General features: G+C 40.0%; 4 protein-coding genes across 5 annotated transcripts; 3 read left to right on the forward strand and 1 right to left on the reverse strand.

Moving 5' to 3' along the window:
* Positions 1 to 1,617: 1,617 nt before the first annotated feature.
* On the forward strand, positions 1,618 to 7,560 carry spty2d1 (SPT2 chromatin protein domain containing 1). Its single transcript, XM_022193934.2, has 6 exons — positions 1,618 to 2,134; positions 2,762 to 2,876; positions 3,690 to 5,276; positions 6,267 to 6,423; positions 6,517 to 6,594; positions 6,714 to 7,560. The coding sequence occupies exons 1-6, from the start codon at positions 2,072 to 2,074 to the stop codon at positions 6,805 to 6,807; spliced, it is 2,094 nt and encodes a 697-aa protein (XP_022049626.2). The 5' UTR covers positions 1,618 to 2,071; the 3' UTR covers positions 6,808 to 7,560.
* Positions 7,561 to 7,698: 138 nt separating this feature from the next.
* On the forward strand, positions 7,699 to 17,244 carry uevld (UEV and lactate/malate dehyrogenase domains). Its single transcript, XM_022193935.2, has 12 exons — positions 7,699 to 7,900; positions 9,294 to 9,378; positions 9,454 to 9,519; positions 9,615 to 9,778; positions 9,871 to 10,012; positions 10,101 to 10,195; positions 10,293 to 10,398; positions 13,103 to 13,273; positions 13,368 to 13,532; positions 13,785 to 13,872; positions 14,266 to 14,389; positions 16,369 to 17,244. Exons 1-12 carry the CDS (start codon positions 7,859 to 7,861, stop codon positions 16,531 to 16,533), a joined length of 1,413 nt encoding a protein of 470 aa, XP_022049627.2. The 5' UTR covers positions 7,699 to 7,858; the 3' UTR covers positions 16,534 to 17,244.
* Positions 17,245 to 17,290: 46 nt separating this feature from the next.
* Positions 17,291 to 41,345, reverse strand: si:dkeyp-19e1.3 (USP6 N-terminal-like protein). The gene is made up of 14 exons (XM_022193933.2): positions 41,066 to 41,345; positions 28,203 to 28,276; positions 26,859 to 26,944; positions 26,242 to 26,281; positions 26,070 to 26,150; positions 25,629 to 25,736; positions 25,412 to 25,521; positions 23,654 to 23,702; positions 22,013 to 22,133; positions 21,700 to 21,794; positions 21,395 to 21,460; positions 21,089 to 21,188; positions 20,513 to 20,665; positions 17,291 to 20,383 (listed from the first exon to the last, which is right to left on the reverse strand). The coding sequence occupies exons 2-14, from the start codon at positions 28,266 to 28,268 to the stop codon at positions 18,960 to 18,962; spliced, it is 2,499 nt and encodes an 832-aa protein (XP_022049625.1). The 5' UTR covers positions 28,269 to 28,276; positions 41,066 to 41,345; the 3' UTR covers positions 17,291 to 18,959.
* Positions 41,346 to 45,295: 3,950 nt separating this feature from the next.
* cpt1ab (carnitine palmitoyltransferase 1Ab (liver)) lies at positions 45,296 to 66,027 on the forward strand. Of its 2 annotated transcripts, none has more exons than XM_022193936.2 (19): positions 45,296 to 45,438; positions 48,829 to 48,993; positions 49,561 to 49,703; positions 50,718 to 50,889; positions 51,611 to 51,712; positions 52,243 to 52,380; positions 52,533 to 52,610; positions 55,034 to 55,141; positions 56,517 to 56,604; positions 58,697 to 58,892; positions 60,013 to 60,201; positions 60,448 to 60,553; positions 61,012 to 61,128; positions 61,421 to 61,585; positions 62,141 to 62,272; positions 62,388 to 62,540; positions 63,561 to 63,674; positions 63,926 to 64,018; positions 64,117 to 66,027. In XM_022193936.2, exons 2-19 carry the CDS (start codon positions 48,853 to 48,855, stop codon positions 64,201 to 64,203), a joined length of 2,322 nt encoding a protein of 773 aa, XP_022049628.2. In that variant the 5' UTR covers positions 45,296 to 45,438; positions 48,829 to 48,852; the 3' UTR covers positions 64,204 to 66,027. The 2 variants fall into 2 exon arrangements, with proteins under 2 accessions (XP_022049628.2, XP_022049630.2); XM_022193938.2 differs by lacking the exon at positions 56,517 to 56,604 and adding an exon at positions 57,060 to 57,144.
* The last annotated feature ends 5,000 nt before the right edge of the window (positions 66,028 to 71,027 follow it).

A 71,027-nucleotide genomic window follows, 5' to 3' on the forward strand; every position in this document is an offset into this window, starting at 1 on the left:
ATACAAGCGCTTGGTGTTTCGATGCATAACAGTAAATACTGAAAAGTAGAACATCTAAAGAATAATAAACGATTTGTAAAAAAGCAAGGGTTTCAAGCAAAATAGACTTTAAGTGTAATATGACAAATAAAAAGCAAGTGTTATAAGTCAATAAAAAGCAATTATAAAGTAATAAACTAATCAAAATATTTACAAATCTAAATGAGACAGCTACTGGATTGCACAACAATGTCTGAATCATTCACTTGGGAATGTGAAAGTGTGAATATCCTCACTCTGCTTGACTCGATATGATCAAGACACAATCCCTGGATAAATGATATACACATCCATACCATGGAAGTGCTCCTTTGATTGGACTGTTAGTGGTATTCTGCTTGACTCTGATCAGGGGTCGTCAAATACGATGGATATGCACGTTAAGTTCAAAACAGTGCCATTAAACAATGATAATTTTTCTTTTTTAAAAAAAAAAAAACAACCTAATAGCAGGCCATCACTTTCATTCTGTGCAATTCCACAAATGAGTTGAAAATAACCGTTTTACTCATATATTGTCTAAATTTTAATGTTAGTTTGAGTATTTATTTTTACTTAATTTACTACACTGCATGTGCAAGCAATATGTATATCTCTTGCCAGTTAACTTTATATATTTAGAAAGAAATATTTTGCGAAAACCCATTATGTAAAACAAGTATGTTATTTCTGTCACTCCAACCCAAAGAGAGACCCTCTGCACAATGACTGCATATATTTTAATAAAGTACATTTAGCTCAAGATATTTGACACTTTAATATCTATATTATAGTCTTCATTTTAGGATTTTGGCGTGTTGGAGAACTCTACACTGTAACTTTCACCAGCTGAAACCATGCAGTTCTCTTGCAAACTACCTCAGACATGAAAGGAATTAAATGCTTATTTTATAAAGGGACAAATTACACGAATCACACTTGTACAATAGCTATGACGACTCACAGTTCTAGAGTATTCTAGATATGTACAATAGTGGCGACATCATGTGGTCTACAGCTGTCAGAGATCTTTTTGAACGGACATTGCGTAAGGAAACTGGGGGAGGAACGGCGGAAAGTGCTAGGAATACATTAGACTTGAGTAATACATGTTATCAACTGAGTGGATTTAACGTGAAGTCCTAAATCCCCTTAATTTGCTTTAGACATTCAATGCAATTCTTGATAATGCTTAAAGTGTATACCAAAACAGATTAAATTAACGTTTCTCCTTTTTATTTTAAACAGTAACCCTCGTCTCTGCCTCGCTCCAACTTCCCCACGCTTCATTATCAATTAAGATCATTGATGTATTAGCTGTATTAGCAGCCTACACCTATAGTCAAGATAGATAACCTCCTCGACAGCCATGAATCCACATGAGGGCAGGTGGAGCGTGGCCACGGTGTCATCACAAACACGAACAAGCAAGTAAATAAAATAAAAATTCAAAAATTTTACCTCATTATCGTCACTCGGCTTGACAAAATCCTCAAAATCCGAACGAGTGAGGTTGTAAGAGTAAAGCAGTTCCCTGTCTTGACGTGTTTGTTGACTGTCTCTTACAAAGACGGAAGTACGCAGAAGTACTTCATCTCACTTGTGTTGTTTACTCTTTGGTCCTTTAATTTTTCGTTCTTTCTCACTGCTTGTCTCTGCCAACACCCGACGATTGTAATGGAGGATATTTTGACGTTTTTCTTTTAGTAGAAGTTAGTTACACACGTTTGGATGGCTCTGGTCGTACTTTCTTGTGTTATCCGTACAAAGGGGAAGTTCGTCTCTGATGCTTCTTGGTTAGCTGACGTTAACGTCAGTGAGGTTAGCTAACTTTGCTAGCGCATGCTATCGCAAGGCGGTGAAGTAAAGTAACATTAACGGTTCAGTACAGAAACTTTCTTCGAGTGAACTGTGTGTGATAAATTGGGTTTTAGAGCTGTTTAGCTAACTGCTGGTGGCTAACTGCTGGGAAGCTAAACGATAACCTCAGCACTCCTGGTTGAGTTTTGCTTGATTCGCCTCAGAAAGACAGCTTGCATCACCTGCTACCGTAATGATGGACTTTGACAATATATTGAACATTGCCTCTCAAAACCAGGGCCTCAGCAGCATCCAGGTAAGTACAACGCTGTCACTTGCACTGATATTACTCTAGCCAATACGTAAAATGAAGGTTTGTGTGCCGTAAGCAGTCAAAAGCAGATCCTCTTGTCAGTGAAGGTCTGATAGTGTAGCTAGCTGCTAACCCAGCATGCTAGGCTGTGGAGACGTTTACAAATGTGCTCAAATCAGTGGTAATCTTTTCATCAATTTGTATAATAATTTTATATTTTATTACCCTATAAGGACTCCTGTCAATACCAGTGCAATATCCAATACATATGCAATCTCATGTGCAATACCTTTATGTGCAATATTGTAATTTAAATAATATTCCAATTTATTACCCTGGTTTAAGCAAATGTAGGCCTTTAAAAAAAATAACAACAGTACTTTACACTAACTTATAATACTTATATTTATTTTACTTGTAGCATTTCTTATTTAGAATTCTCATATTTTGATTTGTTTATTTATTCTTTTACTGTCTGTTGTAGCTAGGTACTGCTCTCTATACACCAAATTAAATTAATTGTGTGTAGTCACTTGGCGATAAAGGCTGTTCTCATTCAGATACTGATGTACTGGAGACTACGTGACTGCTCCATTTTGTAAAATGTAGTATTTGTCTCTCTTTGAACAGAAGAGATACAGTTTACAAGCTGGACCACCCAAAAAGGACCCAAAGTCGAAAGGTGTCAATCCTGCTGCTGTGCAGGCACTTATAAAGAAGCAACACATTGACAACAGAAAGAAAGGTAACACTGGCAAAATCAAGTTATGATGGCTATGTACATACTATTTAGAGCAGGAGTGTCAAACATATGGCCTGTGGGCCAAAACCAGCGCGCCAGAGAGTGCAATCTGGCCCGTAGGATGACTTTGCAAAGTGTAAAAATTACAGAGCTGAAAATGAATTTTTACTGTGAAAGTATTTAAAGATGCTGAACACTGTAGTATAGCATGAGTCAGCAGCTTCCATATGACAGAGTTTGGTTTGCTGGAACCCTATTATTCATGCACTGCTACAACTTTTACACATTTTTTTCTGTATAATTTTAACACACGGCAGAGGGATAACTTCACCTTTTCTTTAACAGTTTCCAGTTTTGTTTATGTGGTGGGTCAGTTCAGGTGGTCAGGATTACTACACAGATGTGGGAATGAAAGTAAATTTAAAACAATTTCTAGATCTTGACCAGTTGTAAAATAGTATATTGCTGAGTTCCAGATACCTGTAACTAAATGTTTTGTGCCTTTATAGACACTGTGTTCTGTAAGTCGTAATACACAAATGATAAACTGAGGCATAATATTGTTAAAATTTCTCTTATTTTGTTAAGAATTTTCAGATTGTTCATGATCTGTAAAAAAAAAAATTGTTCCTTAAATGTGAACATTCTCAGAATGTACTTTTTTGCGCTAAATCAAAGGAAACATTTGGAGTTTTGTATAGGTTATTATGTTGTTATTTTGCTGGTCCAGCCCATTTGAGATCAAATTGGGCTGAATAAAAAACAACAAATTGGGCTTGACAAAAAATATGTACATATTTATTTATTTTCTTTCAGAAATGCAAATGAAGAAACAGAAGGATGAACTGTTAGCGAAGAGGGTTGAGTTGAAGTCGGACCGTAAAGCGCGAGCCATGGCATCCAGAACGAAAGACAATTTCAGAGGCTACAATGGCATCCCTGTGGTAGAGGGCCCTAAGAAGCGAAGATCCAAACACGATATGGAGCAAAATAATTCAGTGAATGAGGAACATTTTAGGAATAGCTCAATAGACCCAGAAGATGATGAGGATAATTATGAATATGAACAGACAGATTCAGAGCCAGAGCAGGAGCCAGAGCCGCTGAGGCCAGGGAGACCCACAGGTGTTGGTGGGAGCAGTAGCAGCAACAAACCCTCTTCTAGAAAACCCAGCGGACCTCCCAAACCTGCTCCACCTCCCATGAACTTCGCCGACCTGCTCAAATTGGCTGAGAAGAAGCAGTTTGAGCCAGTTGACGTTAAACCAAAGGCAGTGAGAAAGGAAGAAAGACTCCGCACCGCTGACGAGATAAAGGAACTGGAGATGGAGCGCAAGGCCAAGAGACATGACAAAGATAGAGACTTAAAGGTAGAGCGCGAAAGAGATGGCAAGTCTCAGTCTAGCTTTAGTTCAATAAGAAAAAGCACTTTAGAGAAGGAACAGAAGAACTGCAGACCACAAAAGAACTCTGAAAAGCCAAGTCTGCCCAGTGGGTCAGTGAGGAAGTCGCATCCAACACACACTAGTGACAGAGGCCTCTCTTCTTCTAAGCCGTCTGTAACCGACAGGGAAAGAGATAGGATGAAGACGTCGCATAGTGACAGAGACAGACCCAAGACAAGCTCGTCTAGTTCATCGGGTGCTATAAACAGTAGAGTTCCTTCAAAAGCCACATCATCTCAGGTTTCAGCCAAACAAGGGCCCCCCAGGCCCTCATCTAGCCACAAATCCAGCACCTCAAGTGACCTTAGTGTTAAAAAAGAAAGCTCATTATTAGTTCAAAGAAAAGCTTCAGGTATTCCTGGGGCCAGGCCTTCTGGTACAGCTGGCACAGGTCAAAAATCTCAACATGGGAGCTCCCAACAGACCAGGCCCAGTCAGGGGAGCTCCTTAAAGCAGGGGCCTGCAGTTGGAGGCCATAAGTCTGGAAAAGGAGAATCACTAAGGCCTGGAATTAATTCTGCCATAAAATCAGGTGGTAATTCAGTCATGAGACCTTCTTCGGGCGTCCCTCCTAAGGCAGGAAGCCAACCTCAGGCCAGGCCTGGAGGCACACTCCAGACGAGACCAGGTTCTGTGCCACAGGCTAGGCCTGGTGGGAGTGGACTACAGGGTAGTGGATCCCGACCGCCAGGGATCGGTCCAGGTCGAGCTGGTGGTGGAGGTCTGGTAGCAGGGCGACCGTCTGGCAGCATTGGATCAGGACCTGGTAGACCCAAGTGCACTGTGGTGTCAGAGACCATCTCATCCAAGAATGTTGGTGGACCTAGACAGGGAGTCCCTCCTCGGCCAGGAATGCCGCAGAGACCGGGAATGCCGCAGAGACCGGGAATGCCGCAGAGACCGGGAATGCCGCAGAGACCGGGAATGCCGCCTAGACCTCTGATGAACAGACCACCAGGTAAGAGCCGGAGAGAAGATAATGGGATGATACGACCAAAGAGCGAGGTTTGTTAAATATGGACTTCGTGTGCAAATTTCAGTTCATGGTGACCTTCACTTCTGCAGCATATTTCAGTGCAGTGTCACAAGGTTGTACCCAAGGTTGAACAGATAAAGTTACTGAGTGATAAGACATTACCTGTGATACCATGAAACTATTACAAAATATAAACAACACTATTAACATTGTAATTCCAGATCGTAGAGGAGCAACAAATGGAATGAAGAACATAACAGAAGGCAGTAGAGACACATGAAATAAAGACAAAAATGCAGTCAAATGTGGTTTAAAGTCAGAGCAGTGAGGTTAGAGCTGCTGCTTGAAATGAGGCATGTTGAAAATTAAATAATTTTCTGTTTAACTTTCCACGTATGATCTTGACTGTAGCAGCGTTTTGCTCAAACATGTTGATGCCAGCTGGTTTTCACGAGAACTGAAATAACTTTGGACAGATGCTGAAATCACGTGATGTCTTCACTGTAGTCTTACTATCTGGAGTTCTGCATGCCCTTCTAAAGAAATGTCGTCTGTTGTCACTTAGCAGCAAAACAGAATCATTTTAAAAGCTTCATATGAAATTCAGTAATTTGAACTTGATCATTGCCTTCTTTACATCTAAAGTATAGAAATAAATGGATACATAGAGATATATATGCATTTACTGTTTGACAGCCTGAAACAACAACCAGTACAGGGCAAAGAGTTTGTTTGTCAAACTGAATGAAGTGTGTCAGCAACACTCATCAGCCTTTGTCATCATTACTGGGTCAGAGAGCGGCGACATTTCTAACTGTGATAAACAAAACATTCGAGTGTGAAACTGACATTTGTCATTGATTCAAAAACATTTGGAAATTCCTCGTCTAATTTTATCAGTGCTTAACCTTTAAGGAAGATTCCAAATATCCCCTCTGTACTTCAAAAACGGTTTTCTGCTTTATTGTCCAGGACCAATGTTGCCCCCTATCACGTCTGCGTACAAGAGGAAATACGAGGATGAAGACGAGTACGACTCAGAAATGGATGATTTCATCGATGACGGAGGCGAAGAGCAAGAAGTAATTTCCAAGCACATTAAGGAAATCTTTGGATATGATCGATCCAAGTAAGAGTTGTTCTAAGGAGTAAGTTATTTCACTCAATTGTAAATCCAGTTATTTGTATTAAATAAAAATGTTTTGTCTTTTAACCTTCTAAGATACAAAGAAGAAAGTGACTATGCACTTAAATTCATGGAGAGCAGCTGGAGAGATATGCAGAAAGAAGAGGCCAGGAGGTATGAAGATTAAAAAAAACCCTGGAAATCCCTAAATCTACGTTTATGCTCTTTGTCCCTGGAGTTGGACTGTTTGCCTTCTTTTATGTATTTTTTTTTTCTGTGCTTTGCTACTTTAGCCTGAAACTAGCTGTGCAGGAGGATCTGGAGGAGGAGAAGAAAGAGGAAGAGGAGCTGAAAAGGAAGAGTGCCAAGAGGAAAAAAACCAACTGAAGCCTTGTTGCCACTGAGACGAATTTAAAAAAAAGAAAGAAAAGAACCTTGTGTACCCTGAGAGACGGAACAGCGGGTCTGCTATCTTAACACCTGAAGCCCTCTGACTGTGTCCACTCTGGCCCAATGTTACTTTCTAGCTGCTTCTTTCCATTTGTGTGGATAAAAACTGAGTGGAATGATGTATGGCAGTGTCTCAAGAGGAAAACAGAAGAAGAATTTTAGCGAAAAGACAAACTGAAATGGCAAAATATGCACAAATCATCCAGGCATCAGGATATGGTAAAAAGGTCTCCCATTTTCCCCTGTTATATTATTTATTTCCCCCCAACTGAGTGCAGGGTTTACAGCAGTCCTGATGTGTAAAAGGAGTTGAGCTGCAAAGACAACTATAAATATGAGAAGAGGTGTTTTTTTCTAGTCTAACAATAACATACTACGTCAAGTGTTGATAACATGCTATTTTTGAGCAAAGTTGTTGCATATTTTTCCAAACAAACTTTGATTGTAAAGTCAGTCAAATATGCAGGAAACATTTGGTATGCTGTATGTTTATCTTTAAAAGCATTTGACAGAAATGTTTGCATCAAGGGTTTTAATTTAACCGTCTTGTTTTGAGTGAGTGTTTCTGAGATTGTGACAATCTTAGTAAATATATGCAGAAGTTAGAGGTCACTTGTAGCAAATGGTCTGATTTTTATTTGTCAATGAAATATTATTTTCTTGCCATAAATTGCGTGTATTATTGTTTGATTCTGTCTTAAAGTCGTTCATTTTGTTGAGAGAATCATTCCAACAGGTGAGTAAAGCAGGCCCGATTAGTAAAATTAGCGTCATATAAGAAGCGAAGTTGTGATTGCGACCTTTTCTTCCCTCACGGCTTACCGTACCTGAGCTGACTAGTGGGCGGGGTCTCCTCACTTGGCTACCCCTGAAAGTTTGCGGAAGTTTTTTTATTTTATTTTTACAGCTAAAGTTGACGCCAACTACAGAAGAGGATTGTAGGAAGAAGAAAAAAACGTGATTTATTTTCGGCGTCATATTTCAATAGATGGACCTCAAGTCAGAGAAAATAGAGCGGATCCTCTCCAAGGTTAGTTATTTAACGAATGAGTGACTTTAAAGTAAAAACTTTACTGATGCCGGGTCATATAGCAGGCTAGTTTGTGTTAGCTCCTGCCAAGTTTCACTAAGTGGCCGAACCAGCTCTGCTACTTAACTGAGAAACCTGTATGACACGGAAATAATAAACAATGTAAGATAAAAAGACGAAGGCAAATGCTAGTTCATGACTTAATGTTTGTTTAAACGAGTGGTAGCGCTGAACCATAAAACTTGCTGTTTTATTGCCCTTGTTGAATAAAGTTCATGCCACGGCTGTTAACCTGATTGTCGAAAAGATATCAAATGTAAGCTAATGTGAAACTCATTTAAGTCATGTTTAACCCAATTTGACCTCAATAGACCAGTAAAATCACAGCATAATAACCTATAAATAAACACAATTCCTAATGTTTCCTTTTGCTTTAGTGCAAAAAAGCACATTCTGAAAATGTTCACATTTAAGGAATTATCTTTTTACAAAACATTATGAACAAACAGAAATTTGTTAAGAAAATAAATCAATTTTCAGGAATGTTATGCCTCAGATTATCATTTACACATTACAACTTACAGATCACAGAGTTTCTACAAGTACATATCACAGGTATCTGGAACTGAATGATGTAGTATTTTACTTTAAAAAGACAAAAAACAAAAACAAGACAAAATATTACATAATCTATACACAGAATGACAAGAAACGAGACAACATAAAATTAAAGAAAAATTAGACAAAAAGTTATAAAGCGACAAAAACATGAGACAGCAAAAGTTAGACAAAAAACAACACAAAATGTTACAAAAATAAGACAAAAAAATAAGTCAAATGACAAAAAAATGGACACAAAATGTTGATCTTAGGCCCGAAAACAGCAAAAATGTCAACAATGATACAAAAAGTTATTGACCCCGAGTTATTAGTGAGCGAGGAGATCGATAACTGATATTTAGAACAGATATACTTTTGCAGTCAAAATGAAAATCATGCTATCAAAGTTCAGAAATAAATTTGCTTGTTTATGTTTTACAAAGAGAACTTCTCAACATTTATTCTTCAGTGCTGATAGGCCAAACCAGACCAATCAGATTTCACTGCAGGTAAAGAGAGGAGGCTGCATCAGAGCCAAAACGGCACGTTTTAAAATGATTTTTTCCAGAAATTGGTACAAAAGCATACAAAACAGAAAGACGATAACGGTAACTGCAAAACTGCTGACTACTAGATCCAATAATTGGTCTGTAATCTCCAGACAATAGATAAAGCTGATTCTGTGTATGTACATGTATACAGACATACATACTTTATGCACACATGCAGTGAATGTTTCCATGTTTTCCTCTCAGTAACCACAGAGGAATCTTTCATATTTTCCTCTTATTAGTACAAATTTCATGATGTGGCCATTGAGGAGCTGGAGAAAATCCATCGAATCTACCCCGGGATGAGACCATCCACGGGCACATACAGTGAGTTTTTGCGTTTTGTACTTCTGTTGTCATGTTTCTCTTCTGCACACTGATTTCATCCATTATGAATTGCAGCTTTCAGTGACAGCACCCAAAAGGATCTCCTGAAATTAACCGGTAACATTCCCGTCAAATATGAGGGTAAGACTCACTGAAACTCTTCTGATTTTTTAAAATGTTTTTATAATTTAATGACAGTCGTTGTCTTGAATATGTCACCGTGTCTCTGTCCTAAGGTCGCTCCTACAACTTCCCCGTTCAGCTGTGGCTCATGGACTCCTTCCCCTTCACTCCTCCCATATGCCTCCTCAAACCCACTCCCAACATGGCCATCAGAGAGGGCAAGCATGTTGATGCCCGAGGAAGGATCTACCTCCCGGGTCTACATAACTGGGATCATGTAAGGTCTTTTACTGTCTAGTTAAAATGTAAAACTGCACAGATGAGCTGGTGTGGTGTCCTCATCAGTTTTTTTGCTGCTGTTTCTTCCAGCCCAAGTCCTCTGTGGTGGGTCTTCTGACGGAGATGATTGCCAAGTTTGAGGAGGATCCTCCGTTGTCATCAAAGAATGCAGCAGACAACAAAGACCCCCATGAGCTCCTGGCATTTGTCTCTAATTTCCAGATCAATGATGGTGCTTCACTTGATTTGCAGGTTTATTATTTATGATCTCAAATGAAATAAATACTTGATAGTGTTAGCTTAACTCACGTCCTTTTCAGGTGGAGTCAGACATCACGATCAGCCTATCAACAAGGTCTCAGTTATTGGGGGAGGAGATCTAGGAATGGCATCAGTGATGAGCGTTTTATCTAAGGTAACCTTTCTATGTCAGGAGTTTTGGTTATTTTTTAACAAGCTTCAGTTAAAATGTCAAAGTCTCACTTTTTATTGCTGCTCCTTTTTTCATCTAGTGCAAGGTGGATAAACTTGTTTTCATTGACGTCGCTGAGAGTTCCACAAAGGGCGGCAGCACGGACCTGGAGATTTTCAGTCTGCCAAAGGTTGAGGTATCCAGAGGTGCGTCACTTTCTGCACTGTCACTTAGGAACACAGAGAGGGGCTTCTTGCCGAGTCACCGCTGATGTCAGATAGTTCTGGAGGTAGTGGACTGGCATTGTGCTTAGAAAGACTGCTTGATGACTCACAGAGAACCGCTTTCATTAATCGAGAGATTTCACAGTGTTTGTGGCCAGAAACGACAAGGATTTAAGTTTTTTTTTTGTTTTTTTTCTACGAGGTTTGCTGGGCAGGAGTTAATTATTTTATTTTGAAAATTCAGTGCAATACATCTGTTTGCTCTTACTTCAGTTCATTTTCTGTTAATCTTTCTTGTTGTTAGTATTAGTATACAGTTTACATCTTGTACTTGCGTTATCTTATAATATTTTCCTATTTATTTTAATTCTTATTTTTTTCTAGACACTTCACACAAACACTTTTAGAAACCTGCATTTTGTACTTTGTATTCTTTCTTATTTCTATTTTACTACTAACCTCTGTGTAATTTATTCCACTAACATTTGTTTATTATCTATTGTACGCTGACAAAATAATGTTCTCTGGGATGAATGAAGTAGGTCTGATCTTATCTTAAAATTGGACAGTTCGTATTAATGTACATTTTCACATAAATACCAGAGATTGTCACCGTATGGCTAATTTCCATCTCGAGTCCCATTGGCAGATCAAAAATTACAAACAACATAATACCATAACTGAAAAACAAACATGTGATAACACGTAGTGCACGTAACAGACAAAAGCTGGGTGACCAAGGCAAGCTACCAAGCAGTAATTACACACGTGGACAAAATTGTTGGTACCCCTCAGTTAAAGAAGGAAAAACCCACAATTCTCACTGAAATCACTTGAAACTCACAAAAGTAACAATAAATAAAAATTTATTGAAAATTAAATCATCAAAATCAGCCATCACTTTTGAATTGTTGATTAACATAATTATTTAAAAAAACAAACTAATGAAATAGGGCTGGACAAAAATGATTGTACCCATAACTTAATATTTTGTTGCACAACCTTTTGAGGCAATCACTGCAATTAAACGATTTCTGTATTTGTCAATGAGCGTTCTGCAGCTGTCAACAGGTATTTTGGCCCACTCCTCATGAGCAAACAGCTCCAGTTGTCTCAGGTTTGATGGGTGTCTTCTCCAAATGGCATGTTTCAGCTCCTTCCACATATGTTCAATGGGATTCAGATCTGGGCTCATAGAAGGCCACTTTAGAATAGTCCAACGCTTTTCTCTCAGCCATTCTTGGGTGTTTTTGGCTGTGTGTTTTGGATCGTTGTCCTGTTGGAAGACCCATGACCTGCGACTGAGACCAAGCTTTCTGACACTAGGCAGCACATTTCTCTCCAGAATGCCTTGATAGTCTTCAGATTTCATCGTACCTTGCACACTTTCAAGACACCCTGTGCCAGATGCAGCAAAGCAGCCCCAAAACATTACTGAGCCTCCTCCATGTTTCACCGTAGGGACAGTGTTCTTTTCTTCGTATGCTTGGTTTTTGAGTCTATGAACACAGAGTTGATGTGCCTTACCAAAAAGCTCCAGTTTGGTCTCATCTGTCCAAAGGACATTCTCCCAGAAGCTTTGTGGCTTGTCAACATGCATTTTTGCAAATTCCAGTCTGGCTTTTTTATGAGTTTTTTTCAGCAGTGGTGTCCTCCTTGGTCGTCTCCCATGAAGTCCACTTTGGCTCAAACAACAACGAATGGTGCGATCTGACACTGATGTACCTTGGCCTTGGAGTTCACCTTTAATTTCTTTGGAGGTTGCTCTGGGCTCTTTGGATACAATTCCAACGATCCGTCTCTTCAATTTGTCATCAATTTTCCTCTTGCGGCCACGTCCAGGGAGGTTGGCTACTGTCCCGTGGGTCTTGAACTTCTGAATAATATGAGCCACTGTTGTCACAGGAACTTCAAGCTGTTTAGAGATGGTCTTATAGCCTTTACCTTTAAGATGTTTGTCTATAATTTTTTTTCGGATGTCCTGGGACAATTCTCTCCTTCGCTTTCAGTTGTCCATGTTCAGTGTGGTACACACCTTTTCACCAAACAGCAGGGTGACTACTTGTCTCCCTTTAAATAGGTAGACTGACTGATTATGAGTTTGGAAACACCTGTGATGTCAATTAAATGACACACCTGAGTTAATCATGTCACTCTGGTCAAATAGTTTTCAATCTTTTATAGAGGTACCATCATTTTTGTCCAGGCCTGTTTCATTAGTTTGTTTTTTTAAATAATTATGTTAATCAACAATTCAAAAGTAATGGCTGTTTTTGATTATTTAATTTTCAATAAATTTTTATTTATTGTTACTTTTGTGAGTTTCAAGTGATTTCAGTGAGAATTGTGGGTTTTTCCTTCTTTAACTGAGGGGTACCAACAATTTTGTCCACGTGTGTAATTATTGCACATTGCTATACTACACGTATTCCTTTGTCACTGTAACAAAAGAGTCCATGCATCCCTCTGACACGGTTACATATAATTGTATTGCACATATCCCTGACTACATTACATAATTACCCTGTACATGTCCCTTTAACACTACTGCACATAGCCCATTATCGCCATCGTTCACGGTCCTCTAACACTATTACACACGATTTGGGATGTTTAGTAAATGAGGTGGGATGTGTTTGTTCTTGGTATAGTAATTACTGACGACACTTTGTCTCTCCTGTGTTAGATCTGTCGGCATCTGCGGGCTCCAGGGTTGTCATAGTGACGGCAAATGCGTGGAGCGGCGAGCAGTCGTACGTTAGCGTGGTTCAGACTAATGTCGACTTGTACAGAGGGATAATCCCAAACCTGGCACGTCTCAGCCCTAACGCTGTGTTGCTCATTGCGTCACAACCAGGTCAGTAACAGAGACACACACATCCTCTGTTGACTACTCCGCCTATTACCTTTTTAATAAAATAAACTCCATTTGTTTTCTTGTTCCAACCCAGTTGACATCATGACCCACGTAGCCTGGAGGCAGAGCGGCCTCCCTCCAACACGGGTGATTGGAGCCGGCTGTAACCTGGACTCAGAGCGGCTCAGTCATGTCCTGGACATTAACCTGAACACTCACAAACCGGCCTGGGTCATAGGAGAACTTTCAGACAACAAAAGTGAGTCAGAGGATCAATTACATATTTACATGTGGGTGTTCTGCTGCATTAATTATCATGGTATAATCCTGACACCCACTGCTACCCACTGCTCTTCCATTCATTACACCATTCATTGTGTTCATTTGTTTTGTATTGTATTAGTGGAACCAGAAATACTGCACTGCCTGCTCATCTGGTTTGCTTTTTCCATTCTCAGTACTCAAGCACACGATCTGCACTATTAAAGCTGTCAGTGTTTTTGTCTTGCAGTTGCTGTGATGAGTAACACTGGGCTCAGCTCCAGTGTAATGCCAGAGATCGCCCCAGGATCCAACTCTACCAAACCGTTGTTAGACAGGTACGGTCACGATTTAGTAGGACGTCCAATGAAGAATTTAGTTTGTGTGTTTTGAACACTTTGTAGATTAATTAGCTGAATCAAGTGGAATTTGTGTTGTTTTATTGCACTAGAATTCAAAAACCCATTCAGTGAAATTACATTTTTTCCCCCTGTTGTCTCGTCAAAATATTTATTTTCTAAGCTGAAAAAGAGCTCATGACTAAAATAAGCAATGAATGGAGTGGGGTTACATTTAAACCTTTTTAGGGCATGATGCTATTATTGTAATGGAAAAATCCTCTGTGATCTGATTAACAGAGCTGAGTTTTTAGGGATTTAACCAAAGAAGGGCTTTAAAATGCAAAGTTCAAACATGATTATTTGTCTGATGTGATGTTTTTGTGCCTGCAGAGCGTTTGACATCATGAAGAATCGAGGCCAGCGCTCGTGGTCCGTGGGTCTCTCCATTGCTGACATCACAAACAGCATCCTGACAAATAAGATGAAGCCGCACTCGGTCTCCACGCTGGCTCAGGTAGAGTCTGATTATCAAAACAACACACTTAATCTCACTCTCACTGTTATCAGGCATTATGTGTGAGGTTTCACTTCATGTATTTCACTTGTATATGAATTCAGGATGTGAATTTGTAGCTGTTTCAACCACAGTTGAAGGGGTTTTCTCTAAGGATAGACTGATTGTTGGCCTGGCTCATAATCGTTGCTGATATTTGGCATTTTTCCGATTATCAATATCTGTTTTTTTTTTTCAATTGACCCATTATTGATACGTTAAATGCACTACTTCAGGTCTTACAAGCCACCTCTCTCTGTCTGTAGTCACTCTGTGGTCTCAGAAATGTCTCTCAAGTTGAGACTGCAAAAAGTGAACATGAAACACAAACCAGTAAACTGACTGCCTTCATGGTGGCTAAGGCAGTCACAAATCTGTCTGGAAAACAATAATGCTTTAAGATATGGACCTTAGTGGACAATGAAAGTGACAGAACAGAGAAATATTAGGACAATACAGAAGAACGGAGGACATAATTGCAAACGAGACAAAGTCTCAGTCGATGCCACATAAACAGAGGAGAGCGCCCTCTACAGTATATCTTCCATCCCTTTGTGTGTGGGAACGACCAACCCTGGAAGCAGCTATGACCAGTTTGCCCATCCACAAACCACAGATATTATTGAACGGCCATGTTAAAAGCGACATGCTTGAATACAATTAAATGATTTAAATGCCATCAAATTACTGCAGATTAGCGCGTCATCGCTTCAGAAATAAGTACCCAGGTTCTGTTTTAGCCGAGACAGAGTCAGATTTCAATAAAATTTTGAGGCTAGATTCCAAACAGTCCAAGAAAATTTTGAATCTTTTTTTGTACATCTATATAATTATCAGATAGTTAGTTTGTGTACCTAGTTTAAATGTTATGTCTAAATGTCATGTTGAATTTGTGAAGTTATAATCTTCCTCATTACCGTCACAGTATTGCTCAGAGAGTAATCTGCTGAAAATCCAAATTGTTAAGCAAGTGTCAAATATTGGCATCACAGATTAGTCTTGTTTTTATTTCTGAGCGTGACTAAAGTTACACGAATCTATAAAAAGCTGGCCAAGAACACAGCTGTAATATGCACATATTTTTGTAGCGTGAGGACATTCTCTTTAGAGCAGCCATGACCTTCTATTTCAGTGAGTGTTCTTTAAATGAAAATTCATAGATTTCAATGGCTTTATCTTAAAATGGAAAAATCAAGAAGCCAAGTGCACCAGAGAAGCTGGTCAAGAAACCAGAAAGTGGAGAGAATTCGAAGCCAGGAGGCTCGACAACATATTCCAGATTGGAAAGATGAGATATGTCGGTGTCAGAGAATTCAATTATAAAGTCCTGATTGACATCAGAGAGACAAAGCCAGGCAAAAACGTTATCTCCCCGAGTCCTGAGAAATGGAACTGAAGGACCAGATTTAAGAAACTGACAATGCCATTAAGAGAGTAAAAGTGTTGCTTTCAGTGTCATCTGCTGAACTAATTGAACATGTTTGTATTTCTATTTTACATGAAAAAACCTGGTTATGAATGACGGGTCCGTTCAAACATTACATTAAATGCACATCAGCCCCAAATATCACCGATCAACCCTAAATAAAAAAATTTAAAAAACAACAAACACCCGCATCAGTCGATCCCTACTTTTCAGTGATATTTAATTAGTAAACAAAAGTTGTTTATCTGTGTTCTGCAATGTTTGCTGTGCAGGAGTTAATTATGTTTATTATTTTTTAAAAATTGGTGCAATACATGTTTGCTCTTTCGTTCATTTTCTGTTAGTATTAATATACAGTTTACATCTTGTACTTGCATTATCTTATTCTATTTTTTTCTAGACACTTGACACTTTTAGAAACCTGCATTTTGTACTTTGTATTCTTTGTTATTTCTATTTTACTACTAACTTCTGTGTAAAGAAGACTTGTTTATCTGTGCTGCGTTTCCTGTAGGGCTGGGGGGGCATCGGTGCAGAGGTGTTCCTCAGCCTGCCGTGCATTATGGGAGCAAACGGTTCCACGCGCCTGGCCGGTGTGTCGCTGGGACAAGAAGACGACAGCAAAGTCAGGGAAAGCATCACCTCGCTTTCTAACCTCATGAGTCAGCTCAAGATATGAAGGATTCGGTCGTAGCTGCTGTGTAGTCCAACACACCCTCCGCCCATGGACAGTGGTTGTGCTGAAGTTACGTGCAGTTTCAGTTAGCTACTTACACTAAAGTTTTTAAGTTACTGGACAGCTCTTCTGCCTTAATTATGTCTAATTTAATCCTAAAACTTATAAAATAAACCAATCCTATCAATGGTACGGACTACATTTTGTGTCTGAAGTTACCGGGCTTTGAGAAACTACTTATTTTGTTGTAATACACATTTTGCAGTTTGTACCATGTTACATGACGATTGTTTCTTTTAAAGCCATTCATTTTCCACAGAATCATCTACAGAATATTTTTATGTTTGCCATCAATGACAGCTCAAGTCTAATATGGTTTAAGAGGACTTTGACCAAAGACATAGTTTAACCATTTCTTACATATTTCTGTTGAGGAAAATCAGGGTGATGGCAGGTAAAACACGGAACATGTGGGTGTTGGGGTTTAATCAGTAGATTGCCTCATTAGGAACAGCTTGTGTAACTGTCATAATCGTCTCATTGCCATATTTAATGAAAAGGTTTTTAAGTGCCTCAGTGTTTAAAGCTTTACTCTCACTATTGTTTACTTTGTGTAAAAACATTTTGCACAGCTTGATATGAAGCAATATAAGATATGTACTGTAAATAGGACTACATGATTTTGTGGGAGTGCAATAAATAAAAGCAAACATGGATTGTCTTTGTCGCACAAAAAAAAAGAATAAAGCAACAGACGTCGAAGGTTTGACTCTTTATAAAACTCACATAGTTGCATGAATGCACACAAGCTTTGGTCTGAGCCCTCCCTGATGTCAGCCAGACCCATAAAAGGAATAGTGATGTACAACTGGTGGCTGGATCACGTGATAAAATACACCCAATAAGCCAAACATACTTGTGCAGATGCCAAGTCCTTGTGTGAGAATGTACTTTATCGTGAGTCGATGTAACAGCCCAGACCAAAGCTTTAGCAGTAACTTGCAACTTCATTAGAAAAACAATACTTACAGACAACTGCAAAACCTGTTTATAATGACAAATGTCAGTGCAAAAAACAAAATGCATGTTTAGACACGGTATATAATGTCAAATATAACTGAAACAGCAATATAAACATGTTTGCCTACAGTAGGTCCTTGTACAGTATATTATGGCTCATCTTCCATTTCTCAAGAACATTTGCTTTGAGCAATTAAATTAAGTTACACTGCAATGGCTCTAAAATATGGCTGTGAGCTTTGATTCCTGCTGTAAAACAGTCTATCAGAGTGATACACAATTTTTCCTCATATTCTTTAGTCTTACTATGTGCACATTCATAAACAGGCGTATAGCTAATATCTGTGGGCGTAGCTTGTTTCTCCTGAAAGGTCTTGTCATTGAATTTGTATTAAAATGCAAAGACCTCCATTTAGAGATTAAATCAGCAACTGTCACTGTGTAGCACCTCTGACCACTAGAGGGGGCTACTCTCATAAAAAAGTGTCAATGAATTTCTTTACTGTAAAACAGTCTGTGCTGACATGTTGCATTCATTGAATCCGTATTTAGGTCTTACTTAACCTTGACACATGCATGGACATAGACACGGTACATTATTGCTGTGAAATCACACAAAACACTGACAGCATCTTAAAATAAAAACAAAAAAGCAGTAAAATACCCACAGAGTACCCACTGCTACCTGGATGGGAAATAGCTGAGCTGACCAGGCTTCATATGAAAGAAACTTGCTTCAGTATTTACACCAAGGATATATTGCACCATTCTTCACTGCTACTGGTGGTTACAACTTTAGCAATTCTTAAAAAAAGTTTGTATGCGCACTGTTTTAGTGCAACCTGGTTTAGTGGTCCTTAGTTGTCAAGTATTAACCTAAACATACGTGATGCAAAAAAACAGTTAACAGTTTCTCATTAGGACGTGTGAGCCTGCTCACAGTTTACCAGAAATTCAGTATAAATGTTGAGGCTTTGGCTGACAAGACGATCTTACTCACAGCCTCAGAGCCCTTGTGTTAGAGTTGCTACACTCAGTGTAAGGTTAAGACACTTTGTTGGAACAAAATGAAACTAACTGGAGATGAAGCAATGGTGAAATGTGCAGCTAGTACGAGCACCTTTTTTTTGTATATACTTTGCATCAACATCTGTCAAATTGATACCCAATGTGGCCTTACGTTCTAAACAAGAACAGGCAAGTTAATACACCCACTATCTGTGCGGCCAGCAGTAACGCAGTCAGCAGTTTTAAATACAAGTTTGACACTACCGCCCTTACAAAGGCGAAGAATCAAAGAAATCTGTACACATTAATAAAAAAGTCACATACACACACACACACACAACTTTGACAAACTGAATAGCTACTGGCCTTTCTCTTCTTAACTGGCTTTGAAGAATGATGCTTCAAAATGTGACTGATTTGGGCAGCTGCTGTCCACCTGGAGGCATCCTGCAAAAGTCTGGGCTGGACTGAACCAAGGGAATCCCTACAGGTGACTGTCCTGAGGACCTGGAGTGACCAGGAGGAGACCCAGTGTATAACAGTGGTGCTGGGAAGGCAGAATGGTCTCTGGGGGCCCTGGAGAAAGGCTTAGAGTAACCAGGCGACATGGCTCTGTGTGTGTCTGAACAGCTGGCAGTGGTGCACTGGAAGGGAGAAAGTCTGTCAGCAAAACTGGGGGGAGGAGGGGGAATGATAGAATCCTCCACCCAGCTGTCCTCTCCTTCATATTCTGGCTCCTGAGGCAAACTAGCAAGAGCACACAGTGAGGGAGGAATGGGAGATGGGGACGGAGGGATGAAGACAGGAGGTGGAGGCAGGGGGTAGAGAGTTGGGTCATAGTCTCTGTCGATGGCATATGGCGGGTTGTTGTGCATGCTGGGAGTTTCCTCAGGAGTGGAGCCCAGCAGTCTCTCCAGGTAGCGATCATCTTCATCAGCCTCAGAAAGGTTGTCGTACTGGGAGGTGTTGGAAGGCCGTCTGTCTCCCGCGGACACCGGGACATAGAGCGAGACTGGGAACTTGGTTGGCTTTGGGGGAATTCTGGGAGAGGAGGAGGAGGAGGCTGCAGTGAAGGCACGGTGAGGGGAGGGTTTTGGGGGAAGAGGTTTTTTCTGTGCAAGGTCAAGAGACATGGGTGGTTTTGGGCATGGTTTTGGAGACACCTTCATCTGAGTGACCAGTGGTGAGGCAGAACGGGGGGAAGGAGAGTACCGCTGGCTCTCTGGGGCAGGCCTTTCCCCCAGGCAGGGCGATTTCCTGCCCAAGGGCATTTGGTCATTCTGCTCAGAGTAAAAGAAAGGTGGAGGTGGAAGATCTGGAAGGTCCATGATTTCCTCCTCCATCTGCATGGTAAGAGTATCCAAAGTTGGGGGCTCATAGGGTGGAGGCCAGTCCACAGGCTCGTCCTGGGTCTCTGGGTTTCTGGGCTGATTATCCCATTTCTCCCCATCTTGGCTAACCACAGGGAGTGACTCCTTCACATCTCTGACCAACTCTACCTCAGCACAGGGTTTGTCTGCTTTTGGGGGTATCGGAGGTGCTCTACAAGGCCTCAGAGGAGAAGGCGTTCCTTGTGTGTGGACCACAACTGGGTCTGGTGAAGGCAAACCAGGTGTGTTTGCCTTGGAGAGGCTTTGTGAGTCCTGGGTTTCAGCAGAAGACGGCTGATGTAGAGAGATGTCATCCGTTTGCTGGGACTGTGTATCAGGCTGAATGTGAGGCTGCAGATTTATTTTTACCTCCAGAGGAGAGTCAGGCTGCAATGGCATTAGAAGAAGTGGTCTCTCTTGACCCAGAGGCTTTTTTGGCAGCTCTTCTGACTTGGCTAAAAAAGGAAACGGAAAACAAAGATTACATAAACAAAAGGGGGAACAAAGTACTTTAGAATGTATCAAAAGAAGGAGGTAAATGTGGCTTAATATTGAAAAAGGGAAATAAAAGAAGACAGATCCACCTGGTGGAGGAAGGTCCAGCTTTTTACTGCGTAGCTCAGACATCGCTGCTTGTAACTGTTCGACCACCACATCATCAGGCAGGAGGAAAGAAGCTACCAGCTGCTCCTGAAGAAACTCCCTGAGGTCCTCCAACTGAAGTTTCTGCAGGCGCTCTGATGATACCCAGACAAAAGAGAAGAAAGCTAATCTAAGCAGATACATATCAGGTAATTTCTGTGACACAGTGAGCTATAATTAGAAATTTCATTGTTAATTCAACACAGTTCTTACTTTGAGATAGCAAGAGCTGGCTCATCAAATGACTTTGTTTTGCAAGAAATCAGCCAATATGCTTGAGACAATGCTTCTGTATGCATCCAATGAAAAGTCAGCTTTTGATTCTTCTCCACAGCAACCGGCCACTTACGTTATGTAAGCCATCCAGTTAGGAGGCAGCCAACCGAGGGGAAGTAATCCACACAGTAGCACTAACTGGTATAGCAACAGCAGCCATTGCTGTATCTGGGCATGAAGCTGGCTTGGCTCATGTAGCTCAGCACGGCACAGGAAGATAATGTAATTAGCCTCATACTCACTTTTGTGCAACTTGAGGGTTGTGTAAGCCATAGCACTGAGCATCTTCTCCCCCTCCAGAATGTAGATGTCCCATAAACGCAAGGTGAGAGTAAAGGGGGTCTGTTAGGTAAGGCACAGCAGAAAAGAGTCACTCTGACCAAAAAGTAATAACAGAACCCTAGATGTAATTCGACATTTAAAAAGAAAGCAAATAAATGCGCTGGGATATACTGATAAATGAGGTTGGATATAAAACAGAGGAGATCTTAAGAGGGAACATTAATTCAGATTTATGTTCAAAAAGCTGTGGAAACCCAAATACTCACTCTTTCAATGAAGCACTGAAGAAACCATTTGGTGGTGTAAATCCCTGTTGTCATCTGCTCCTTGTCCTGTGGGAGAGGAATTAATGAGAAAACATCTCTATGGGAAGTCGCTTCTCATAATATGCTCCCAGTTATAAATCTCACTTTTCAAATGCTTCTGACTCTTGGAGCAGCAGTAATACTCTTAACATGTGCTCTTTGGCAACATAAATTAAACACAAAATGAGAAATGACCCGATTAAATCAGCTGCAGTCTCTAACCTTCTACACTAAAGCATCAGTCAAACAGATGTGCTGTAACTCACCAGGTGTTTCTTCAGCTTGGGCAGCATTTTAGAGAGAATAAGCTCATGGTGAGCCTGGAATCGCTGCAACTTGGGAAATCCCGGGATGAAGAATCCTAGCACAGACAAAAAATAAATCAGCAGACCATAAATGGTGTGTGGTGGTGATGGCGGAGGTGTAGAATTTACAAAAGGTGATTTCCCCTCTTTAAAGAACTGATCGAGTCAGAATTTCAGTACGATATATTTTTACGCTTTTTAATAAGAACATTTACGATCCAGACATTAATCAGCTCTGTTTTTCTGCTTGTCTACATTTCTTCCTCTGTCTCACCGTGCATGGAATGCTTGCTGTTGGTGAGGAGCTGGGACAGAGCCCAGAAGGCATCTTCCTCATTCAGGTACATGAGCAAGATGGCAGCGATCTGACTCATCCCCTGGCAGTAGCTCACCTCCTGGGGGAGCACACGAGGAAAAAACAAAAAACACTTCTGTTAAACAGAATGGGCAAATGAGAGAAACTATTCATAATTTAATAGAGCACATACACACATATACACACAGGCCATGAGATGAAGGGAGGCGAACACCTGAATGTCTGATGTGGTCTGAACGATAATGTAAAAGTGCATAGTTGTACTGCACACAAGGAGGTACAGCTACGGTATTATAAACACTTAAAGCAAAGGTTGTTCAAATATTTACAGCAGCCTGACATAAATTCCCAGTAATGTCATGTCTTCAACTTGAATTACTCCACAATGATTCAATGATTTACACTAAACTAGCCCATGGCAAGCACAGACACAGAAACACAAACACACACTTGGTATTTGTCCATATTAAGGCCGACTTATCGTGCAACTACAAATTGACATTCTGAGGTATCCTTTCAAGGAAATGCAATAAATAAATTTAGGGTTACAGTGGGGTTAAACTACACATTCTCCACATTCTTCTCTACCATCACATAGGCGAAAAGGACAAACACAGCCCCCTCCCCTCCATCTCTGCCTTCCTTTTTCCTCTCTTGGCTCTCCTACTGACCCAGTTTCTTACGAGCAGTGTGTGAGAAGAGGGGAAAAAGGAAAAAGGGAACGGCACATGCCCATTTCCTCTGGCTCAAACACCTCTACCACACAGGAATTGGCTACAGAACTCAAATCAGAAAAACAGACACAGGCTGTGTTTATGCGAGAGGTGATGTACAGTGCAAAAGACTGTCTGTAGATGGTAATATTTCTACCTCTGCCAGCTGGTAGCAATCCGTGCTTAAGTAGAAACTAATGCAGATGAATATAGATGTGAATTTAAAGATATAGGTTACAAATGCGTACTCCTGCTCAGTTGTAAAAGCCAGATTTCACCCCAGAGAGAAACTGCAGAAAACACATTAGGACTCTCAAGTAGATGCAAGAAATACTCATTACGCCTGTCCTCAGAATCTGCAACCCAAATTCAAATGTATTGCTGGTAATATTAAAAATAAAATGGATGAAAATACAAAATATTATGCTTGTCAATTTTCTGAAAGTTTTTCTTTACCTAGTAAGAAAAAACAGCCAAAGAAGGCAGAAAACCCTGACAGTTGTGCGGGCTGGATAATGGTCTGCATTTTTACGTTAAAGAATTCCTTAAACAATCACCTTTGTTTCGGCTCCACCATTTAAAGCACCGCATGTTGTGTCAAAAGGGGAATTTGGTCTAACGGTGTGAATGCTGATGGTCTGACTCTTACACTGTGATGCCGTACATTCAGGCTGAGCCACACTCATAAATTAAAGATCTCACCCAAGGCTCTAAACAAGAATGAGCAAAGATGGGCATAGAGTGCTCGGCCTGTTCCTTGCTGTATGAAAACTAACACACTCTACAAACTGTCAGCTCTTTTCTGAACGGCCAGTGTACACAAGACTTCTTTATATTATGTAATACTGTGTTAAGTATGCGCATATACACACACAAACTCACTTACCGTATTATAGACAGAGTAAGCTGCTAGTACATGAAACAGGGCCTGCTGCCTGTAGAGGGAACAGAGAAACCACCTTTTAAAAAGAGGATATGATTCCTCAACAACAATGAAACAAGTTCAAACAATGCCTCAAGGTATAGTGGAGTTACATAAATGAAAATTCCCTAACATAGTCATAATTTCACAACCACCTTATCTCAAAATGACCTCCATCAATGAGCAGAAAGAGACTAAAACAGCTGCACATATTTCTGGGGAGGCTGACAAACATTGGCTGCATCATTTCGTCCTGGTAGTGTTTGTATAATTCTGTGTGTATGTTATGTGGATAGTGTTTCTCGCTAAATAACAGACCTCAGCGAAGCAGCGCTGCCTATTGCTGCAACATTTAAATATTGTGAACTGCATGTGTGAACAGCCTTATGTGATCTATTAGTGCTGTGGTATTGCTCAGAATTTCATTTTTATATAATAGGTCACACTTTGATGTTTTTCTGCAAGCTGATCTCCAAAGCAATTTTTTTTTTAATTAAAAAAAAAAAAAAATTCTATTTGTGAGCAGATGCTGTGATACATGAATATCAAAGACATTTTTATCAATTTAGTTCAAAGCATGTCGCTAGTCTCCAGTTTCTAGGACGGTAGGGTTGTATGCCGTGTCGCTGATTACATCTGGAGTCCCAACTGTTTCAGACAGTGAACACAAGGCAGCCATTGTGTGTGTGTGTGTGTGTGTGTGTGTGTGTGTGTGTGTGTGTGTCTGTGTGTGTGGATGTGCAAGTGAGTGGAGCAGGGGCATTAACCAATGCAATCTAGATGTGGAGAGGATGTCTCCCCTCCAGGCCTCTATAGTAAATACATGTCTTATAGACAGTGACAGAGACAGGAAAGGATCTTTAAATAGCTGTCAGTGTCTCGGTGTGAGTAAGACAGCTGTTGACTCGCAGGGAAGGAGTGGGTAGCCAAGCAGGATGGAGTGGCGTTTTGGTCTGTTTGGACTCAGTGGCTTTGAATCGAAGGGGAAGTACATTACAAAGGGCAGAGGAGAGTACTCAGTTACACACTCAAGTTAATCTAAGACAACAGTGGTCTTCACATTGTCCTAAACCAGCGTAATAAGAGACAAGGTGGTGTCTGTTATTAAATGTATGTTTTATTTATTAGTATTTTTTCTTTGTGCTGTGGCAGAGTTATTCTGTACATGTACACTTGATGTCGGTGCACATTTCTGTATGAATGCCATTTCCTGTGGGGCTTTGTGCACTGACAGGAAGGCTAATAAAACGCTGAGAGGAGGAAACCACCACTTTGGTTTTGTGTGCCTGCGTGTGTGTGTGTGTGTGTCAGAGAGAGAGAGAGAGAGAGAGAGAGGCTGCTTCAAGGTTTAGGCCATAGGTCACACCCTGCAGGAACCTCAGTGAGGGCAGACCTGAGCATGTGAGGTGACAGCAAATACAAAAACAAGAACACTGGAGAGGCCACTTTGAAACAAAAAACAGGTTCTAGGCATTTGTTATGAAAGGTAACAAAACTGTGCCACTTTTTTGACCTGCTGCAGGCAGTATTATGATCCACAGGATGGTAGTATGTTTGCTTAGATAAATGGTTAAGATGGGTACATATTACTCAGTTTTTAAATGTGATTTTTTTTTCTAGGTGGCAATCAGGAAATGAAGAAGTCATTGCATTGCATCAGTATTGCTTGTAGGTAAACTGAAACTCCACACAGCTTTAAACTGGGCAAAACCAAGAACTTACTGGACTCCAAAGCGGTCCCTGAACATGATGTTGTTCCTGAAGGTTCTGTTGACATCTAAATCTATTTGCTTGATCTCTGTGGAGAAGTTGCGAGCCTGCTGCTTCATTTTCTGGAGAACGGAAAAATGGCAGTCATACTCATAAACTAGGCAACCATCAGAAAAACAGTCACAAAAACAAGATGTACGAGAACTGTCAAAATTTTTAAGATTAATACCTCATATTTTCCCTCGTTATCTTGCTTAACCTTCTCTATGTCCAAAAGCAAGGCCCAAGCCTGCCCTCGTAGCTGAAGAGGAATGCCTTTATATACACGCTTCACCAGCTGAAAAACATGTGACAGAGAAATATGAACAAAGATTATAAACATAAAAAGACAGTCTTTACCACAACAATCGTAAGACAAAGGCAGAGGGTCTGGCATGAACTCTGCTTTACTCTTGAAGGACAAGCTCTCATCTAATGCCCTTCTGTACTTGTTTTAACTGTCTAGACCAGCGCAAGGGGAGGGATAAAGGAATGTGCTGTGCTTAAAGGGGAATGGAAAACAGATTACAAACAGAAATGGAAATAATACATCCTATGGTTGAGCAGAAAAAAGGAGAAACAAGGGCTACATTGAGACGGTAGGTTTGTGTCTGATGATGCCACTACAGACCTTTTCACTGTTCCTGTACTTGTCCCATTTCTTCGTCATCTTCAGCCATTTCTCTACTCGCTCCATCTCGTGCTGCTTTTGCTGGGTAGAGGAGAGACACATCAACATGTGGTTAACTAAGTATGTGAAAAGTCATAAATATATTACATGGTAGGTCAATATCTGTCCATACCTTCTCTTCAAGAGCAGTAGGTGTTGGCAATTCTTCCTCACTGGAGAAGAAATGCATAAATACACAGTATGTGATAAAGACACAAACATTAAGAGGTCAATCTGAGCTGAATAGGCCTATGAGACATTATCATAATATGAAAAATATGAGCGACGGAAAAGGAGAAAGTGAGGAGTAAACAGACACAAAACAATAGCCTAGCCGCGCTAGACCCATGCTCTGAAGACACAAGGGTCTAGGCACGCTCAACAGAGAGGGAGGCGGGCTAAAAGGTTGTCTATCAAATCACTCTGCAGCAATTGGGTAGGTATACAACCAATCAGCGCAACGAATAGGCTCCTAGAGCGCCACAAATCAGAGGATGCGGTAGTTCGGTGAAGCCTTATTTATACAGTCAATGGGTGAAGCTCAAGTATATTACAGACATTTTAACAGAAATATTATTCAGAGTCGGTGCTAATGGAGCTCAACGACTGTTGTCGTTTTTGTTGTCGACCCTGGCAGAGAATTAAATTCGTTGCCGTGGGTTGTCTAGCGCGGCTAGGCTAACAAAACAAGGCATTTTCCACGAATTCAAACCACTACAAGGAAGATGTCAGAACTTTAAATTTACTTACTGCAGGAAGCCGAAGCGGTCAGTGACTTTATAAATGTTGTAGTCAGCATCCTCCCATGGGTCAATCTTGACACCCTCCTGCCTACCCTAAAACGCCCACAGAAAGTATAGATTGTAAGTATTTGGACAGGAACACAGGTTTGTTCTTCAAGCTCTAGTCAGGTTTGATTCGAGGAAGTTTCTACAAAATGTAGAAAGACGTCTAAGGAAAATGTCCTCCTTTTAACAGGTAGCACACAAAGTTTAAAGGTTTAAAATTAACTGGACAAATTGCAGTTAGGTTCAACAAAATCATCACATTTAATATTTTGTGGAAGATCCTGACTGCCAAATGTCTTTGACGATCAGACATTCACAGATGCTTTGGATACTGTCATGCTCTCCTAAGAATTCACTGCTTTTTGTAAGATTTCCACTGGCAGCCATAAATGCCAAACCCACAACAGAACCAGAACCATGTCTGACACGTCATGAGACTGCATGCTTTGAACCATGAGTTGTTCTTTTTTTCATCTCTCTTTCCAGTTTCATTTTTGCAACCTGGCCTTTTCTTTATGAGGCTCAGGAGTCTACATTTTGTAATAAATCTTTCGCAAATGGACATGTAGTCTATTCTTGATCGCTGTCAAGGAAACATGCAAGCCTGCATCCTGTGCAGACACTTTCAGTTTTACTTCAAGATTATACTCGAATGGTGAAAAATTAGCCATCTTTGAAAACTATCTGAAATAACTTTTCTTCACTGAGCCTCATTATCTTCTTGGCATGATCACCTCTTTACTCGTACTCACTCTAAATGGATACTCTAAACCAACTCTGAGCCATATGGGCGCTCTTCTTGGCATGCTCTGACTCCGAGGTAACACACAACCTCCCAACAATTAGCAGCCAAGTATCGAATTACTTGTGAACCCTTGAAATAAGGGCACTGTGTGTTTTAAGGGCTACATCTTCCACATTGTTCTTTCAGTCAAGTATCCTTCACTTCTTTCTAATTTAACAAGAGTCTATCAAATCCCCTGTTGTGGTGTCTTGTGTATACATTAATCGCCCTCCTTTCAGAAAACATTACGTTGCAAATTACATTGATTTTACTTTTTAAGTTGAATTGTCTTCATAAATACAACATCTAATATTTGGGAGAGGTGCAAATCTGTCACCTAAAGCTAGGTGGTGCAGGAAAATGCTTATCAGTGTAAATGAACCATTACAGCTTAAAAGCTACACTGCCTCAAGTGCACTATGTGTTTATTATAAATCACCTAAGCATGACTGCAAATTGCTCATCAGGGAGGCCATCATCACCATTAGGTGATGGTATTTCTGTGAATATATATATACTTGCCTTGTCATATTTCGAGATGATTTCAGCCCGTTCCTCTGCTATGAGTGTGTCTATATCCTTCTTCATGTCCAAATCTAAAAGGAAGCAGATAAAATTGCCATCAGTGAACAGTGGCATAAACCATGCTAATGTAACCTAAGGTGTACAGTGATAACATATTATAGCTTAGAGATGTATTGCTGGCCGTTTGTGTGAGTGTGGAGTACAGACAAGGTAATAAGAGGGATAATTATGTTTTTATTTGTAGGCACAACATTTAACTTTAGTGAAACAGTTCTCGCTTGCCCTAAGGAGAGACTGGATTCTGATTGGAAATTTTCTGACTGAACCTATTGTCTTAAGCTAGCTCAGTAGGTGTATAAGAACAACATACAGTACCAGTCAAAGATTTGGACACACCGTCTTGTTCAGTGTTTTTTTTTTTTTTGTATTATTTTCTACATTGTAGATTAATATTGAAGATCAACATGTTTTTGTTTACAACATAATTCAATATGCATTCTGTTATAGTTTTCATGTCTTCAGTATTAATCTACAATGTACAAAATAATGAAATAAAAACTAGTGAATGAGAAGGAGTGTCCAAACTTTTGACTGGTAGTGTATTATCTGATTAATCTAAGGTAAGAGCGCAGGTAAAATACAGAACAATACAAAGGTCTTAGGAGTTCAGTGTATAGTTCACTAACAGCTCAGCAGTGTGGATTTATGTCTGACACGGGGGCTCAACTACAACGATGGTCATATCTACTAAAGGCTACGGAAAGGTTTGTTTGAAAAACGTCTGCCATATTAACACGAGGCATTTGCAGGCCACAGAATAGCATCATTTGAGTTTGTGAAACCAAAGTCAACCTCAAAAGAGGAAAGAAAAAAAGAAACATGACAGATAGCTTCTTTCGATATGCCTCATCTTCAAATCAATAACATTAATAACCTGCTGATTTATGCATCCATCACCCAAAGCCAAAAGATACTGCAAAATATAAAATAATCATATTGATTTAACACATCACCATTCAATGATCATTCAGTTATGTTCCCTAGCATGTGGTTGACGTCATGTTTTGTTCTTTTAAAGTAAACACTGCATGCTAAAGACTATAAAGAGCTCGAGTGCAAACACCCAAGCCACAGGACCATCAGCAAACTTCCTGCTGAAAATTATTTGGTTATTGTTAGAACAGTCACATGACCCTAAAGTGTATTATATGTGTTACCAGGGACTGTATACACACACAAAGATGCTAATGTTGCATCACTTGGGTCGCAAGCAACAGCAGATGTCGATTTATTTTCCTTCACGTTAGACCAGATTGTTTAGCATCTGACTTAACAGCTGCTTGAGACTTTGCAAAATGCCTTTTCTATATTTGTCTGAATTTCAGGTTGGAAATCCAATAATTGGTCTGACAAGGGCAGCTCAGGTCACTGCAAGTGGGTCAGAGCAGTTTAGATTGAATCTCTAAACCTCTCACAATGCTAAATCTGTGCAATGAAACGTTTCCAAGCAAACTTTCAGCTCCTTTTTCCTGCTGCGACTTTAGGGGTGCACAAGTACTGTGTAAAACAGTTAAACAGTCCCCTTATGTGTCCCCAGACTAAGAGAAATATATTACTTTGGAATCACATTGATTAATATTTAATTTTAGGCTAGAATCACTGAAAAGAGTGCCTAAAAAACAAAACAGCATACGTGTACTGATCTAAATGAATCCAGGATATTTGAGGGCTAATTACCACATATGAAGTGTGACAGACCGGCAGTCATACAGTCTTATATTTCTACCATGTACGAGTAAATGCATATGGTTATTTTTGTCTCCATCTGCGTGCACACACAACTGCACTGGAACTAACAAATTCCTTGGAGAATGATCAACTTGCCCGAGCACATAAGAAAAGAAGACGACAAAGCCACTAAATGAAACCAAAATTCCAATGCTCCAGGAGCCCCTTCTTCCCTTTTTCCTCAGAGTACAACCCTGACTTGACTCCGGTCTGACCCTCTAGTCTTCGCTGGCCTGATGTGTTCTGGCGGCGTTGCTCGGCAGTTTAGCAGTTGTCAGGATTGAATAATCCTCCAAGAGAGAACAGCCTTTTCTGCTCATCTCGCCAGATCAGCATTTCAGTGAGATGTTTGAATGTAGAAGCTCCGCCTAGCTAGCACAGTGGATGTAAGGAGATAAAAGAAACAGAAGCCAAACCTCAGTCAGTTTCACCCTTTTGAATGTAATGTAGACAATAAAAAATAAACTAACAAACTAACAAAAAAAAGAATCAGGGTCAAGAACCACCTGCTTCTATTGGGTGTTTATTGTGAGCAACAGGTTAGACAACTACACACCTTTGTTATTCTGCAACCGCAAATTACAGGTACTGAAGGGAGGCTAATAAAAGTAAGCTTTGCACAGACAGAGAAATGAAAAGGAGTTATGCAAGTGCATTTTAACAGAGATTTACATAATTCTGATTTTAGAATGAGCTACAGCATTTAAATTAAAAATCATTTCAAATTGCAACAGTCCAAAATGAGCAAGATGCACTTCAGAACCGTCTTCTCAAGTTCACTATTATTTGTGTTGTAAAGTCACACTTTAGGAAAGCGCTACAAGCAAGCCCACTGCAACAAATGTGGTGCGCTGAGGAACACTTTTACTGATGTATGACAGCAAGTGTAGCCAGCTGAGGCCTCAGACGGTATGTATGACTGGAATGTCTACAACACGTGTGAGGGCACCTGCCGCTTCACACAAACGCTCTTTAACTTTTCCCAACATACCTTCATGCTGTACGCTGAGTCAGAGGCACTTTGATTTTCCTAACATAACTAGCATGCTTTCGACGCTAAAACTGTCGGCACACTGGCAGCCAAGTTCAGGGAGTATGCTGATTGTTTCTAGGTAACCGCTCGTGTAATACGTCTTCCCACATATTTCTAAGCACATTCTAAAAACACATAAAACTCCCAGCAGTATCCAGAACTGGTGGTACACACAGTTGGAACATAATTAGTAGGTACGGTTCATTTTACTTTGCCTCTCCTACTATCAGCCCAAATCACTGATGATGTTTTCCACGGCATCTATCTTTCACTATCAAAACAACAGTCTCTTCTAACAGGTGGTCAGTGAAACCAGATCACAGCACAAATGGACTCCGCTGTTCTATGGCTTTCTTTTTACGATTTCTTTTCCACATCCATCTCGGGTCAGGCTTTTTCAGGGTTTTTGGAGGCATCAGCATGTTTTTCTGAGCAGCTGAATAAGCTGTCTATGAGGCTCTGCCGTTAACCTGGCTCTAACCTTGTCTACGACCAGGAAAACTTGCCTGCCCAGGCAAAAATGTTAAGGATGAAGATGAAAACGTATGATGGAGAAATTAATGCAAGGCTGGGATTTCTAGCTGTCTGTATGTTGCTGTACAGTCCTTCTCCAGTGGTGTAAATAACTGAAATTACAGCTCATCTATGCTAACTTTTTTACATCAGAGTTTAAAACGTTGTAGGTAAACAACATACACTGTGTGAAATGTAACACATTCTAGTGCACCTGCTCATACATTAAATTTCCAGTTAAAATATATAATGTCATTTAGTTTACATCATATGAGAATGTGTCTGTCAAAAATTAAAACTCCTCCTGTGGGCATCGAAGTGTGTAAACAGATGACAATATGGTCAAACACACTTGCAATGATATAAAATACCTCATTATAGCAGCGGCTGTAATTGTTGACAAATGTTACTCATTAATAAACACTTAAAATGTTCTTTGAACATATATTCTTTGGACATTTTAAGTGCTACAGTGTTCCCAGATCACACCAAGTCCTTGTTAATCCAGGTGCTCATTAACATTAAACACCCTCTTACGTTCCTGTCCTGACTACAGTTTTAATTTAACGGACTAATCATTTTGCCAAGTCAGGACATGACCACAAATGATCAAGAGATGTTTCCAAGTAAAACATGAGTCACTTAAAGGTCCATCATGGAATAAAACTGGATGTTTTTCAATCAACTTACTTATGGGAAATTATGAGCCGTTTACTAGATTTCTAAAAAAAAAAGGTTGCTCTGCTTCGTCTTTAGGTTCCAGATGCTTACTTCCTGTGTTGAGTCTCCAGACTGCTGATAGTATTGTGTTGGGGTCAGGAAGAAAAGGAAACCAGTGACCGCCACTACTTCAACAACAGGTTCAATGAGAACTGAAGAAAGACCGACAACAAAATGGATCTTCCTCCAACCTTTTTACTGAAAAGGCCTTCAAATCACCCAGACTTGGTATTTGTAGTCAGCAAGAAAGATGTGAGTAAAACCAAAGGGTGGTCAGCTCACATTAATACTGCTAGTGTTTTGCATGTGACTCACAAGCCAAATAGCAGTAGAAAACAGCTGAAGCCATCTCCACTGGATGGTTCTCGTGGTTGGTTCAAAGGAATTTCCTTCAAACAGCTCTTTTTAAGTGGTAACTGCAAAGGTGGCTAGTTGTGGTGGGGATCGGGGTGTCAAACAGATGGAAGCTGGTGGGACAAAGTGAGTAAGCAGCCAAGAAGGTCACAGAGTGGGAGAGAACTCACACATACAGTATAATCACACTTGTGAGAGTGTATAGTTTGTAAGAGAGTAGTTTGTAAGATTATATGGCAAAGAAGTTAATTAAGGTTTAAAATATTTACATCTTTAAAAAGAAACAAAAGGACCAGTTTACATAGTTAACAGACAGGGGGCAAGAATATCAGATAATTAAAGACACTGAAGGTGCAGTGACAACAGCCTTCCTGTAAAGCAAAATTTTGACAACTGGTTGCTGACAGAGTAGAAGACCTGAAGCTTCAGGCTTAGGTGACATCATTTCCTGTTATGACATAGAGCTCTAAATCGAGCGTGCGTATATAAGCTCTCAGTGCACTGTTGTAACCACAAACAGCTTGCGAGGCATTCTGAATCACATTCAGCTAATTACATGGTTTTTACCAGAGATGCAGCAGTCAAAACTTCCTTTCTTGATTTATCATCGGAATGTCCTATCTCCAAATGTGGTGCTTCTTGGTGCACTGTTCAGGCCGGTTATAACCAACATCATCTAAGATGTTATGGATAAAACTACAAATAGTCAGACAAAATTATTAGGACAAGTGATGCTATTACAGAGTAAACTTTTCTAGAAGGTCTCTGCATGGGCACCTGAAAGGCCAATTCTTCCTGTCTTGAGGCCTAGTCAGCTAACAGACTATCATGGGATAATCATGGGAACCAAATTTGGTTGATTATGCAAAAACAAATGGAATACAACGCTTGCATCACACACAGTTGGTCGTGCAAAAAATATATACACAAAAACAAGCAAAAAATGTAAATAAGATTTACTTTTTCTTGCTTCTGGTATTTTTTTTTTTTTGCTATTTTTCCTTGATCTATGATCATCTCTGTTTTGACTTATAATCAGTCTTAATCTGAGTCCCATCCGATTTAAGGCAGAGGATTATACAAGAGCAAAGTAAGAATGAAAGCCCAGGATTAGGAGGAGTCTGGCAATATTCACTGCAGGACCTTGGAAACTCTGAGTGTAAGCATCTGACTGTTGTTTGAAAATGTATGGTAAGGTGTGTGTATTCACTGTGACTATTTGTGAACTGACATCTTGAGCTGAAACCTCAAGTGAAACTTCCTCAGGGTGTGGAAAGTGTACACTCGCTGCAATCACTGAGCTGGAGACGTAATCCTGTTCACGTTTAAATTGTGGTCATTGTGGTGGTTTACCAACGCAAAATTAAAAGGATAATACAAATGCTAGACCAAAATCCCGAGGGACAGACTAATTGATAAATGAGATCTGACCAGATCTTTAATTCAACATCTTTAATGTGGCTGGCACTCAAAACGCTGAGCCCAAAATGCTGCTGGCGTGACAAAGCAGAACACGCCAGATGTTTAGTTCCTTTTACCACTGGATGATTAGTCAATGATGGGTGGTCAGCCAAAGGACATTCTGGCTCTAAGATCAGACAAGCTCACGCCATGTCATTGAACCTGGTTAACCTCAGAGCGCATACTCCCATACCATGACTCTCCTATCATCTCTATTTTATTATCAGTATGTAACATAAACCATCATCTGCCCTGCACAGGCTTATTTTACCTTACATTTGGGTCAGAAGTTATTAAGTATCAAGTGCCAAAGACAGCCAAACTCAGTTTTGATGATGCACAACTAAGATGATCTCAAAACCCCAGCTTATGTATTTCACTCTAGAACACCTAAATCTAAGTCATGGCAGCAAATTACAACATTCATTACTAGAACAATTTACATTTACAGAATGTCCTGTAATGCAGTGTATGTTATTATCTCTGTCATTACATTAGTTTAATGTTGTAGATCCATGGTGGTTGTGGAGAACAAGCATATCATTCCAGTTAAAAAAAAAAGGAGGCTAACAAGCAACCACATGGCTTCAATTTCCACATGAAGAGGTCTGAAGTCCCAGATGGCTTCAGAGCTCCAGTTCCGTAATGGGTGTCAGACACACATTGTGTGCATGCGAGTGTGCACGTGTCCAAAGGAAGCAGAAAAATGCAAGCAAAGAAAACATAATAAGAGAGATAAGAGCCAGAAGGAGGTGTTTTTATTCTATTTTCAGCAGGAGCAAAGTGAGGTAGGTAATGATACAGCGGCTTGTGTTCCAGGTTCACACTACCATCAACTACACCCTTAAAAGATCTTTTATTCATTTCTGAAGTGAGGGAATGTTTCAGTAAAAGTGTATCATAATTGGCATACAAATACATTGTACTACTAAGTCATATCTTCTTTGCAATCTTTAAACATGCTGCACCTAATGGCGAGCAATTACATACACACTGATGATGTGTGCATGTAAAAAAAGTCCAGACTTCCATACCATCTGAACCATTCAGACACAAAGGATGGAAATGCTAGCCCCATGCAACCAAACATGTTTTGCAGGTGTGTGTGCATGGACAATGGCCAATTGTTTACCCTTACTCCAGCGGTTCTTCTCAGGGCTTGCTATTAGTGGCTGCCGAGTCACAGCGAAGCCGTACAAACTGTGTACCAACTTAATCTTCTTTTCACTGAACTGGAGCAAACGCTGAGACCATATAAACTAGCAAATCAATGTAAAAACTGAGGAGATGAGTAATACCACCGTAGGCCAGTAAGAGAAAATGGAACTGCCTTGATTGCCAGTGCTTATGAAGAGAGTTTCTGTCTTCTTGCTGTCTGGGCCATTTTTCTTCTGTCTCCCTCTGTTTGTTTTAAAAGTCTGCAGTTTTTAGGCATAGAAAATAGCAGCAACACATGGATTGTGTGGCCCAGGGGAAATATATCCAGAACACAAACTGGGGAAAAGTACAAGTCTCGGAATAGCTTGTTATCCCCAAGGGGTCTTTCTGTCCTGCCGCACTGCCCTTCTGCTGTATTGTTGTTGTTTTTCCCCCCTAAAGTTAGGCACACAGAACATAGATTCACCAACAACACTCACCACCCACACTATCTATCCCTGTCCCCATCTTGACAAAGGAAACAACAACATGGAATTGGAGGAAGGGGATTCACCTCACCCTGCATCTGACCCAGCCATTGCTGCTGCCTTGGAGGAGGTGGAGGGTCTAATAACAATGACCACACGAAGTTATAGATACTTCAGTAGCCGGCCTGCCAGAGAGGTCTTGTTTCCCAGAGTGGCAGCACTTTTTCGAGGGGTGGTATGAGGAGGACAGGAATGTCAAGGGAACAGTATTCATAAACACAAAACCACGAGATCCTGGTGAGAATGCCACATTCTCATAAATGGACCCTGTTCCTGGCAAGGATTCAGTCATAATACAGGCAGTGAAGCTGGAGGAAAACTTCGTGCAGAGTTAAAATAACTACTGTTATTACGTTATAAAAGCTTTGTAAGTTGAAATCTGAAGTTGGACAATTAATATTGCACAGTTAAAAAATGCAATGGAGAAATAAGTAGCATTTAGGGAAGTTGCAACATCATGCTGACAGTCGTGCTATTTTTAATTCCCATCTTGTATCTGACCATTTACAAAAATATCCTGCTAAATTCTTCAAGTTTTCTGCGTAACAAAACCTCTTCCACAGCAAAACGTCATCAACAAGCTCACCACATAAGATCTGACACAGCTTCCACCCTTAGTATACCACAACAATACTCCCACCACACAGCAGCACAGCACTACAGATTAAATAATTCAAGAAGCTGAACACACAGAATGATAATGAGGAAAGACCAACCATGGCTAAAGTCAGCTGGTCACAAGGCAAAGAATAAACAGAAATTATGCTAGGTTCACTGATGCACGCTCCACTGGTGATTTGGCAGTTTTCGTGTTCAACTTCTGTTTACAAGGACAGAAACACAGGATTATGGTACATGGAAGAGCAGCCGTCTTACACTGGAGGGAAACTGGAACTTCACCACAGTTCAGTGACAGAAGGAGGTTAAGTATGTGAAGCAAAAACAAATTCAAAGTGGCATCTAAAAAATACACAAACGACACACAATCATAAAGGGGAAATTCCAAGATAGCCCAATTTAGCTTTTGCCCAAATACCAAAAAAACAAACTGCTCAGCTATTATCCCATCGGACCATCTCTCATGTCCTCAGTGACGATGGCAGTTTTCGGCCTGAGTGACAATTTAGAATCGCAACTGTAGCACCAACTCAGTTTCACTAATGCTTGAGTGTGGGACAAATTTGGATAATTTATTGACAAACTAGTCACATGTCTGGTACAGGCTCCCACTATGAATGTGGTAAAGCAACACATAGTGGTAAATGATGACTGTCACTTTTTGTTGCGAGTAAAGCTGCAATGAATGATTATTTTAATTTTCAACTAATTTGTCATTTTAGCAATTAATCAATTGATCATGTAGTCAATGAAATGCACAGAAAAAAATTAAACACACAATTTGCCTGATTCCAATATCACATCTATAAAATATGCTTTTAGTCCAACCAATAGTCTAAACTTAACTCAAAATTCCTGAAAAACTAGTTTTCACTTGATTATATTGTAATTAATACTATACCATGAGACTAGATACGGTCTAACTTATGTAAAAAAAAAAAAAAAAAAAATTTGCAACATAGTGATGACACAATTGTATAACAGTAAAGCTGCAGGGCTTTTTTGTTTGTTTGTGATTTTATCTTATCAGATTGTTCTACCATTAAAATGCAAAAATGTGTCAACTAATGTCCATGATGATCCTAATGACAATTACTCTTTGTCTTGTGTACGAATATCTTAGAATAAGATAATCATCATCATCGTGGCAATGCGAGTATCTAAGTATTATATAAGATATCTCATGAATTATGGTCCTAAGTTCATATCCACGGGAGTGCTTTGGCTTTTTTGTGTAGTTTTTGTTCTCTTCGTGGCTGCCAAGATTTCACACTTGTGGGTTTGGTGAATGGGGAACTCAAAATAGGACGTAGCTGTGAGTGTGTCTATACTATGGACGTGTAAAAGACAGATGATCCGTGCAGGGTGCATCAGCCTATCGCTCAATGTGCAGTGACACAAGCTCCAGCACCCAGTCACCCTGAACAAAATAGGAGGGGGATACTACAGGCTATATTTCTAGGACATCTGAAAAGAAAACCCTGAAACTCAAGAGACATTTCATGAGTCACACAGCAGGGCTAAAGCCTTTCTGCTTTTGTTTCATCGTTGGCAAAAGGCTTCACTATTTGGTGCATTTTGTGACACTGGTACGTTTGTAGGACTTCTATCATAAAGCCGCCATTCAGGGAGACAAAAAGGCTATTGTTGCTTCTCTCCACTGAAATAATATTATCACAACAGAATACAATGAATGCTGCCGATTGAAGAGTTATTATAAAACTATAAATAGACATTAAATGTGATCTAAGAGTGGGACATAAACATTAAGTTGATGTATTATTTGAGTCACACTACCACAAGAATAAGTGACCACCTAATTTTTCATCTGTTGTGCCAACTATATATTATGATACAATTTGCAACACTGGTGCAAAGCTGGCATCCAGAAAAGAATTATGCATTTTAATGCTTTAAAGTCAGAATTTGCAGGAGGAATTTTAAAGTAGACATCATCATCAACTTTTGAGAGTTCTAAAAAAAGGTTAATGCTGCTGACTGAGACCCATTCAACAGAAACAAAATAGCGGCTCACATGTTCTGCGTTACACGTGGCTGACATCCTGTTGGCATCAGAGAGGGTAGTCTGACTATTGGAGAAGTTTTATTCATGCTCATTCCTTGTAGTCAAACTACATAGTTGAACTCCAGATTACAGTTAAGGCTTTAAACAGGCTTGGAGATGAAGGACATATGCATTAAGACGAACGTAAATGAAATTACATTGGCTCATTTGGACCTAATCTCTCTATGTATTTTTTTTTCCATTTCTGAAAGCCTCCAAGCTTGAACAGACATTGGAAATCAAACCAGTTGCCAATGAAAAGCAGACAGAGGGACACAGAAATGGTGAGGTATGGATGAAATTCCCACATGCTACAGTAATGACCACACAAAAAGTGTAGCAACGGAACTGTCATCTTTCTGAAGTGAAACTTCCTCATCAAACTCAAAGTGGTGTCTCACATTTAGACTGAGCATAGCAACAACACAAACAACACAAAACTCTCTAAGTCTAGCTCTGCTATGGGCTTGTGAATGTGTGCACACCAAAGCAAAAAAGATCTCATTGTCCTCATTGTTTTTGTTTGTCAAACTCCTAAGAACAATAGTGACAAACTTTATTTCTATGGTACTGTTCAAAACAAGAACAACAAGGTGCTCAAATGCATTGAAAAGCAACAGAACACAATAACACATCAACAAGACGATAAAATATCAGAAAATACATAGAGTACTATACAAATGCATGTCTGTAAAGGTGGGTTGTGAAAAGCTTTTTGAACTAAGTTGCTCTGACAGTAAGAGAAAGTTTTTTTCCCAGAGGTCCCTGAACTGTAGAATTTTAACAGCAGATGATTGTTTGATCTAAGGGGTCTACGTGCAGAATTATAAGTTAAAGGTTCTGGAGGCAAACATACTTTTCATAGAGATCAATAAAATCCCAAATTGAACTTAATAACAAACGGAGAGCCAGGGTATTTTAGCCAGCACTTGAGAATCGACTGTAAACGAGCAGTTAGTGCACTGTTAAACCAAGCGAACAGTGAGTTGCAGTAGTCCAGGTGGGAGAAAATGAGGGCGTGAATAAGCTCTACAACAACGTTTTTGGAGAGCATGAGGTGGATATTGGCAGTACTTCTGTTTTGTAGATAGCAGGATGGAAATAGAGCATTGATGTGCTGGTATAAATTGAAGTTGTGATCAAAAACAATGTCCCAGTTTCCGACTGAGAGCCTCATGTTCATTGTTAGTAGTCCAAGGTGGAGAGTGATGCTGTTATGGCTGCACCCAAGTTGTAGTAAATTAGAAGGCATCAAGTCTTGAATTGTAGTAATGCAAGCCAGAAGACAGTCTTGTGAGGAAATTATTAGATCTTGTGTATCAATAAATACACAACTATAGACACTAAACACACTAATTCACAAAAACATATCTCCTTCAGCTCCTTATTCTTTCACAATGTTGTACACCAATTAATAACAGCATGCATTTAAAATGAGGGTAAATGATAGAAGTGATGTGCACTCGCCATTAGCGACATGCACATCTGTTACATTACACTGACAAACAAAACCATAACGCAGGGGGGTGACAGTAAAACAAAGACTACCAGACATCTGCTAGAGGATGAGAGCTCGATCCTGCAGGAGATCTTTCACTCAGACGTCTGTAACCTCCCCCACCCACATATGATCCAGCGAGATGCATAGTTAACCTTCCAGAGGGGACCACGCTTGGCATGGCATGACATACAGACCAGCTACTGGCCTACTTCTGGATGGTGGAGTGTCTGCTGTCTGTGCAATGGTTATGCTGGGTAAAAAAATCCAGGCCGTTTCCACTGACAAGAATCATGATTCCTTTGGGAATGCCATCCAAGAGTCTGATTTGGCAACTTGTTTAAAGAATACATGAATATATCCAAATAAACAGCTGAGCCATACCTCTACACCTGTACAATATACAGTATTCTAATGGATATGAACAGTACTTTTTGCACTAAGAACAGTATTCTGTTTTTTGGGGTTTTTTTGCATTCCATGTATGTTGTGGTGGCCACTAAAGCGGATAAAATGCGGAACATAAGTCTCTCAAGAAACAGAAAGAAAAATAGCTTCACATGCAGACCTCTATAAATGTAAAAAAAAAAAAAAAGGCAAACAGATACTATTTGTTGAAGTGGATAATCCGATAATTGAGAATAGAGACTCGTGGTCCATCATAAACACATTTCTCTCCATCCTGGCCGGAATCAACATGTCATTTAACTGCTGGAAAGCCCGTGTTGAGTGAGTGATGCAGGATGAGAAATTCCAAAAGAGAATCGCACATTCACTGTCCAACCACAGACTGTTTGCTAACACTGACCATCTACTCTTACAATAAACCGTGTCTCTTCTACGAAATAAGGACTAGCTTAACGTTCATCTCTATTATTCACAATGAAGCAGCCCGTACACGTGCGTGTAGTCGGTAGAACCGGTGGGAATTGCTTCCTTTATGGGTCTGTAGTAAATTAGGCAAGTTGTAAAAGACAAACAAACAAACAAACAAACAAACAAAACACACACACATACACACAAAAGGACCAAGATAAAAAGTCTTTTTGACCACCCACACAGCTGCGTCTCCAGCGCTAATCACTCCAAAAACTAGCTAGCAAACCGCCTCTGCCTGCTGCTTACCTTTCGGAGAGCTTCTTCTGCTGCGCTGTACCTACAAGTAGAACCCAAATCCACTATTCTCATTATTCTCTCCCTCGCTGTCAACGAGGAGCTTATTTTTCACACTGCCACCGTGATGAAGGCTTGTCGTTGCCCTCCCCGGCTGGCTGGCTGGTTGTCGACGAAAAGAATCTACCGCTGCTGGTCAAACGGAGTCGCCCCCTGCCCAGCTACACATGCCGCCTGCCGCCGTGAGCCTCAACAAACTGGAGCGCGAGCCGCAGCTGTTAAACTGACAGGGCGACGCACGCACGCACGCGCACGAGCAACGGCGGAAGGCGTGTCTCGACCGAAAGTTTCAACCGACGGTGTGTGCAGTAACTGAGCTGAAAAAAAAAAACACGGTTGTTTGTCGTATTTAATTAAATTAATCCAGAAAGCGAGTAAGCGCTCTTTCCGTCCTACTTTGTGTGGAAGTTTGACAACAGGAACCGCGTTACAGACGTTACAGCCGAGGGACGGTAAGCTAGCCAGCCGTTATTGCAACATTAGTTTCAAGTAGCATTCATGCTAATCACGTATTTAGATTTAATAGCACCTAAAAAGTTTTTAAATTATGGAAAATATACAGTTGGAAGAAAATGAATCCGGTGCATGCACTCTTCCCCAAAATAAGTGATCTTGCGCCCTCTGTTGGGTAAACATTAGACATGCAGCCATGTCATCTCCTTTGAAATGAGCAGTCTTCACTGCACAGGTCACTTACACACAGGTCACTTACACACATTTGACCACACGCCCACACATCCCTGGCGCATACATATATTTACATGCACGTAAATAGAAAAACACACACAAAAGCTTTTTCTGAAGCAGGATTTATGTCCAGATTCATGCCAAGCTATAAATGTCTCCAGGGTGTGAGTGGGCTACATTCAGTGTTTTGTTTTGTAGTTATTCCGGAGAGAGATTGCTTATCTTCACCAAGTTGATATATTGAGAGTTAGACTGTTCGAAGCAAATAAATAAATAGAAATCTGTAATTTTAAGATTTTTTTTCCTTTTTTCTCTTTTATCTCTTTCTTTTTTGGTATTTTTTTAATGCAAATATCAATAAAATTATAGAAATAGAACACAAATGTACATGTCCATTATAGATAGATAGATAGATAGATAGATAGGTAGATAGATAGATAGATAGATAGATAGATAGATACTTTATTAATCTCGAGGGAAGTGTGTTCATCAGCTTACATACCAACAGAAATAACAAAAATGACAAAACAGGCAGGTTAGTAACATTAACAATAAAGGTTAGTATATACTCAAACAACTTGCTGTACAATACTATAAACAGAACACTCCGAGTTTTGACATCTATAGAATTAGCAATTCTGTTAAAAGTCAATAAGCAGTATTTACACCTTTCAAGGCACAATGATTTAAAATGATTTTGACATTCAGTATGAAAACAGTTGCCGTAAACTATATAAGGTGCATGACATTCTACAGTCACATTGAATCAGTCCTAATGTGATTCTGACTGAGAGGATTTGTAATTATAAATCTGACCTGCCTGGCATACCAGGAAAAAGGCTTTTGCTATTTAAAATGAACATTGGAACACAACTATAGTTTTGACATTTTGGAACAATGTTTGTTGGAATTATGATTATTTCTGGAGTAGAACGTCATACTAACAGTGAAACAGGGAGCAAGAAATATTGGGCCTTAGGAACTGGGCAGCTTATAGTCATTGATTCAACTATGAATTCGGCATCATATCAAAGAATGCTTGAAGATAATCTCAGGCCATCTGTCCCAAAGTTGAAGCTGTGCCAGAAGTGGACCTTTCAACAGGATGATGATCATGTCCTGTATTGTACATGCTAGCTGATTGGCACTAGCTGATTGGCACTACTTTTAATCCTCAGAAGGTCCACCACAGAATGGCTCAAAGAGAAGAAATGGAGCATTATGGAATGACCTAATCAAACCCAAGACTTTTATGCCAAAAGGGGCAATCCTGGCCTCTGAGGCAAAAAGTGTGTTGATATTTGTGGAATGAATTAATGTTATTAGTTATTCCTATGTTTTCCCTGCTATTACAAGCCAAACATTCTGCTTTGGAAAGGTCTGTTGGCCTTCACAAAGATGAGAAAGAGTTTAAGATGAGCAAGAATCCTCCGTGTGAAGGTCTTCGCTGGCAGCCACATTAAAGCATTTGGCGCCATCACACAAAACACATGACTTTTTGTACCACAGACTGTCCACACTGAATAGCCACAGCAGTAAAACCACCTGCCTGATATTTGGTAGGTCCTCCCCATGCCGACAAAACAACTCTAACTCATCGAGTCATGGACACAGGAATCTTTGAGTGTCCTGTGGTGTGTGCTGTCAGGACATTCTCAATTTATCCTTAGACTGTTATCTGGGGGGTTTCAAGACAACGTTTGCAACAATGTTTAGGAATGTGATACGTGTCAGAGTAGCATCTACATGAATGTGAGGAGCCAAGATGTTTCAGCAGACTATTGCATTGTAATTTGATAGTCAATGTTATATGTTTCTCCTGTGAATGGTTTTAATGTTGTAGAATACCACTGTATACACAGGTCTGCAGTGGCAGATTGAGTTAGCAGCCACAGGGAAATACGGAAGTAATTAATCACATGGTGTCTATATTTAGATGTTCCAGTTCTTGGATACTTTGATTGTAATGTAATCTGTTATAGTCAGTGTGATTTGCCACACCTGTGATTTTCCTGCAATGACAAGCCAGACTGCTTGCAGTGTTGATTTTTTTTGCCCTTTCCTCTGTAGCCATTTTGACTTGTCTTAACAGAAAAAGCACAGGTGAGACCAATTATGTTAACGATGGCTTAAGTTCATAAGCCATGTCTGTACAGTACACGAACCCTTGGAGGAGCTCACCTACAAGGAATGCAGTCATTTTTTAAGGTTTCATATTTTGCCCCTTTGAAAATCAAGTTCCCAGAATGTGTCTATTATTTTTTCAGCTCAAAAGATGGTTAATGTTATGACTGTGTAACCCCTGGTTTATGTCCTGTTCTAAACAGGCTGTTTTGATGTCTGTAGCTTTAAATGCGGCTGAGCTGAGGTTGTCCGTGTCATTTAAGGAAGAACACTCTCTCTGTGTCTGTGATTGACAGCATAGAGCAAAACAATCAACCACACAGCTTCCCACACAGACATAAATGAGTGTATGAGACCAAGACTTTCTATTGATTCTAACTTTCCCTGTAAGGGATCATTTTAAATGTAAGTGTTCCCCAGCCATTGTTTTTAACGTATGTATATGGTATATCGTCAGACAGTGTTGCAGTTATAAAATCAGTGGTTTGACGGTGCAGAATCACAGTTTAGAGATAGTTCTGAAGTATTGCTGGTGAACATGTAGTCTTAATGTGCTGTGTTTTACTCACTATTTCATACTGACTCCATTGTTAGAAAAATGTATAAATTGAAAACGTCTTTACTGGGAATATAGCTGTCTTAAAATATAGTAGATACAAGTACAGAAAGCAGGAGAGACACAAACAGATGTATGCACCAAGCTGAAGTTAGGTTATCTGGTATCTGACCAGCCCAGTTTATTGTCCAGCTGCAGTCCCAGGTACCTGTAAGTCCTGACCACCTCCACATCCGTGCCCCCGATAGAATCAGGTTGTAGATGGGTTCTTTTCCTCCTGAATTCCACCACATCTCCTTGGTCTTGAAGGTGTTCAGCTGCAGGTGGTTTGAGGTGCACCATCCCACAGAGTCCTCCTGTACTTCACCTCATGTCCATCCTCGACGTATCCAACAATCACAGTATCATCCGAGTACTTCTGTATGTGGCAGAGCTCAGACTCATACTGGAAGTCATACTGGAAAACATAGTGTACTAGCGGACTGAATCTGTGAGGAATATTAATGGAAAAGTGACCTATGACTGAATGACAGAATGCCATCCCTTAAACAGATTAATGAAGCAAGCAATGTTCTGCATCCCACGTCTGACAAGGGCTATATTATAATAGAGATCACATCTTGCCATAGGGTTGTACCCACTTCTATACCTGTGCTTTTTTGCACGGATATCTGTAATGTTCTGTTCCATCCTCTGCACTACTTCTCCACCTGGGTTCACTGTGTACTGGCACATGATGTGATTTTCAACGCCTTGTCCTCGTCTGCAGCATCACCACCATCATCATCATCATCCTCAGGGGGGCGCCACCGTAAGGAGTGTGACGTAGCAGAAAGGGGGCAGTCCGTGGTTAGAAGTCTGGGCTCCCATTCATGCAGAGTGTTTAACGTTAGCAGTCCCCGCCGACATCCTCGTCAAAACAGAAAACTCTGCTCTCCCGGACTGACAGAAACCGTCGGTGAGTGATCTTTTCCTGTTTTCAACGCGAGTTTCATCGTGATCTTCTGTTTTTCTGTCTGTCTGCTGTCAGGAAGTAGATGTGCAAATGTAGCTGTAAGCGATTTGGAGAGAAAAAAAAACTGCCTCGACAAGCTGAGTAAAACCATCTAAAACCTGTCGGTACGCTGGTAAAAGTGAACGTCAGACAGTTGGATTTGGTTGTTAGTGCAGTGTGCAGAGCTGAGCTTTGGTTACATGATGTCCTGAAGATTTCCTGAAGCTTCACATTGAAAGAAATCAAAAGGCTTGTGACCCGGTTTGGCCTGCAACAGCCAGAAATGGTAGTTTCACATATGTTGGCTTTTATAATTAGAGAAGTAAACCTCAAATGAACTGCACTGCACTCAGAGCCATGTATAGCTGTAGGTCGTTGGGATATATGCCAAAGAGGCCTTTTAAATGAATATCTGCGTTAGACTAAACATTTCGATTGCTATGATTTCACCTTTTTGTGTTGTGATCTTATATTGAGGCTGTAATTGCTGCGTTGTTGTTAATAACCTGAATGTAGGCAAAAGTCCAAGTAAAGGTCATTCATTGGCCACAACTTGGCAGCTCCATTACTATGCATATTCAGCTCTGGTATTGAGTAATATAACAATATGGAATAATACAGCATCTGGCAGTTCCCTATTATGTGTGATTGTAGCAATAAATAGATTCAGAGAAGGCAGGTATGTGTGTTAAAGTCACCTGCCTGTGAAGGTCAATAAAAGCTGGCTTGCCATGGTGTCCGAATTGGAGTAGCATGGCTAAATATGAGACTGCTTGTTTACAGGAGGCTCAAAACGCTGATTATTTTTGTTAAATTGCACATCATGGGGGTGCACACTAGTGACCCCGTTTCACACAGACCACGTGGGCAGGACACTTGATATAATACTAGACACTTTAACCTATATGTGCCGAGTGTGTTTACCGGTGTGAATCTGGGACTGTATGGTGTGAATATGTGTCTGATGCCTTCAGTAATGACAGTTCGGTTCTATGATTCTTGATGGATTTATGTGGTGTTTGCAGTCATGGTCATAATAATGCAGATCGGCGGGATAAAGCTTGAGTTGACATGATTAATTGACATTGCACAGGGTTTTACATCTGCTTTGACACAAAAAATAGACAAAAACTGGATGTAAGATGTCCAAAGATAAAAAATAATAATAATAATGTTTTCTTCTGCTTCATTGTAATCACATTTGACTGTGATCACGGCTATACAGCGATCGGTTAGCTCTGCGTTGCCGGTTTTGCCCGGTATCTAAGCGGCGCAGTGCTGCGACCTTTCCCCTAGTTTCTGCAGCACAGGGTGGATCATGTGATGCTGGAAAGTAGCTGGGGGGAAGGGACTAGCTGCTCAAACACAGCTCTGTGGATGCTGCTCCTTCCGAGGACTGCAAACGTGGACACGACGTGTCTAGCTTCCAGAATGCTCTTTTTGAATAAAATAAAAACGCGCCCTGAAAAAAGAAAGCATTCTTTCACCGATTGAAAGTAAAGGTTTGCATAGAAATGCAGTAGTAGCTCTGTCTGTTGCCAAATACAGGCTCGAGTAAGTGGATTATAAATGAAGACATGTTTTCTGGACCTCTAAGATACGGAATATGTCTTTAACTTTGTGGGTTTTTCCATCACTGTTATTTTCATTTGTTCTATTTGGAGTTTAATATCACATCCCAGGAGGGAATGGATTTCCAAAATTATCATGAAGAATTCCTCAGGGATAGTCCATAAAATTTTCTTAAAACTGTCATTGTGATATATCAGACTTATTGTGGAGACTGTTGAAGTCTTGGTTTAATTTACTCTTGCATCAGAATTACTTATATCTATTACATTTTCATAGACCAGCAACCATATGAAAACCATGGACAGGTGAAGTAAATGAAATCAGTTTTGTTTATTACTATATGGTATTTTGCTGCAAAGCTTCAGGTCTTAGCATTCACATACATGTTACTTTGACGCATACCACCCCCCTAAACATTGTTGCTGACTAAGCACAGTCCCTCCCCAGTGTCAGTGGTCTCCCCCAGCCGGACAGTTTGTCCCACCACACTGCAAAAACGGCCCAGAACAGCTCATGGAACACAACAAAAAGTCCAAATTCCCAAGACCCATTCCAGTTGAGCATCCACAGGATACACTGGAAAAACCCGGATTCACAGAGTACCCAAAGGATCCCCTGCCAATGTCCCAGTGCCAAACACCACAGGACCCTCAGGGGAAACCCGTTCAGCTTCTTATGCATCAGAACTGTTCTGGTGTCACAAGGATGACCGGCATAATATTAGACAGGAGGTTTTATTGTTGTGGCTGAGTTAAGACCTCCTGCAGAATCCCCAGCGTCTACCATCAGGTCCCTGAGAGTAAAGGATGCCACACCTGCCTAACCTGTTTCGTGGATGCGACACAAAGCAGTCACCTCCCAGCACACAGTTTTTGGTGTCATCTTGCAGGAACCGGTTTAGTTGATATAATTAACACATAGAGAAACATGCACATCAAGCTGATTTCTGAAGGACATTTATCTGTTTAAAAAATAAAAAAGGATGTGCAGGTTTTTTTGTTATTAGAGTGCTGTTGGTTAATAATCACTTTTAAAGAGCATTTTTTACGTAGGAAAACAGTAAAGGTGCACTTCAGTCACACTTGGTGCTTCTTTGAGTATGTGATGTTGTATTTTTCTAAATTTTGTAAGTATCAGTGCTGCCTCACATGAGAGCTTGGTCAAGTGACTGCTACTGATCTGTGCTTGACTGGTCCTCATTTGAACTTTATACAAATGTTTGCCTCTAAACTATGAGCAAGTGTTCAATTTTCCATATCACTCTGTGTTATCTCTAATGTTGTTTTAAGAATCCTATGCCACTTGGTGACCAATCCTGACAGAGAGCTTCTTAAACTCCTTAAATCTTAGAATTAGGTAACCAGCAGTGTTTTCAAGGAATAAGGACTGCTGATTTCAAGGAACTGTACAATCTTTCATTAGTATGAGGGATTGTTTTGATATTTGCCGGACGTTACAGACCTATTCCAATATATTAAAAAAAAGAAGATACCTTTGGACATTACTCTTTGTTGATATGATCGTTTCTGAAGTCAATATTTGAGTTAACCTAACTTTGTGTTGAGTTTATGAGATGATGATGCCATACATGTAAATATAAAGTGAGAAAAGATTACAAGAACAAGAATTAAGGTATGGATCAGTCAGTGTTTTGGTTTTAATCTCCTAACTGGGAATAGGAATTAAGATCTGGATCTGTTATTATTTTTGATCTACAATTCCTATGTAACTTTGACCTAAACTTTCACTAACATTGTTAATTTGCACTTTCCTTCCCCTCAGTGACCCTGCACAGTAGCAGCCACCATGGCAGAAGCTCACCAGGCAGTGGCCTTTCAGTTCACTGTCACCCCAGATGGCATCGACCTACAGCTGTGCCATGAGGCTCTACGCCAGATCTACCTTTCTGGCCTTCACTCCTGGAAGAAAAGGTTCATTCGCTTTAAGGTGAGAGGTCTTGTCTTTTTAAACAGCAACGTCTGAAGGGTTTCTGTGATGAAAGTGTAGTTTTGTTGAGCTTTGACTGAGTTACGGTATCTGTCGGTTGTTTTCTATTTGTTTCACAACACCACAGGCGTTCAGCTGTTTCTCTGTAAGTCTTCCGCTACTAAACAATGTCATAAGAACCCATGCAATGCCGTGATTTTATTTTCTGATTGACGCCCTACTGTAAATCTGTTCATGGGGTTGCATTAACTCGTTCACACTAGAAGGTCACCTACTCTGACACAAACAGCCAACTGTGACAGTGACCTTCCTGTCAGTTCTTTCTGGCCTAACCTTTGGCCTAGTTGTATGTTTACACAGTCATACTGAGTCACTCAAACCCAAAGACCTGCTAGCATTTTCACGCATTCCTCTTTTGTTTATTGCCTGTAATTAACGATTGCATGTATCTTCACATGCCGAGACAGTGTGTGATGAAGCGATTTTATAAACTGTCCTCAGGGGTTCTTTTCTCCCTGTGGCCTTGAATGACCTTTCTAATGCTTCATTTGGCTTGCCTTTTCACAGAATGGGGTGATGACTGGTGTGTACCCGGGCAGCCCGGCCGGTTTCATGGTAGTGGTTGTGTCCTACATGTCTTACAATAAATATAAACAGCTGGATCCATCTCTTGGGCTAATTGCCAAGTTGGGACAACACTTACCTATCAGGTAGGTCACTGATGTCATGAAGGGCTGTCCTAGCATTATGTTTTTTTGCCTATTTTGTAGAAGTCAGATTAAAAACCCATTGAACAAGTCAGCATACCTTATTTGTTTATGAGCTAGTACACAGGTAATGAGAAACCACCTGAACAAATACAATGGGAACTGGCCTGGTTCTGTATTAGGAGTTTGGTTAAACACAATAACAAGCATATGATTACAAAAAGATACATCTCACACATGCATTGCAGTTTTTTTTCTACAGTACTTTTACTCTTCAATGGCAGCTAAAGGTCTAAATACTGACCTTAAGATAGTTTATTTCCCTACATACCTTTTGTTCCAGCTGCCCATCATGCCTCGTTTTAATGTTTGCTAACAATGTTTATCGTGTTTAAGGGTATTGTGCAAACGCTTTCTGCGTTTTATGAAGGATTTATCTTATCAACAATGCTGGGGATTTTCCCTCAACAAAGCTGTCATAAACAGTGCCCTTGCTTTAGGGTTATTGCCGTTAAGAATGTTTGAAAATTTTCAGTGCAAGCACATTAAAGGTTTAAAAGCCTGTTGAACTCAAAAGTCATGCTGTCTCTATAAAATGCATCTTCACTGAACAGTAAACATCTAGGAGTTCACTGTTGACAGTTAATTAATCCTAATGTGTGATTTAATGCTGCCAAGATGAATGCCTGTAAATGCATTGTTAATCCATCATGATTTCAGCTGTCTTTGTTGACTTTACACTGGGTCAAGTCTGGCAGCTTATATATGACATTATATTATCCAGTATTTATTCAAGCTTGTAGATGAAATGGTCTGTGTTAATACTTCGAACACCGTATAATTTCACTTCGCTTGTATTCCTTCACTCAGATTACTTTTTTAACCATAAGCATATTTAGTTTTGTATAAGTCACATTATTTATAATCTGCCATAGTCGTGTTCACTGTACCGTTAGATGAGTGTTGAGTTGCTCGTACTATATTGTCTCCTCCGATATTTTTTTTTTCTGTCCACAGTCAATATATGTCCACAGATAGTCAGAAGATTGTTGGAGGAGTTCTGGTGGGCACAGGCCTGTGGGTCACCATTATCATGATTATGAGGAATGTCCTAAAGTCCCTGCTGTCGTGGCATGGCTGGATGCATGCACGCCATGGCTCTGTGTCCTGGTCTACTCGTGTGTGGATGGTGAGACAGTGAATGTGCTCCTCTGTTTAATTCACTGAAAAGCAGATAAATAGCAGACTGTCATAGTGGTATTCCTATTCACATGAATAAAAGATGCAGCTCCTGCCACTGCATTCTTTAGTGTCTGTAATTTGTGAGAGGTGGATTTAAGAGACAAAAGTTGGAACAAACCTTTATTTAACTTACAGCTGCATAGTTACTTTTATGGTTCATATTTGAAGTCAATTTTCTGTATCAGACAGAGTCAGATGTTGACACTGTTCAGCTGTACAGTTAAATTATGATACAGTATTTTGCTGTTATGCACTTGTTTAGCTTAAAAGTCAGGTTTATGTAAATCAGTGGAAGCCTGTTTAGCTTTGCTGAATGAAGTGACTCCATTATGTCAGATGGTTCTACTTAATGATCCACTGTGATTCATGTGAATGCGACATTAGCTCTGTCGCCTAAAACCCACCAGTGGGTTTGACAGCCATGTTGTCTTTAAAATAAATTGCTAAAATTATGCAATTTGTCAAAACCAGAAACTGTAAAAACGAAAAGAATCGCTGGAATTTCAACTTTCCAACAGGCTTTGAACTGTTTGAACACTGTTCCATCAGAATACTTAACCAAATCTACACTGAAAACTGATAGTTTATCAAATTCACATAGTTCTACATGTCTCAATTCAAAATTCACCAAAGATCAGAAATAATTGCTATTTGTTCTGCTTGTCCAGTTACTAGTGAAGGTGTTCTCTGGCAGGAAGCCAATGCTCTACAGTTTCCAGAACTCCCTGCCCCGACTACCTGTTCCCGCCGTCAAGGACACCTGCAGAAGGGTAATCTTCGCTTGTCATTTCCTGCCGGGTGCTTTGTGCTCGTTTATGATTGTTAATAATGATCTAAGCTTTGGACTGGCATCAAGGTTTGTATTTTGAAGAAAATCGGAGAAGATGGCTGAAGCTAAAAATGTAACCGGTTTAGATAAGTCATTTAACACAGTTAAAGTACATGTAAGTGATTATATCTGTCTGTCATGCCACATAGTGATGGGCTCTATTTGTGTGGTAAACATGTACTTGCCTTAAGCAATGAAATTTTATTCAACTTCATAATGCCTTTTGAATCTGTAGTGCAAACAAAAATCAGTTTAGGTAGTCATTTATGTTAATTAACACAACTCATACAGTCATCTTTCTTTTTGTTTACCTGCATAGTCCAAGGCAGAGCTGCTAAACAAACTTTCTTGTGATCTATCATTATCTACCAGGGGACAAAGTTTTTATTCTAGCTCGTCTGTCCTATGTGCTCTTTCCTTGTTTAAAGCTTTTGACCTCTTGTGACTCTGCATTTCTCTGTGGGTTTACAGTACTTGGAGTCAGTGCGCCCACTGATGGATGATGAGCAGTTTGAAAGGATGAAGGGCTTGGCTAAAGACTTTGAAAAGAACCTGGGACCCAGATTGCAGTGGTACCTCAAACTCAAGTCCTGGTGGGCATCCAACTATGTGAGTTAGGAAGAATCCGTCTCCTTTCCTCTCTTCTTTTGTCACACTTTTGGACACTTTCCTGGATCTTGAATCAGCTTCGGCCAGAAAAGCAGAGTCTCTAATAATGTGACTCTCTGTTCCTTTCTCCCCTTTCTCTTTGTCGTGAGCAGGTCAGTGACTGGTGGGAAGAGTATATTTACCTGAGAGGCCGTGGACCCATCATGGTGAACAGCAACTATTATGCCATGGTAACACATCTCTACTCTAATATCTATTTGCAGTCAATTTCTTATCCTTCTGCTTAAAGGTAAAGCAATTAGCCTCCCCATATTGGTTATAATTGATTCTGTGAAGGTGTTTTTAGTGCTGCCGTGACACCAGAGTAATTTTCCAAATGCTCTTGTGAAGGTGACCCTTTTGCCACACAGCTGTGGAAAGTTGTGAGTTACCTACAAAGCCAATCATTCTTTTAATCATTAACTCCTTATTAATCTTTGAGTCTCTGGTCACTGGAGCTGCAGAGTAACCTTTGGTACTACTACTTCTAGACATACATTTACTTACAACGTTGTAAATGACAGAACTTGAGCAGCTTGACAGGGCACAGGGTTTCATTGCCAGACACAGTATCTCCAAAAAGTAACTATAAATTCTGGAAAAGACATATAACAGTCTGTAACAAAACCCAACTAGTCTTAATAGAGTTCTTTCTACCTAAGTCATGGAAATACATGCCCTTTCTCTACAACTGAACATACTTAAAATAAAGCCAACTTCCTCCCTGATTTTAGTTTTAAGTTTTAAGAGTATTTTTAATCATGTAACCCTACTCTAATGTGTAGAATAGTTTATGATACACAGTATACACAGCACAGTTGGCCAACGACTGTTTTCCTTTGTAAGGTAAGGATACCCACTTGTTGACAATATTGACAATAACCCCATGTGTCCATGTATCAAAATATACTTTATGATAGTGTCTCCTGGGAGCTCATTACAGCTGCAGTCTTACAGTCTTGGGATGTTCAGCCACTTGGCCGGTAAAGCTACAATCACAGTATTGCAATGAGTCTTTGCTTTGTGGACAGCTTCATTGCTTCAAATCAGTGTCAAATTTATGATTATCAACCCAGTGAACTCAGCAGGATAACTAGCCGCATCTCACCGCCTGCCAAATCTACAGCTCTTTTTGTATGTTTCTGCCTGAGTGAGTGAGAAAGTAGGGTCAAAGCAACTGTCTGGCCTGTTTGCAGTTGTCAGGCAGATATTATAAACGTGACATTATTATTGCTGCACGATTGAAAAGTCAGGTTTGTATCTTTCACAAAAGTTGTTCCCAGCTCTATCTTACAAAGTCACATCACAAAAACACTGCCCTTAAAGGAGGTAGATGGGGGTCAATGGAACAACACTTGAAATAGCAGGTCATGATAGCTGCTGTTTAAATGCATATAGTCCTTGACCAAAATGGCTACAACGAATCAATGCCCAGATCACACAGAGGGTGTTGTTCTGTTATGATTTGAGGTTTGACTTGTGCTGTCTGCGTCAAAGTTAATTATATGACTCTGATGACTTAAACACCACCATCAGAATCTTCAGGGTTACTGTGTCCTGTCAAAATAACGTGAAACCCTGTATACATCACTGTTTCTGCGGTTTAACTTCTTAAAGCTGAGTCTGCAGACAGATTTAAGTGGTGTAGAACGTAATGTTATTTTCTAATCTCTCACATCTGTTACTACTAGGAAAACTTAATATATACATATAAATATTTAATGATAATAGAACATATCACATTTTTCTCATTTCTTTTGATGTCTGAGAAAACAGAATTACTAATTATCTGACAAACAAAACAACCAGCTGTTGGTTAATGCACTGCCACAGTGCCTGCAAGGACATGTTGTCAATTTGCCAGAATTATGAAAGTAATGGAAACAAATATTCATATCTGCACTGTCAGACCAGCTCTGATAAACCTTTACTGTGAGCTAATGCTATATATTTGACAGTTATTCAGACTGTAGTAGTTTAAATAGAAACAAAGTTGTAGATGGGTGTGATACGACTCACATTTTGAGAATATTACCTAATATACTAGTCAGCTATCACAAGTTTGAGAACACGAGGTAAGGTTTTCAGATAAGAAACTTGGCTGAGGGTTGTGTTTTTCACGTACAGGGACTCATTGACGGAACTAAATTCCTTCATTGTTGCATTAAATCAGACTTGTGATAAGGATGATAATCTCATCAATTCTGCACTGCATCATTTGTGTCAATTGATTCTGCATTTATTTACGAATTGGTAACACACTTTTCTCTATACGAAGTTTACTTTTTAAAACTTGCAGTTCAGCACAGTATTAAGTCTATGCACTAAAAAGCATTAATTCATCAATTCCTGACCCAGATCACTGACATATGTAGCCCATATTCGCATTCTTGATAAATATGTTTTTTTTAACGACTACGATTAACTGAAAATATAAAGAATGGCGCTTACCAGTACCGATTGTGTGACATGCTGCAAAGTGGATAAAAGAATGATGGTGATAATTCATTCATCCCAAAGCCCTTGTGTTTTGTACAAACAGTTACAACCTGAACCTGTTAGAAGATGGGACACTGATTATTGATTTATTACTATTATTTCTCCTTTTGTCCAGGATTTCCTGTATGTGTTCCCCACCTCCATCCAGGCTGCCAGGGCAGGTAATGCCATCCATTCTCTCATGCTCTACAGGAGAAAACTGGACAGAGCTCAGATCAAACCGGTGAGTGTAAAGCTCCTCTGTCTCCGTGTTTCACTTTTTTCCTCATTTTGTTAAATCTACATACAATGTGCAAGCTTTACAGGGCTCCAGATAGTGACCGGTTTCATATGATCGTCTGCTCTGTGAATTGCTGCTGCTGTCCGATGTTCTGGGCACTCTTAGCTCCGGCGAGCTCTTCGTTAAAATGCCTAATTGCGCCCTGCATTTTGACTCATAGGTATTTCTAAAGCCATCTGTAACTAGGTGCTATGTCTGGCAAGCAGCACCAAGTCAGTGCTAACCTTTTTTTACCTCAACAGGAACACAGTGTGTTTTTCTGTGGTCAGTATGAAGGACGTGGCGAGTATCTGCGTGTACCTATTATAGTATGAATAGAACCACATGTGCCTCCACTCTGTTCAAAGTCCTCATCGGTATACGCACAGGATTCAGCCTTTAACCCATCTCATTTGATAATCCAGTAGTAAACACTGTTGGAGATACCATGCCTTAGCAAAACCTCGTGAGGTGGCGAATCACTTTGGAAGCAAGGAGAGGTCAGAAAAACTGCTTAGTTTGGGAGGTTTAGACCAGTATCCCTCAGTAGGCCTTGCCCCTAGCCCTGCTCTCATTGTCCATGTAACTCCTCAGCTCTTTTGATCTAACCTCTTGTGGAAGTGGAGCTGGAGCAGGCAGCTACATAGTTGTTTTTCTTTGATTAATTATGTCACAAAATAAACAGACATCACCTCGAAAAGAAGAATTGTGTCACGGTGTCAGTGTAAAAATTTAACCTGGAGCCCTGTTCAATATTGATTACATTAGTCCATGTTTGAACATGCTAGGTTTATGTAAATGTTCGACTTTCTTACTTATGCTTTACAAAATAGTAGATTTTATCTCAGTGTGATTATATTTTAAGTTTACAAAGAGAGCTGCGTATCTTTTACAGCATTTTCTTGTGTACTTTGAAATAAATTTGTCATCCATCTATCTAATGATTATGTAGACGTTAATATGCACCTCGGCTCATTGACTTTGTAAACTAACTGACGCACTGTGCTTTTTGCTTGTGCTGATGGAAGTATAGCTCAGCTTTTTCAAGGCTTAGTCAACAAGCCTCAATGATTGCTGGTGATTTAACTGACACCCTGTAGTGTCGTCTTTTCCTGCACGTCTGCCAATCCTTTGTCTTTACCAACCTGCATGATGCTGAAGTGCAAATTTGTACTCCATTTGTACAATACAACAAAATGTTGTGCAAAAGCACACCTTTGAAAAAACAGTTGTATGCATTTCTACAAACACCAGTGCATGAGCTAGCTCTGTCCCAGACTCACATTCAGTTGTCTCTGTTTTACTGTTTTGTCCTTTCGCTGTGTCGGACGCTGGTTAGATATACTTGTTGGCGAACAAGGTTCCTCTGTGTTCGGCTCAGTGGGAGCGAATGTTTAACACCTCCCGCATCCCTGGTGTGGAGACAGGTAAGAGGAGGGCACATCTCCGCAGTGCCTTCTGATCCTTCTACCCTGTGACTCTAGTCATTGCCGGAAACCCTGACTTCTACACTCATTCTCAACAGCACAGCCCTGAAAAAGTCTGATTGGCTTTAATAGTTAAATAGTTTAGTTCAAATTAATATAAGTGATTTGTTGACGTAAACTGTCATAAAAGTACCTACATTTTAGTTAATATTCTACATCGGGGCTTTGCTGGTTTGATTGAGATAGCCGGCCACTGGTTTCTGGACTGCTCTTTCTCTCCCTGGTAGCCACGAGGTCCCTCCTTCCTCCTTAAGGCTGCTTATCAAACCAATCCGCATCCCTCCCACTCCATCCATGCTCCTGTCCATGTAGGTGTGTGTCTGCTGCTGCTCTCTGGGGTTTTTAGTGAATTAGTTTGTCATCTCTGTGTTTGACTCTCCCCTTTTGCTTTTCAGCTCATGCTCCTACACACTATTCCCATGTGCTCAGCCCAATACGAGCGTATGTTCAACACGAGTCGTGTCCCAGGTGTAGACACAGGTAGAGTCTTTAGCAGTGCCGCCTCCTCCACACTACTCCTACTGTACTTCTCCTTGGGACATTTGTCCATCTGTTTGAAGTAGAACAACTCCATTATTTATTAATGCATGTGTGCTGGTCTTTGCACATTCAAGGACTAATTTGCATGTGACAGAAATCTAGTTTCTGAGAAGGCAAACCAGTGACAGTATTAAGGTAAGACCTGGAAATGCCAAACAGTGTTCATATATTGGCCTGAATACATAAAACACAATTAATATGTAGTTATAAAGGGATTTTTGTGTGTGTGTTCCATGGAGCTTGACAGAAACTAAAATGCTCGTTTTACTTTTATTCTTCCAATGGTGATCTTGAGCAAATACAATAAATAACTGGCCTCTGAGAGGATATGAAGCTATTCTGATACAGAAATCTTATGATATACTTGTTTAAAGTGACCTCAACAAGAACTTTACTGATCAGGGTTAGTTGCTGTTGAAGAACTATGTTGATGACCCCTAATGCATGCAATAGTCAGTCCTATAACTAAGACAAGGATCAGTTTACTATCAAAGCCCAAAGATTGAAGGAATGACAAACGTGTGGCCAAATGTGCACATTAATCAAATGCTCAAGCAGAATATGTTTATCTGTCCTGCTGGAGAGAACAAAATAGAACAAAAAACTAATAAAATACAAATGCTAGACTATGAGTTATCCATCAGGTTATAATAGCATTTAGTAGGAGTTTTGTTGCAGACGAAAATCTGGGAGTTGATGAGTTTATTAGAATTAGAATATTGGGCCTATATTCTTCTTTCTGGAAGTTTCCTTGCTGTAATTAAGCAAAGTATTATCTGGATGTGAGGTTTTGTTATTTGGGTTGTTTTTAGCCTAAGTATTTTCTCCTTTCTTTTGCCTGTCACAAGGTCAATGTTTGTTTGAACACTGAGTATCACCAAAACAATATTATGACTTGGTTGTAAAGATAACATGCAAAACAAGCTTTTGAATTGATTTCTATTGGTTATGCAAAGAGTTGTGCTCAAACAAACATTGTCTTGGTTCATTGTATTCCCAACCACTTCCCTGTTCCCAAACTACTTTGCCTTTTCATCTCCCTTCCCGCACTTCCCATTTCAAGCCGCTTTAGTTTCTGAACTGGATAGCTACCACCAGCAAATAGTACATGTTTGGAATTTTTCACAAAGATTAAAAATAAAATTCCTTAAATAACTGTTTTGCTTTTAACAGAAATATGTGGATATCACATCGTTTCTCTGAAGGGGAAATGAACTGGTTACTAACACCTATAGTATACTCAGACATGATGTGACATCCATGCAACATTTGAATTGGTGCCTTCTTATTATCTTTTAATTTAGAGTTTGACAGCAAAAACATGCAATTTTAATTTTAAACATGCAGTTTTACATTACATCAGATTGCATGTACAGACACATTATTATGCTCTCCTTGACACCAACCCCAGCATCTCTCCAGCTGCCTTTTTTGTTTGTTTGTTTGTTTTCCTCTTTTCCCTCTCTCCTCACCGTTGGTCCGTCTCTCCCAGACACTCTTCAGCACATGAACGAGAGCAAACACATAGCTGTGTACCATAAGGGCCGATTCTACAAGGTGTGGATGTTTTATGATGGCCGGCTGCTGTTGCCACGGGAGATAGAGCAGCAAATGGAGAGGATCTTGGCCGACACGTCTGAGCCCTCACCAGGAGAGGAGAAACTAGCTGCACTTACTGCAGGGGAGCGGTGGGTGGCATTACAGAATTAAAGGACCTTTAATGAGGTCAAACTTAAAATATGTGCTGTTGCATGACACTGGTTTAAGAAATACTGTCTGTAGATGAACATTTATTACAATATATTATAGGTTGATCCAGTGAGGTTTATATTTAGCACTCTAGAGTTATACACTGTTAGTATACTAAATGCATACCGTAATACAGGTTAGTATGGCACAGTTGGAATCAATAACTGAGAGCTTTAAAAAAGTCTGATCAGATATCAATTTCGTATTGTAGTAGTACAGTTCTCTGCTATCATGTTTTGTTGTTTATTGACCAGTAGATATGTTGTAACAGGTGGAAATGAACTGAAATTACTGGCCTAGACCTGCTGACTGATTGGGTATGGTAGCATTAACCACAAAAATGCAGGGAAAGAATCTTTCAAATTCTACCTGTAATTAAAATAAGACACTTGTATGTACTTTTATAATGTAATCAGAGAGGTATGCCATATTTCCAGTTACTGTATTCACTGCATTGACTTCCACAAAGAGCCCATATTATACTTGTTGGGTTTCCTTTAGTGTGCTATATAGCTTTTTACGCATGTATAAATCCACACCAAAGGAATTTACTATTTCCTACAGAAAACTCTACTAGTTATCTGCCTGACATGCCTGGCTTGAAGTCCAGATTTTCTTTCTTTACTTCTCTATGTTATCATGTAAGTCATTTGCATAACGCCTACCTAGGGGCAAGTCCTCAAAAACCAATGAGTAACTTCCTTGCTAACAGACATTTCTCTGCCTGTACTCCTATTGATCTGAGGTTATGATATAATCAAACTTTGGCCAGTAGACTGAGCTTCCTGGGATGCAGGACTTAAAGAGACAGAAGCAGAAATTAAGCGTCACAGATGGAGAGTGAAAAGACTGCTGCAGCAACGTACAGTACGAGGACACTAATAATGTCTTCCTGAACTGAAAAGCATGTAAAAATGTTCAAGTTTATCTCAAAAATACAGCTATAGACCTGTAAATGTGCTTAATATGGGCATATGGGCTTTTAAAATATATTTTACCATCATTAAATTGTGTCTTTACTGTAGTTAGCTGATTTTTTTTCTTTCTTTCCCTCTGTAGAACGCCTTGGGCTAAGGCCCGAGAGACGTACTTCAGCCGGGGCAAGAACAAGCTCTCTCTGGATGCCATCGAGAAGGCAGCCTTTTGTGTAACCCTTGATGACACTGAGCAGCGTTATGACGAAGCCAACCAAGTCAAGTCTCTGGACAGTTATGGCAAGTCCCTCCTCCATGGGAAATGCTATGACAGGTGGGGCACATACACTTATATTTCATTGCTGATTTTTAATTCATTTCTAAATAAAGTTAAGGTATTAATTCTTTGCTTTCCTGTCCATTAATCTCTTGTAGTGTTTTTAGTCCTTTGTATTACTTATATTTTACATCTGTTGTTTACACTACTTATATGCTGCTGTGACAAGGAGAGCTGATAAACGAAATTTTGTTGTATAGGAATGTGCAATGACAACAAAGAATCTATATTTATTTCTTTCAGATGGTTCGATAAGTCCTTCAATCTGATTGTTTTCAAAAATGGCACCATGGGACTGAATGCAGAGCATTCCTGGGCAGACGCCCCAATCATTGGCCATCTGTGGGAGGTATGTGAGCGCAGTTTTTGGCAAATAAATTTCACATCTGTGAATAGGAATAGTGGAATATGTCCACAGGATCTGTTATTTCATTGCTCCCCATTCATTGCCTAACTAAGCAGCCTTGCAATGCATCATGGTCTTATTGTGCTGCATTTTGAGAAACCTCATTTGCATGAAGTTGAGATCCAGGCCACTTTATGCAAACCAGGAGTGTCCAGCTGCTACCGGATGCCTCTGGAAGCTCTTGAAAAACGTACACTTGAACTAAATTATTATGGTTATGACAGATTCAGCAATGTCAGGATTTAGGTTCTCCTCAAATGTCTTCAGAAAGACACCGGTGAGTTGTAGTATAAGACAAACTTTCCAAAGAGTGGTTTGGAATCCAGGAGCAGATGGCCTACTAGGGATGCATTCATCTGATCTGGTGTAGCCAAATCACTGAAGGTAAAACTCTTTTGCAGCATGTTCTCTCCATGGACCCTCTGAAGCTGGGATATAATGAGGATGGTCACTGCCGTGGGGCTCCTCATCCCAACCTGCCGGGTCCTCAGAGGCTGCAGTGGGAGATCCCTGCTGAGGTAAGACTTCTGGAAAGTCACAAACTGAGCACCATGATTCCATGTTCATAGAGCTTGGCCTCCCTCTGCTGGTAGCATGGACTGTGTGCACCAGTGTATGCACTGAATTACTTAAACCTGCTGGACATTGTTTATTTTAGTAAGGGTTATTTGATATAACTGTTGTTAGGTCAGTGGTTAATCTAGATATTATTAATCTGACTTTTTTAAATAAAATGTTTCATAAATATATTGTAAGACGTGTCAGGCTCTATTTGCTGAGTAAAACATGCAACTTTATCACTCTCTCCAGTGCCAGGAGATCATCGAGGCTTCTCTGACAGTCGCCAGGACTCTAGCAGATGATGTAGACAGTCACGTTATCCCCTTCAGTGACTTTGGAAAGGGGCTGATCAAGAAGTGCCGCACCAGTCCTGATGCCTTCATCCAGATCGCCCTGCAGCTGGCCCATTACAGAGTGAGTGTCTTCGTCTCATTGGGGTTTTTTTGTCATTTAAACATTTATGTGGCAGAAAAATGCTATCCCAATGTATATTGTTTTATTGTTTGAGAACATCTTTGCACACCAGAAACTGATGCTTTTTATTCACACTCCCTTTAAATTCCAGCAGAGGGCAGTCACAAGCCAGCCAAAACATGACTGAAACCACACTCACAATTAATGGACAAATGCAATATTACTCAGCCACAGTTTCAGGCTGTTTTCCTATTAAGTTCATAGATTATTTGACAATACAAAATGCAACACAGTTAAGTTTGCGCTTGTTGTTGAGTGACCTTTGGTTTCAGATCACTAATTTATGTAGGACCTTTGATAATGAAGGTCTCAGTTTGGTTCAGATACAGTATTTCATGATATTTCTGTTAATTAATCATGTCATTGTAGGTGTAAAAGCACCCGAAAAGTCACATTATTTTGCAGTTACAGGCTGAAAATCCACTGTTCTCTACAAATTATTTTAAGAACTTCCTGATGTTTCTCTTTTTAGTACTTAACTCTATTCTCTCCTAGGACAAAGGAAAGTTCTGCCTGACCTATGAAGCCTCCATGACACGCTTGTTCCGTGAGGGCCGAACAGAAACTGTGCGCTCCTGCACCATGGAGACTTGTGCCTTTGTTCGCTCCATGATCAGAGATGAAACCGTATGTCTTAAATCTCAGCAGCCATTTGTGACGGTTGTTGAATAGTTGTTACAGTATGCCGATCAAGCTGATCAATTATTGATGTTTCTTTTTTGTTTCTTTCAAATTATTGCAGATTGAAGAGCGTCTGAAGTTGCTCAAACAGGCGGCAGAGAAACACCAAAACATGTATCGCCTGGCAATGACAGGATGCGGCATCGATCGCCACCTCTTCTGTCTCTATGTGGTTTCCAAATATCTGGGAGAGGACTCACCCTTCCTCAAGGAGGTATTGTTGCAATTTGTAGTGGTATTATTGCTTTTAAAGGTGTCAGAATTACTCTTGTAAATCACTTTTCCTGCCATGAAGCAGCACACAGTGTTTTATTTTTTTTAAGCTGTTGTTTTTTCAGTATGTGGCTACGGTCAGAGTGCTTCTGCTTAGTTTTTATTACAGTGATGAAAAGTCAGCTTTGACAAAAACTGCATGCAGGAGGGTCGATATATAACTGAGGGACTTTTGAAGTCCATGGGATATATCTTGCATACATTTCTATTAAAAAAAAAATTTAAATAATGTTTTTTAGGTTAATTATGATCATGTCTTTACAAATTCCATCAATATTTTTATGGAAACAATCCTTTATTAATAAAAAATTACTGGATATCACTAAAATGTCACTAAATAACCGTCCAAAGTTAATAACAACCACCTTCTAATTTGCTAAACAACAATAAAATGAGCTTATTCAAAAATAGTTTTGATTGTGTTCTTTTTATTAAGTTGAGATAATCATGACAGATATTTCTTTTGTGGGAATGTATCAAATTTTAGATGGAAAATAACAAATTGGATATGTGTCCGAGAAATCAAAAAACAACTCAAGGAAGTGTGTTAATTCCAGATCACATGACCTGCTCCACATGATGTCATTTCCTCTTGAAGAAAAGGCTGGAAGACTCCAAGGCTTTCTGAGTTATTTAATATAAAGTAGTGTGAGAGTCAAGTGTGGATTTTTCACATGTCAACAGGTTTACTACAGTATCTTTAGAAATAACTTTAAATTTTAATTTTACTCAATTTTTTTAGAATATTTTAGAAGACTATTTTTGTAAAAATGCCATGTGGTGTTTGGTTAGAGGCGGCCATGTTGATTTTAGGCCTGAAAACAGCAGAAATGTCAACTATGATGCAAAAAGTCCCACAATTATATATTGACCAAAGAACTGTTATTAACTCTTAAGACTGAGAACACCGGATGTGTTGCTTTGACTACTGCATTCACTGTATGTTGCCTTTAATGTTTAGGTGCTTTCTGAGCCATGGAGGCTGTCCACCAGCCAAACACCTCTGCAGCAGGTCGAACTGTTTGACCTGGTCAGACACCCAGAATACGTGTCTTCTGGAGGTGGATTTGGTCCAGTGAGTTATCCATCAGTTTTCAAATTCACTTTTCCAAATTGTTATTCAGTCTGTGTGCAACAAGAACATATAAAATCATTCAAATTTAATCTTTTGTGCATCAGTCATGAATAATAGTTTCTTTGTCACAACAGTCGTTATTATTGATGCATTTCAATGGGAAATAATTCAGCATGTATGTATTTGAAGCATTAAAAAAGTTGTGACTGCTGTTAGGAAGAAACCTTTGTCTCCTTTTCTTTGTCTGCCAGGTTGCTGATGATGGTTATGGCGTCGCCTACATCATTGTTGGTGAGAACCTCATCAACTTCCACATCTCCAGCAAACACTCAAGTCCAGAAACTGTAAGTTTCATAGTTTCCCTTTTTTTAAAAAAAAGTCAGATTCTTCTTGGTAGTTTCTGAAGAATCTCTCTGAAATCATTCTTTTTGTTTTATTTCAGGATTCGCATCGTTTTGGCGCCAACATTACACAGGCCATGGTAGACATACTGGCTCTCTTCCAGCTCGACAAGAAAGATATCAAGTGATGATCGTCTTTATTGGTGGAAAAAAACAGAAGAACCTGTTTAGTCAAGCATATATTCTTCCTGAAGCTTGTACAGAATCAATTGTTGGATTTGGGGTTATTTTTAAGTTAATTGATGTTACAGAAATACGAATGATTGAGAGGTGTTTGGAAACATTACTGTCAATATGTTTGTACTGCGCTTATGTGTACTGTATGTTTAGGCAAGGTGAGATTCTGGTGGTGTTGGTTACAGGCAGCGCACAGATCAAAGTTTTGATTTATAGGACTTTTTGCATCGGTGCCTTAGTGACCCACTAATGTAAAAAAGGGCAGAAAGGGAGGAGAAGATTCTCGTTAAATGGGATCAAGTCTGTATTAGCAAAGTGAAAGACATTTCAGCTAAAGGTTTGTTCAGTAGCATTATTATCATCATCATCCATTATCTGAATCACATTTTAAGTTGTGAGACGGTGCAATATTTTCAGTTTCTGTCCCTGTCCTCTCTCTAGTTACTTCTAGTCTCCAGTTGCAGCTCCTGAGTCACATTTAACTGAACAAAGCAGCAAACCTGATGTTAAATATTATCAACGAATGGCGTGTTGCAGCCAGGGCGTCCATTAATTTCATATGGATTCTGCTGGCTGAAGAGTTGTATCCACTAATCTCGTAGTTAAAGAAAAGGTGATAAATATTCAGCTTTGATTTGAAAACAGCGACACAGAAGAAGTTGTTGCTCCTGTCTAATCAATGGATCCCCGCTGCCTTTCTGATTCAAGTGCACAACCAGTGTATCTGTTCAGTTTTAGCTGCTATGACTTTAAGATGTAGTGTCGAAGGCAGGTGACGTGTGTGTGTGTGTGTGTGTGTGTGTGTGTGTGTGTGTGTGTGTGTGTGTGTGTGTGTGTGTGTGTGTGTGTGTCATTTTCATACTCAGGTTTTGCTAACTTGGCCTGGTATCGTAGAGTGCTGGCTGCATTGAAAAAAATAGCGCTTATCCTGGTACAGTAAGAAGTTGAAATGCAGTGCAATGCCATGTGACCCCAGTGGGCTGGTGGGTAGTTGGCGTGAGGTTTGACGTGGACAAGAGGAGTGTGTGTTTCTGTTGGTACAAATAAATAAAACACAAAAAAATAGCGGGTTAACTACTCTCAGACTCTGTTGTGCACTCCATGACTGGCCCAATAGTTCAAATTAACAATATAACTACCTTGGTAGCCTTGTGTCATATAAAGATGAATTGTAAACATTTATGAGCAATCTGTCAGGTTATCAAGTACAACAAAGTGGTGTTGCAGCTGTTGTTGCCTAGTCGAGGTGAGGTGCCGTGTCGTGGGTGGTTGGTTTCACCAGTACAGCACGAGAATCATTGTTTCTCCTGTAGTTGTTCTTAAGGGCAGTTGCAGAGGACTGGTCATGCATCGGAATGCAATTTTATGTATATGTTGTCAGTTAATCATATTTATTTTTTCTTGATTTTAACCTGGGTGTTCATGCACAACGTTGCATATTTACTGGCTGAATGTGGCGAATAATAAGCTCTACGTTAAAGCTTTGCTCATTTGAAAAACGGACAAAAATGTTTCTTCTTTTTTTTTCTTTTTTTTTCTTGTCATATTTGTTTTCACAGACTTCTTTGCCATTATGTAATAGTTGTATGACTTTTTAGCTCGGTAGACCTCATGTTTACACTGCTGCATGTTTTTCAAGATGAAGCTGTATATGTTTGCCTTTAATTTAAAGATATGTTTAAAAAAAAGAGAGAGAGAGAGAGAGAGATAAAGACAAGCAGCTGGTATACCAAACCAAGTTTTAACAATAAAGTGAATGTCATACAGCTGTGCCACCTCTGAGTATGTCATCTCTTATTTACTTCTTGAAATATTTTAGTGACTTGAGATAGAAAAGTGCTCTATTCACCAGTGTTAAAGCTATGGTCATATTTGACACCAGAATAATCACAAATTGGAATTTATAAATGTATTATTAGATCAGACTAGGTAAACTAATATCAATGTGTTCAGAATCAGAATTTGTTTTATTCCCAAGTAGGTTTTTACACTTACAAGGAATTTTCTCTGGTGCTCTTGGTGCAAGTACAAATAAAATAGTAAGTAGAAGAGATGTAAGAAATACAGGATAAATAGACTATAGACAAGGTATACACAGTTACTACACAGTAGTAATTAATATAGTCAACAGAGCTGATTTGCAGTGGGTTACAGTGGGAGTTGGTGTCAGGTAGAGTGTGGGGGTAGGGGTGGGTCATGGGCTGTGTTCTACAGCGATGCAGCAGAGGGGAAGAAGCTGTTCTTGTGGCGAGAGGTTTTAGTCCTGATGGACCGCAGCCTCCTGCCTGAGGGGAGGGGTTCAAAAAGTTTGTGTTGATTATTAATGAACATTTCAGGTCAAAATCACACCATTTTTGGATTTTAACCTAGACAAACATAATGACAACAGGACTAGTAGTCTAAAGCAATCCTTATAGAATCAGAATCACTTTTATTTGCCAAGTATGTGAGCACATACAAGGAATTTGACTCCGGTATTTTACAGTACGGTATAGCTCTGTTAAATCAATAAAACACAGCAGAGCTTTGAGCAAAATGCTTTAATTGTGTGCTCATACAGTACACAACAGAGGTGAGTACACCCCTGTGTCCTATCAGCTCTCAGTAATTTCTCAGTTGACAGAGTTTATTTCTCTAGTGAACAATCCAACACAAACACTTCAGAAAGACTATATTATACAAAACAGACTGCAAAGGAGAAACTCATTGCAACAAAAATGAATACACCTGTGAACACTGACATATGAGCTAGAAATCCTGTGATCACGGAAGCAAACTTGAGTACACCTGTGATTTCCAGACTATTCCACAATAAAATGTCCCGTGGACACCAGAACTTTCACAGTTTTGGACCTATGGATTGTGTCTAACTTCATCATGGCTTCATATGAAGAAGAATTTCTAGAGGAACTGAGAAAATCAGATTCACAATGACAGAAAAAGGACGGAGGAAAGTCTGTAAACAACTTAAAATGTATGGAAACACAGTTACAGCAGTAATCACAAGGTATAGAATAAACCATAGTAATCAGAGCTGCATCAACTGTAGTGTAAATGGGGTTGCCTGAGTGCAAAAGAATATCTGTGGATTTAACAAAATACTGGCGGACAAGATGACTCTAGCATGATAATATTGAAAGGCACTCTGCTAAAATCTCATAAGAGTTTCTAAAGAAGAAAGGTGAAAACGATGACCTGTTGTCTGTCATATGTCTTCTTACTTGAATCCAATAAAATACCTTTGGGGTGTTTTAAAGAGCAAGATAGAAGATAGGCAACACATTCTTTCGTGCTTACCAGGACTGAGTCTGTCATCAAAAATAAAGTACATAGGTACCTAAAAAATAAACGATTTAAATCTGTAAAATGAAAGTAAGGTCTGTTTTGAATTTTGTTGCTTTGAGTTTGTCTGTGGGGCTGAAATTTTTAATATCATTGACGTAAACTTAAGATTACAATGCCATTTTGTTCAATCAAATCTATATTTTTGCAAATATTCATTATTTCTTTTACAACATTTGGCCAATAAAATTACACAGTTTTTACTGTACTTAAATCAGAAAAAAAAATCATTATCTTACAGATTTTGGCCATTTGAAAGAAACGTTTTAAAGATTAAAGGCAGGAAAATGTTTTTGACTTTCTTTTAGGTCTCCTCTGTTTTCTTAAATTACAGATAATGTCTAATAAACTTGCAGAAAGAACGTATTCATTAGCATGTTGACTGGATTAAAAACAGACCACAACTGTACATAATGTCCCCATCAAAATGTGGATTTTTAGTAAATACTGCTAACTGTCTTATTATAATGTGTTCTTTTACAATGTGAGATCATAACACCATACTATTTATGCATTGAAATGAGCTAAAAATGTCTTTATTTTACAGATATTTGTCATTATTTTCATTTATTTTTTAACAGTTTCTTAACATTACAGTTACAGTTTTTTAGCATGTTTTTTGAAACCCTTCCTTCTTTTTTTTATTTTTATTTTTCAACAGTGTACCCCAACATCTCGCAGCCAGCATGACTAGATTGTAGGTCTAATTTGAGGAATTTAGCAGATCTTCAGCTCTGTATTGTGAGTCCCGTTCTTCAACCATCAGCCTGGTGAAATTAAGAATCTCCCTAAAGCACTTTGCACCCCGACAGTGCTTTATCCCCTGTTTGCGTTTTACTTTGGGTGCTCAGCCCTCATCTGCATCTGGGGGCTATCTTGTGATCGCAGCTATGTTTATCAGCTTTTTTTAGTTCTGACAATTTGTAAACCTCTTGAAACTGGTCCGGTGTGAAAATGAGATCTTTCCTTCCTTAGCTCAGTGTTTACTTAATCAAAGGGAAGCTTGGTGATGGCATTAGCCTTCCATCTGGACAGGTGGTTCGGCTCAAATGGAGCAGCCAGTTCCGACACTCAGAGGGTATTAATAAGTCCCTCCACTCGGGCCGTTCGGGGTGGATTCAGTGATTAACTTAAATTAAAAGGAAGACATTTAAAGGCATCGCGAGGTGACAGATTTTTAAAAGAGGGCAGGCAGGAAGTGATTACATGTGACTGTTTTCCTCGTCGCTCCTGTGCGTCGACCTTATCTCTTGCCCCTGATTTCTCTCTCACCCACACACCTCCACAATGGTACACCCTCCCCCTGATGTCACCCCACACTGGGCTTCCGATGGCAGGCTAACGTTTCAGGACGACATTCCTGAGGCCTGCTCGCTCCTCGTGTACTCTGGGAACCTGTAGTTTGGCCACATGAGAAAAAGGATCGATTTCTGAGCCAGATCTTTGTGTATGTTTATTTTCTTAATGCTTTCATCAAAGGCTTTACGTGTGGCTCTCTGAGCGTTAAGGAAGACCTGATTAGTATTTCAAACAAAGGCGAGGGTCAGTTTCTTGAAAACGCACAATGCTCAGGCCAACGATGACAAATCCACGAAGCTTCCACCGCTGGCTTTTGGACAACAAGCTTTTAAATTGTACACCTAATTGGCAAGCTGGAAAACCCATTCACTCAGGAGCAGACACTGAAACCTAAAACCTTGACTTGCACTTTCTAAAAGTAGACTTTGGGAGAGATCTGCGACCTCTGCTTGTCACCAGTTTAATTCATGTGCCACTTGCTCCACAACACCCTCAAAGAAAAAAGAGGGGAAGCCGATGTTGCCTATCCTGTTTTATGTGCTCTTCATGCATGCAGGAGTAAGGGACGATTCCATTTTGTCTGGTGGTAATCACTGGTAGTTGCTAACAGCAGAGAATAACATCGTTCTAATTGTTGCTACTGTATGTAGATCATTCGTGTCATTCTTGATTTGGGTTTTGGCAGGACAATTTGTTTTTCCTACACTGCTGGACAACTTACGTAAGGCTCTGTTATGCCCAAAACTAATTGGGTTGAATGTTACATGTTGATTCAGCGAATGAGGAAAAAATAATTTGGCCCACTCTGTCCTGCTGCTAAATGCTAGTTTAAGGGCGGATGTCTTTGACCGCAAGATTTCTGGATGGAACCGTACTATTGTGCCGCGAATTAGCATTAAAGCAGAGCTCACAGAGGGACTTTGACTGTTCAGAGAGAAAAATCAATAAGAAACATACAACAGACTGATTTATTGTACACACACGTCACTTAGCAAAATATGTGTGGACTCTGGAAATGGTTTCCTATTTATAGAAAACACATAAAATCATTAGGGTCATTTAAGGTTTTCCCCTCAAAATTACCCGACACTCACTGAAAAAGAGTCCTCCCAAGCCTCTACCACTGTAACTTCATCACCTCACAAACCACGGAGTCACACTAGTATGTCATATGAATTTTATCTGGCTGAGAACTGCGCCCACATTTTAAAAAGTGCCATACGAATCTAAGTGATTAAGGCGAGGGTGTAAACGGAGAGGCAGAGCTCGATGGCTGGCGTGTAGAGATCCTGCATGTCTGCGGCCAGCTGCACCTGTCTGCGCTAAAGGAGCAGGGACGGTGGCCCCAAGGTGGCACCCGGCCAAGTGGTGAGGAAGGTAAGGAGGAGAAGCTCGGCGGAGGTCGGGCCGAATGTGATTCCCCTGAGAATCTCTCGCACTGCATGCTCACCTAGGCTATAAATAACTTTTCTTAGGTTTAAGGGGAATTAGTGCAGATGTTGGTCGTCAGCATGCTCACACAGATGCAGGGTTTGTGGCGTGAGGAGAAAGAAGAGCCGGGACCACACGCATGTAGACGGATGTCTACATGAATACAACAGATATTTCCCCTGACACTCTTTATCTTCATTCATTAGTTCTCCATATTTATGTTTAGGGTCATTTGTGGTACTTTGGTGGAAAGGAAGTAACCATGCAGGCATTTTTCCATAAAGTGATGAAGAAAGTAGCACAGCTTTTCTTTATCGACAGATACTTTCTTGTGTCACTCCTCATTTCCCGCGGTTCTCCACAATTCTTTCATCTTTTGTTATTTGCAACTGTTTGCTAGTCTCCTTGATTCAGTTACCAGTTGTTTTTTGTTGTCTTACCCTTCTGTTCCTGATGAGCAACCATACGCAAATTAACCACTATTCACCTTCTATTTACATACAGGCCCTTCCCTACTCTCTAAACATCCCTATAAATTGAGTACTCTGCAAAGATTCTGAATCGGCTTACCTTCACAGACTCATGCTCTGTGTTGGTAAGCCCATCGTATGCCAGAATACCAGTAAACACCCCACTACAGCAAACTTCAAAGGACTACGATGGAAATTTCTTCAACACTGACAACATCCTAGGAGGCAAAAAC

The sequence above is a fragment of the Acanthochromis polyacanthus genome, chromosome 8 (genome assembly GCF_021347895.1).
Source record: "Acanthochromis polyacanthus isolate Apoly-LR-REF ecotype Palm Island chromosome 8, KAUST_Apoly_ChrSc, whole genome shotgun sequence".
Taxonomy (NCBI): Eukaryota; Metazoa; Chordata; class Actinopteri; family Pomacentridae; genus Acanthochromis; species Acanthochromis polyacanthus.

What these genes read in the sequence shown, in the direction of transcription:
- si:dkeyp-19e1.3 (XM_022193933.2), bottom strand. Translation starts at nt 28,268, where the DNA reads ATGAAGAAGGATATAGACACACTCATAGCAGAGGAACGGGCTGAAATC. An exon ending in TCATCTCGAAATATGACAAG is followed by an intron (nt 26,945 to 28,202) that starts GCAAGTATATAT and finishes TGGGCGTTTTAG; the next exon opens with GGTAGGCAGGAGGGTGTCAA. An exon ending in CAGCAAGCATTCCATGCACG is followed by an intron (nt 21,795 to 22,012) that starts GTGAGACAGAGG and finishes TGTCTGTGCTAG; the next exon opens with GATTCTTCATCCCGGGATTT.
- spty2d1 (XM_022193934.2), top strand. Translation starts at nt 2,072, where the DNA reads ATGATGGACTTTGACAATATATTGAACATTGCCTCTCAAAACCAGGGC. An exon ending in TTTGGATATGATCGATCCAA is followed by an intron (nt 6,424 to 6,516) that starts GTAAGAGTTGTT and finishes TAACCTTCTAAG; the next exon opens with ATACAAAGAAGAAAGTGACT. An exon ending in CAGAAAGAAGAGGCCAGGAG is followed by an intron (nt 6,595 to 6,713) that starts GTATGAAGATTA and finishes TTGCTACTTTAG; the next exon opens with CCTGAAACTAGCTGTGCAGG.
- cpt1ab (XM_022193936.2), top strand. Translation starts at nt 48,853, where the DNA reads ATGGCAGAAGCTCACCAGGCAGTGGCCTTTCAGTTCACTGTCACCCCA. An exon ending in CATCCCTGGTGTGGAGACAG is followed by an intron (nt 56,605 to 58,696) that starts GTAAGAGGAGGG and finishes CGTCTCTCCCAG; the next exon opens with ACACTCTTCAGCACATGAAC. An exon ending in TGCAGCTGGCCCATTACAGA is followed by an intron (nt 61,586 to 62,140) that starts GTGAGTGTCTTC and finishes ATTCTCTCCTAG; the next exon opens with GACAAAGGAAAGTTCTGCCT.
- uevld (XM_022193935.2), top strand. Translation starts at nt 7,859, where the DNA reads ATGGACCTCAAGTCAGAGAAAATAGAGCGGATCCTCTCCAAG. An exon ending in CATTCCCGTCAAATATGAGG is followed by an intron (nt 9,520 to 9,614) that starts GTAAGACTCACT and finishes CTCTGTCCTAAG; the next exon opens with GTCGCTCCTACAACTTCCCC. An exon ending in GCTCATTGCGTCACAACCAG is followed by an intron (nt 13,274 to 13,367) that starts GTCAGTAACAGA and finishes GTTCCAACCCAG; the next exon opens with TTGACATCATGACCCACGTA.